The sequence below is a fragment of the Sander vitreus genome, chromosome 17 (assembly GCF_031162955.1).
Source record: "Sander vitreus isolate 19-12246 chromosome 17, sanVit1, whole genome shotgun sequence".
Classification (NCBI taxonomy): domain Eukaryota; kingdom Metazoa; phylum Chordata; class Actinopteri; order Perciformes; family Percidae; genus Sander; species Sander vitreus.
Window position 1 is genome coordinate 19,592,519 of NC_135871.1, and position 72,089 is coordinate 19,664,607.

Here is a 72,089-nt window from a genome sequence, read left to right on the forward strand (position 1 = left end):
TACTATGATTCAGATCAACAAGTTATTTTTTTATGATTTTCATTCATATGACCAATACATGGTTCATCTCGACTTAGTGCGGATCATGCATCTTATTATTGTAGCCACTCCAGGGCTCACTCCACAGCATCTGCATAATACTGAAGGAGGTTGCTACAGTTTAATCAGTATCTTGTTACTCTAGAGAGTAAGGCTGGATATGTTATCACTAAGGAGGAAGTTCAAATGAAGCTCGATAAATAAATTAATGCCTTGATGATTAGCCGTCACATAAGCAATTAAAATGACTTCAAATTATTCATTTTCAAACAGGTGCAGCGAAAGAAGGGTGTGATTGTTGTAGTAATTGTCAAAATCGAACAATTTGTTTTGATGAACCTTCCATATGCACCTCTTATGAAAAATTCAAGCTGGCGTGCATAAAATAATTCAAAGTCATTTAATAATAGAATCCCATATAGCATATGTATCAAGGGTATTTTTGTCTGTTGTTTCAGTGTTGCCTGGGTTTTACTCTCTCTCTCTCGCTCACACTGCTGAATGTTCTGGGCTTTGGAAATCGCCATGACAAAACTGCATATAAAACTCAATCACATTCTTTTAGCAAATTATTAATTGTGACTGTCATAGTCACAGCATCCTCCTGACAATCTTACAACAGCCTCAGAAAAATACACTTGACAGCTCAGGACCCCAAATCCCACAATGAATTCGTCCTTGACACATCCTTAATGACGATCATCTTGATGATTGTAAATACATTATCATATCAGATCACGTCTGTGTTGCAATCATCACCTCCATTTCCTTTTAATTAAACAGCAAAGCTGACACCACATCTGTCAAAAAGGAAGTGAGACTTTTTGAAATCGGTGTGAACTTCTTTCTTTTTACCTTATTCCTGTTCCACAGCAAACAATAGAGAAGGAAAATGGCTTTGAAAATAACAAGCTCTATCAGTGCCTATCTCCTCCTTGCCCTCTCTGTCTCTTTCCCTTCACCCTTTTTTCTCCCCCCTCTTTCTCTCCCTCTCACACTCTCACCCCTTCTCCATCTCTTTTCTCTCCGTCTCTCCCTTTCTCCCACCACTTGAAAGGCACGGTAATGAGACAGCTAGAGAGCAAAGGAAGGTGTCCGCGGAGCATCAGTTGTGCATGGAAGAAGTGAAAATTTACTGCAAATGAGACGATGCCAGTAAATTCATTTTTATTCAGATTACTGTCATCATACATTACAGCTTCTCTTGTAAACATTTGGCCTCGGTCTTTGTGATGAGGTGTCATTATTTGCCAGATTACGTTATTAAGCTATTAACACGTCAAGCACGGCGGGCAACAATACAGGGGCACGCTTAAACAAGCTGAAGAGAATGGAGGTGGTGTCACTGGCTTGACATATGAAGGCACTTAATAGCTACTGCTCTGAGGACAGAAGAGAGAAATTAAATAGACAGCTTTCAGCGGAGAATGGAGAGAGCTATTCACAAGTACTCAGAGCTGACTGAACTGTCTTTACAGGGTGATTATTTACCAGGCCTGTACATAAAATGCTGCAATTCAATTCTATGGAAAACATATTTCCTCTCACATGTATGTTTATAGCACCTATTTACATGTTATTGGTGTCATTATTGAAAAGATGCCTGAGTTTGTTTTGAATTGCAAGGCCCAGAAAACTGGTTGTTGGTTCTTATGACACTGAAAATGAAACAGACACTTTAAAGCCTAAATAGTTTTTAATTCAATTCCAAAAAAAGAAGAAAAAAAATGCACTTTTGAAACTGTGTAGCTAACAAAAAAGTTTATCTTTGTGTTGTTGTGTTGAACTTTAATTTTTCATCAAATCTCCTCAAAAAATGTCAGCATTATGAAATAAATAGGCGTCCCACTGGTGACATGAAGAGGCTGTACATGGACAGCCAAGTCAGCGGTTTTGAGTGGATAAATCCATGGTAACCTATTGAAATGGTTCAACCACAGCCAAAATCAGCCACGACAGCCAATGGAGCCAGAGCCCCCCGTTCAGCCAGCACAGCAGCTTAGCAGTCTTAACAGAGAATCCACCACTTATCATCATCGGCATCCAGCACCACAACACTCCACCATGAAGAGGCTTGAGTTAAGCCGGTTAAAATAACACAAGACAATACATCAACAACAGCTTCCTCTTCCCTTTTGATGCCTGCTTAATTTGAATGGTACAATGGGCTGAATCCTGTTCTGGTGCTCGACCAGAGGACCACAGAGCTCTGTCCATCTCTCCTTCACATCAGAGGCTGTTGGAGGAGCGGGGGGCCCCCTGATACTGTGTGGGGTTGGCTGATAAAGGCCTTATTTCAGGGTCTTCCAGTGAGGGGCTGGATTCTACTCCCCAGCAGGGACTAGCATGGGCCGTGCCGGTTAAGGCAGATGCTAGAAACTGCAGTCAGAGCTGAAACACTGAGAGGGGAGGATGGAATGGAGAAAGTAAAGGAGAAAGTGGGAAAAGAGATTGAGTAAGGCAGAGTGAAAGAGAGGTGTTGACTGATAATGGATGCTACCTAGAGAGTTTACCATGCATATGACACCTTTAAGCTATAAATTGGGGAGTTTAAAGTTCAATCTTTTACTTTCCCTTTTGTTTTGGGAGGCTAGAAATGTGGCCTCATGGTATTTTACTTTTCTTCGAGGCGCTGACATATGATAAGGTCCCATTACCGCCAACCCTGTTTGCTATTGAGGCAAACGATACCCATTGACCGGTACGGGCCCTGTGAAGCATTTTACCTTGGGCTCATCCAGGACTTGACATGACCTTTGAACCTGAGGAGCACAGCTGTCAAATGTCTTCCCTGTCATTCCCTTTGGAGACACACTGATTCTTCACCACACACACTCAGTGATACACATATTTTCACCACGTTTTGTTGCATTGAACTAAAATACTCACACACCTCAAGTAGCAAAGTCAAGGTTACATATTCTGGTATCTAAGGAATATATGGAAACAACATTAATAACTTTTTAATGCCACACTGAAATTTCATGATTAAAATAACTGAACATGCATATGAATATGGATTCACTTTTCTTAATTCTTCAGACTATGATGTAGTAGGGCCTCATGAATATCCTCCATCATCTTATAAACATGTACATGTTGTGGGAGGAGAAGATGGGGATCAGATTATGAAAAGTGGGAGTGAAAGAATCTAAAATTAGTAACAGCAAATACAAGTTTCTGTTGCAAAAGAGGAGAAAAGAAACACTTTCTCAAGCATGTCTTGATATGAAATCTAAATTTGCATCATTGTCTTCTGTTTCTCCATCCCAGTTTGGAAACAGCCAAGAGTGTATTTATCTGAATTACAGAGAGAGCCAAGCTTGTGAATTCACTGTGACAGGAGCACCACCAACTGGTCAAAACATGCCTCCTCAACACTAAATACCTGCCTACTCTCTTTTCTGATGTGCATTGAAAGATTAGTCACATGCATCCAGTTGCAACCTCTACATTTAAACAGTCTTGATTTATTCTTAGTGTGATCTGAAAAACAAGCAAGTTTCTTTTTTTTTCACCTTAAAAACCCCCTCGGAGAGGTTGACTTCACGGTATCCATCATCATGCATCTTTAATGACGTCAGGCCAGGAGCATGGGGTAAAATCACAGTAGTGGCCCGAGGCTAAAACCAGCTAAAATGAGGTTCCTCTTACCCCTTCCCACGCAGAGAGAGCTGCACACAGGCCGAGAAGGGAGGGTACATCGCACCCATCGATCGCTGAGGCGGCTTGGCGGCTGACGGCCACTCGGTGGGGTTGATGGATACATGTGTGCCGTAAAAACTCAGAGTTGGAACGCGGTGGGCCTGAGCCACGAGGTGGGAGACAGAGGTGTGACAAACGATGGATGCCTTGATTTATGGGTCCTTCTGCAAGACTGGGGAAAGGACAATCTCCTTTCACCTAATTTGGTTTAACTGTAAAGGCCCTTTGGAGACACGCCACACAAAGCCTAAAAAAGTAGAGAAACTTCACTCCATTCAAAACACATGTCAGAAATTGGAGCAGCAGACCAACTCTGTGCTTTTGTCCCAGTCTAAACTCTGTCGCACAAATCTCCACATTTCCCATCATTTATAATTCTATTAGTCACGGCACATCCACAGACTGAACAAATACTGTTTTTCACATTATAGAGATGAAAAATTGACTTGAGCTCAACTCAATTACATACAGTAACCCCCAAACAAATAAGTCAAATATAGCTCAGGGCCAAAATGCATTTTATGTCACAGAGAGCAAAACAAAAGAGCAAGCAATAAAAAGATCTCCCACATTTCACAGCATAGAGTATTTCTAACCTATTTCCTGTAAAACTCTATGATGGTCTGAGTGTGGCTTGGAAACATCTTTCAGTTGCCGAGCCCCCAGCCTTGACCTCGGGGGTCAAAGTCAGTCAGGCTCTTCCTGTCTGTGGCTTTTCCCAGGATCCCCTGCCTGTCGGCATGTCAGCACCTCTCCTGTCTCCTCACCAACTCAGGATGTTGCTTTTGCCTTCCAAGAGTTTCCTGAAACCGGAGGAAAAAAAAAAAACGGATCGGTTTCCATGCAGGGGTCACTTGGTGTGAAAAAAGAAACACCATTAAATATTGCTGTTTTGTATATTTGACTCAATTTTACAAACTCACTGCCCTTTGACTTGTGCCTATTTGTGGATGTGAGGATGCGTTAGCCTGTGGGGAACGAAAAGTGCATCAAGATTTTTACGAAGGGTAAATACAAGACTCACCTTCCCCAGTTTCCATCCATTTTTTTCCCACACAGTAGCAACTCATTCATTCATTCATTATGTTTTAACTTGTAATATGAATTGCAAATAATTTCATTTTTATCCTTGTGTTTGGGACAATATGCTTTTGACATTTAAACATTATTCTGATGCCATGCAGAAAAGTCAGAAACATTTTATTATTGCTGGTTGCTAAGATAATTAAAGTTAGCACTAAAACGGTCATGTTCTTAATGGTCTGATTAGAGGGCATGATGGACAATTAAGGGTGACGTTGCTAAAAAAGCTAACGGCTTCGAGCAGAGGTGACTGGAATTGGGGCACATCTTTTAATGGCATGTAGGTGCCTCTCTCTCTCTCTCTCTCTTTCTTTCTCCAGGTACTGAAAGGAAGAATGAGGGCTAAATGACAAGGTTGCACCCCCGGCAACAGACGTCCTGATTACTTTTTGTCTCAAGCCTCACCATAGCCCCCAAAAAAACCTAAGACTCTAAAGCTATACACTCAATTAACAGCCGTGTTTATGATGCAGAAGTTAGCTATACACACACCTTTGTCTAAACTTTGATATTAAGTCTGTCATGGATGCTTAAAAATTCTTCCTAGCCCCTGCAGTATACCCGTAACTCTTATTCCCTTGTTGAGCAGCCCAAAGAGTATGTGTGTATAAATGGAAGGCCTGTCTTTTCACATTCATTAAAAGTGAAGTTCCAAAATTAATAATGTAAAAATATGGGTTTTAATTAGTCTTCTATTCTGCCCAATGTACTTAAATTGGATCATCTGGTCCCCGATGCCCTTTCACTTAATAAAGAATTAGCCTGTGATGTTCTGAGCTTGACAGGTAGGATAAAGTGGAGAAAATCACTGCTGTTATATAAAGGATATATCCGTTTGTACGTAATTTGCAGCTTAGTCAATTTGACAGGGGGGAGGTTCCCAGCCATGGATCCCGTGCAGGTTTCCATTTAATGCATTTCTATCATGTTATGGCGTGACCACACCATTGCCTTTCACCGCTCATTTCTGTCATATAATTAGTGACATTAATCCAATTTGATTGGGTATCTGCCTCACTTTGGTTAGAGCATTACTTTTGAGTAGAATCTGCACTTACATAGACAGGGTTCCTGCTAAGTGTGATCAAGTCAATTGGAGTTTATAAGTGCTATTTAAAATGTACATTTCTTTTTTATTTGCATGCTATTTTATATCTGATAATTTTGACTTTAAACATGAAATTAAATTGCAGCTATGTTTGTGATGTGTGTATGAGAGTGCACATGCACACTATGCACTGTGCATTTATGCTTTGAACTTACAGATAAAAACAGCTTTCACTCATGATCGTCCAAAGCTCAAAGCTCGTTGTATCTTAGAGGTTAAATAGGGGGGTTTAAAAGGAGGCTTTAGTTGAAAGCATATGGCATCCATGAGTGATCCTTTACATTCAGTGGCCATATACTGGTGTTTGTGTGCGGTTGAGTGGGTGTTGTCGCGCTATTCTCAGGCAACGAGCCCAGACAGCCCTCACCCTCTCCTCTCTCACTCTCTCTCTCTCTCACTCCCTCGCGCGGGACAGGCACAGCTGTCAGATCAAAATCAATCGCATTTTAAAGGACATGCAAGCTAAATATTTCATTCTTGCCTTGGGAACCAATTAAGTGCTACATATGAAGTCAGAAGGACTGGTTGAGCCGGAGTCGTACTGGTGCGTACCAGCTGCTTCATTGCTTACACCAACCCCCCTTTACCCCATGCAAATGTGTCAGTGTGAACGTTCGAGTTCAATTACCTAGTGATGTTTTAAAAATGCACCAAAGCCAGACTGGCAGTCCGGAATTGGAGGGGATCCACCCCAGGTATGTTGTTTATTTAGTTGTTGTCTGTTGTGCTGGCTGTAACCCATTTGCCCTGATTGCAGATGTAAAGGATCGCAGCGATAGGAGGGACTAGGGCCTTCAAAGCGCCATGTGTCAGTGAACACCTCACACCGGATGGCAGGGACAACTGGTATCTATTCCTCAAACTATGACCCCTGACTGCATCTCCCATTACACTGTATCACTATTCACACAAAAAATAAAATAAAGTTATTTTCAAACTTAATCTTTGTGAATGTTTCCTCTGGGTGCGCTCTATATATTTTTTGCTGTTGCCAATTTTTCTCATTTATTTGCTCTTTTGTCAATTTCTCCATTTCCTCTGCACTTTAATCAGATTCCCTGGGTATGATAAATCACTGTCTATGTATTCCTTTTGGAGTTGGACCAAGGTATCGCGTCCTTCAAAAGCATCTGCTTTGTCAATCTAAAGGACAAGTAAAAAACATTTTTAGACTAAAAGTGTGCACTAAGACCAAAGAAAGGCAAGGGTGAAACAGATTAGAGAGTTAAAGAAATAAAAACAGTCACACTAGGAAGGTTAAAGTGTGTATATATAAGTTGAAAGTGTGTACAGTATGTGACTGAAAACAAAACAGAAGGGAGTCTAAGTGGAAAATAGGATATCAGAGAGAGAGAGAGAGAAAAGAAAAAGTGAGAGAATAACAAAAGCAGACAGAAGAACAGGGAACGACAGAAAGTGAGGCAAAGTGAGAGACAGTGCAAAAAGGAAACTGTGTGAAAGAGAGAGAGAGAGAGAGAGAGAGAGAGAGAAAGAGAGAGGGAGTATGATTGATAACGGTGCTGACAGAACCCCTCTGGCCATGCTCTCTGTGGCAGTTTGGGGAGACAGGGCCTCCCCGCGTGAGACCAAGCTGCCCCTCGCCACTGTCCCAGCACACACTCCACATCTGGTGGGATCGCCCACGCTAGGTCAGGGGTCACGGCACCATGGGGCTACTTTCGGACTCACATCCCCAGAATGCTCAGAGAAAAACACAAGGCCTGTCGGGGTTTGCGCAATAATCAGCATTTTGAAAGTACAAGCATGCCTAATCACTCCTCTGGAATATTTTGGCTTTGCACTGACCTGGGGAAAAAAGTACAAAAAAAGAAGAAAAACATTGTTGTTTTTTTTAGCTAAACTGTGATGACATGGAGTATCACAAAAACAAAAGCTCTGTTGAAGGTAAGCAGAGATGAATGTGCTGATGTGCAATGTGTGTCCTGTGTGAGTGTTCACAATCAGGAAATGTGTGTGCATTACTGCCCGTGTGCGAGGAGACAACACTGATGAATTAGAGATAAATAATGAAGTAGCTCAGGGACTGATTTGTGATAGCAAGAGGCCCCATCAACAGAGAACACTAATACTTTTGAATGTTATGCCGTTTGATGTTGATCAAGTTCAACTCGGTTGACAGGGCTGAGAAGACTGTGGGGAACACAGGGACCGTACTAGAGAACCTACTCAGACAGGTGAAAAAGGAGAGGGACAATACCACTCAGACACACTCACATACGCAGCCAGTCACACATACAAACACACACCAAACCTCACACATATACACACACACAGGAACCCTGATCCAGTTCACAGAGTTATTTAAACATTTTACCTTTAAATGAGAGAGGGTTAACACTTTGCTAGTATACTCAAAGGTATTTTATTCCATTTTAGAACCCCTTATTTGATAATTAACTGGGTGAAATTCTTAAGGAACATACATTAAACGACACACTGCCCTACCAATTTGTGTCTATAGACATTCATGACATGCCACTGTTCTTCCATTGCTTGGGGCATGGGTCATTTTGAAAGTGTCACCATTTAACCAGGGGGAGGATTGGGTCTCCATACCTCCAGCATTAGCCCATGTGGGCAGAGTTCGGGTGTGTGGAGAGCGTGGCCTCATTATGAAGGAGATAAAGACCGTTAAGGCTGTTTGGTCTTGGGCCGGCTCCAGCCCCTATGGTGAAACACACCTGCTCCCCTCTTTAAAAAGCCCTGCTCCAGTTTAGCTCTTGGCCACGGACGAGTAATGACCTATCCAGGGGGCCGTAACGCCCGCTTCGTTTAGCCTGTCGTTAAGACCCAGAGTCAGCAGCATACTGCGGCACAGTACCGTGCCAAAACTCAGTACAGGGTGTCCTTGCCAAGGATCTAACATCAAGCCTACTCTGTTAGAATATGGATAACTAACTAGCTAACAACATTAATGAAATGGCAGAATAAACTTGGCAGCATTAGTCTCTACTTGAAGAATTTCTTTTAGACATATTGTCAGTTGGGTTTGATACTTTGATAATTCAACTGAATCATCAACATGAATATAAATCAAAAAATAAACCCTTGTATCTCAGCCAATAGGAGCATACTCAAGAATACAGTATCCACTTAATAATTAGAGAACATAAAGTTGCAGCTTGACACTGCTGTCCTGTCTTTGTTGTTACACACACAGAAGCACTCACAGACATGCACAGACACACTCAGCGAAGACACGCACACATGTGTGCATGCATGAACGCGCCTGCACGCAACATGCATGTGCACACACAAACACATACAGAGGCACACACAACCATGCACGTGCATTCACACACAAACGCACTCACACACATATAAAGATTTCCCAGTTTCCCAGTTATGTTTTCATCAAAGCTTTTCTTTGGCACTACAGAGCAGCGTCAGTATGGTAATGTGTTGTGCTGCCTGGAAAGCTGTCAAAAAGCTCCCACCTTGGATGAGAGACCACGGTAATTCAACTGGGCTCCTGTCTTCTGTGTGTTCAGGTCTCCTCATTATTCCGCTTTGCAGGGTAATGGCGTCTTGTGCTGTTTTATCTGTCAGCTCACAGCAAACTATAGTTTTTTAGCCCTGTATATTAGATGCTAACATCAAAGGCAGCTGTCTTGACACAGGAGAGAAAGACAAAAAATTTGTTGCGTAAAAAAATGGAAACACTCCCGGTAGGCGAAAATTGAATCTCTTTACGTCTGGGGTGATGTGTGTATTGAGAATAGATTTGCTGGTTGGCGTCTATGTGTTTGTTCTCAAGTAAACAGCAAGGCTTGTTTGGGTGTAACTGTCAGGTATATGCGTGTGCCCCGTGTGAAAATGGGTTTGTTCGCAAAGTGGGAGTAAGAAAAAAAACAGCAACACAAATTCACTCTAGCTGTCTGATCAATGGGGATTTAAGTTACCAGTGACAACTGCATAGCAGATGTCAGGAGACATGGACCCCTCACATACCGTAGCATTGCTAGCCGCATATTCTATCAGCAGGTTTTGTGTCTTTTTACCCAGCTGAACGCCTCTAAGAAGTGGTTTGTACATGCACCAGTTAGATCATTTGAGCGTTTGTTTGGAGTTTTATTCAAGCTTAAAGAAAAGTGTGCTTCCACAACTAAAGTCTAGCACCATACTGCCCCCCCCTGCACTCACCTCTATTGAGCATGTGGGGCTTTTGCCCCCTTGGGTGGTGGCAGATTTGTATACAGTATGTGCGTGTGTTTATTGCAAGTGTGTGTATGGTGAGGTAAGATCTGTGTTTATAGGAGTAGATGAATGTGTGTGTGTTGGGGGGGCGGGCGGGGGTGTAGGGTTCTTCAGAAGACGAGGGTAGAGCAAATTAAAACTCACCGCAGGAAATGAGCGCCCTTGGCACTCCTCTTCCCAAGCAGCTGCACACACCCCAACCATCATCTGCCATTTTGACACATCCACGGGGCGTAGCAGGCAGCGACAAGGGGGGAGCGAGGGGTGCCAACGCGACACCCACGGCTGCGAGCGTTGCCGGGCCGCAGCCTCCAGCCAAACAGGTGTGTGACATCATGCCGCTGGTTCCTCTTCGGGGGCCCAGGGAGCAGGCTGGGGGACCAGAGCAGAGAGGGGGGTGGAGGAGGAAACAAAGGGAGGTTAGGTCTCTACCTGACAAGCTCATTGATAACGTTTGGGACACGAGCCCTGAAGTCGATGGCAAATTGCCTCTAATGTCTCCCGGAGATCACGGGCCAAAGTCAGGTGCTGGGCGCTAAATGGGCTCATTAGTTATGATTTTTTTCTTTCCTTTTTTGGACTTTGCAAGGAGTTTTACACACACACACACACACACACACACACACAAACACACACATGCACACGCACAACATGTCAGAGATAGTTGAAGCCAGAGGGTTTTTGCAAACTTGGGACGTCATCATAACTCAAGACAGGGTTATAGTTGAGCCCAAGTGTTGAGACCTTTTCCTCTCAGCTCTTGTAGTAAATACAAAACATGACATTGTTGGTTTGTAGTTTGACTATTTCAACATCTGAGACATGATGAGTTATCTGGGGAATACCCAAGTCAAATTGAAATTATCTGGAATCAATCCCATGCAGACAATGAACACTGTAATTTATTTCATCAAATCTGCAACCAGAACAAAACTTAACAGCTAGACAACAAATGAAATCAGCACGTACATATTTAGAATTCTCGGCACGTCTCCCACATGCACCCCTCTTCACACTTCAGTCGAATCCCCCAGCGACAGATCCTGTAACAGAGGAGAGGGAGGCTGTGAGTAGCCTGGGGGGTTCCTAAAGGCACCCGTCTGGGACCTGCTTCATAATCAGTGGACAGAGAGGATAGTGGTGGCACGGCTTCCCAGAGCCACTCTCTCCCCCTGGCTGCCCGAACTCTGGTAAGCACCCCAGGGCTACCTGTTAAGGTGTTCCCCCCGGTCCAGTCTCTCTTCCTGGGCAAAAAACTCACATGCAGTCCGCTGTCTCCAGACTACAGTGAACAAGATCTTGTTGCTGATTGGATGAAAGGGACAAGGACTATGTTTACGTATTGTGTATTTGCAAATGTACACAAATCGACAATCGACACAAATCGCTTATGCATGGCACATTATGCATGTGTGAGCAGAACCACATGTGCGTGAATCTGCATGTACAAACGCTGTGCATGATTTCTTGTATTACTAAGAGGAGGTATATTATTGTTAGTTGTCAAGGAGACATTGCAAGGGAGCTGAAATTACTCACCCACATGGACATAACTGTATGCCAAGTAACAGCCTGGACAATATGAGTCTCTCTGCAGACCTCTTTGGCCCTTATCAACAATAATGCTTGTTAATAATGTGCAATGCCTCTAATTAGTCTGCAGTGAAATTAACTGCTGTAGCCTAATAAGAAATTATCTTCCTGACAATACTTTTTTTTTAAAGACAGCAGCTCAGAGATACCGGACACCAAAGGCGAAATATTATTGGTATGTGTTGTTTGATTTCCTGGCTTTTTAGAAAAATACATTATGACATGCTGTCTGATCTGTTTTATCCATTTGAGTTTTTATTGTAGTTACTGTAGGTATGTAACATTGGCTGTGTTTCTGTTTCCATAGTCAGGAATAATATTCCCTTGACTGTGCCTCGGGGTACATCTTCTCCTTTCTGCTGTTGTACAGCAGACCTCAACATCACTACTGCTGTTGTAGATGCAGGATACACTGTAGTGGTAAGCAACCAAGGAGGCAGGTCTGAGGGCCGCAGCCATGGACTTTGTAATTAAGGCCCTGGCCAAGGGATTCAGGAGACGTAGTAGATTTTAACAAACACACTGGCAATTTCCAAATCTGTCGTGTGTGCTCAGCCGTCCATGGTTCTCCAAGATATCTGGAGGAGAGGGAGGGTGTGCGGGAGGCTTTGGGGAGGTGGGGTGTACAAGGCAGAGAGAGCCAGGACTGTGCCGTCTCTCCAGTTTGGTTTGGTCCGAGCACAGAGCCAGCTGGCCTCATTAGGACTTGATGGGAGGCGGGCTGGCATGAGACGTGCACATGCATGCACACATCAACAAATGTAGTGTGAAGCATGGCCTGATGCCCGTGAAAGACCCACACGAAAGTCTTTTTCTTTTTCTTTTTTTTATTGAGTGCACTGTAGCTTATGGGCAGAGGAGTATATGATGTGGGAAAACATGATCATTAGTTTATGTCTCTCTTTAAGGTGCTGTCTTTACCTGGCTCACCTGAGCTACTTCAGTGCGCTTGAGTGCTTGTGTGAGGGAAGAGCGAACCATGAACAGGGGCAATGAGGGTTGGGGTTGGATGGAGTGGAGTGGGTATAAAGGGACGAGAGAATATGATTCATGGTAAGGTGGGTTCATCACGAGAGACGGCCGCTGACCTACAGTCTGAGGGCCATTGGACCGGAACCAAGGCCTTGTTCCGACAGAGCGAGTGTAGCGTGAGCTGTGACGGATGGCGCCGGTCTGTTTGAGAGCCCCTGAGCAGGTGTGTGTCTCGCTCACATCTGCAGGCAAGCACAGTGAACCGAGACCAAATGGCAGACGCACGGGGCCCATCGGGTACCTGTGCACTGAGACACACTAATGATTATGGATGCAGGCCTATTAACGGTCACATCTGTAAGGGAGAACAACAACCAGCGCACTGGGAGTGAGTCAGCAGTTTTAACTCCCTTCTGGAACATAGACATGCTGGTGTCAATGTTGGGATAGAAACTCAATTCAAAATGCTACCTTATCCTCAGTTCAGGTCCAGCTATGGACCTCGGCTCTGCTCCGGCTGCATCGGAAATGATAAGGCGCTCTGGTCTCCTTAAGGGAAGACTTCAAGAAGTTTACTTGTTGAACTTGAAAACACATACACATACTACACATAGTTCTGGATTTCAGGACAGAAACTGAAGGACATTCTGAGTCAAAAAAAAACCTGCTGTTCAACATAGCTCAACACAAAATTATCTAATGAATTCATCAACTTAAAAACAGCGTTAAATATTAATTCTAAGAGTATAGGTAATAAATTAAATATAACTCATTGACTTATTATTTAAAAATGCATAATATGATTTGCATAGTTTTATATCCTGATACGAAATAATAATGGGTAGTTGTCTTGTAGTGTCTTTCATGACGGATGAAGCTTGCGTCTTTTTGTTCCCTCATCATCCCTCTTTCCTACTTGCTTCTCATTAAAGTTTTAACAGAGGCTGTTTTAATTGTCAATCCTTTGACAGGTTGATAAAAGCAACTTGACAATTAAGTTCATTGGCTCTGCTATGCATATTAATTAGGTCTTATTTGGGTTTCTATTGTTATTGGAAGGAGCACTCATGGTGTAGCAAAATGTCATCCATTAACTTCCCTCTTCTCAGAACTTAATGTAATTAAGCTTGCTATTGTATGACTACGAGAGGAGACTCAAGAGAGAGGAACTTTTAGTATTCATTGTATAAATGAGTAATGCCATTCCAGTGACACTGCAACAACGCTATTCCTCCTAAATCAGCCATTCATAACTTTATTGTCTGTAACAAGTGCTGCCTGCTCTTGTTTGGTTAACAGACAAAGGAAGCTTGCTTTCATGTCATTGTGTGTATACACATGTGTACAGTACTGCGCGTGTGTGTGTGTGTGTGTGTGTGTGTGTGTGTGTGTGTGTGTGTGTGTGCGTGCATCTGTATGTGGGTTTGTTAGTGTATGTGTGAAGAGAGAGAGGCAAGAGAGGGAGTGCGTGTCCGAGGGGAAAACGAAGCAGGACATAAGGTGCAGAGGCTCAGCATTGGTGTGTGTGTGTGGGGGGGGGCAAACGAAGGAGTGGTGGGGTGGGGGTGTTTTAGCAGATTACCCAGTGCACCTTTTCCAACTCTGCAGGCCCACACACTCACATCAAAGTGGTACCCCCTATCTGCCCGAGGCTTAGTCGGCCCCTGTCCACCCCCCATGTCACTCCATACATCCTCCCGTTCATGTTGAATAATTGACAGTTCTGTTTTACATGCTCAGCATTTGCCAGGACATGGAAGTGTGACTCCAAACAGGGCATGACTCTGAGAGGTGCTGTGCGTTGGGTTGACTTCATTATTGTGCCCTACTAATGCTCCGTGTACACACTGAGCTGAATACCATCAAGCATAATCCATCGAGGAATTGTCTGTTGAAACAGAGAGGTGGTTGTGGTAATAAAGATGCATTTTTGCAGCGTTTTTATCTAAACTTAATTGTCCGCATAGCTTAAAGAGTTTCCCTGCCCACATGTGAGTTGACAGCAGGTTTAATTCTCTAGTCAGGTTTATGAAGGGAGCAACAACTCCCTTCATTACAATGAGACTATTTCAGTTCCTTCTTTGAAGACACTATGTACTGCCTGGTGTGCACTTACATTCTGAATCTGCTGAACTTGTTGGATGTCACTCAAGACCGCCAGAATGGCCGTGCATAGCAAAGGACAATGACTGCCATGGGTATGCGAAGGGGCTAGTGTTTGTGCCAGGATGATCTCTGAAGTCAAATAAGCCATTATCAGTCTGTCAAGCCAGGTCTCATTTGAGGTCTCTTAATAACAGTTAGGCAGTTTGGTGAAGTCTCTATCAATGCCCCAGTAATACAGTAGCTTTTTACAACTACTGTAGAGAAATTAGACAAAGAAACCAAAGTGATAAAGTAAGGTTGCGACAGAGTGGTGAGTGTCTCTCGTTATAATACCCCCTTGTATATGCGCTGAAATGAATAATAAATATCAACATATGTCTAGTGTTCTGTCTTTGTATCACATAGGTTTGTATGGTGATTGAACCTTTACTGAAGTTCTGTAGTATGGTATAGTCCTTAAAGCAAGGGAAGGAAAGGCCTAGCTGTTCATTTGATAGTTTACCTTGACCCCTGAAGTGTGTCGCTTGCACCCTGAGGGCTTGGGCTGGCAAAACCTTTCTCAGTCCCCCCTGGGAATGATAATCTCAACGTGGGCGTTTACTATGGACACCAGACACAACACCATTAGCCACAGCTCCGCTGCTGCTCATTAGGACCCCCGATCGATATAGGCGGCCACAGAAATCGCCAGTGCTGCGGAACCAGCTATCACTCTTCAGAGTTATTATCGTAAACAGCACTGGCCAAGATTTAGGGCAGTTACCCACTTTTTCTGTTTCTATTGGAAATGGAGGGTTGGGAGGGCAATAATTGACTGACGGACTGACTGACTGACTGACTGACCGACTTACTTCTGAGGATATTATATTGTATCACTTGCTCTAAAACTTTGTACTGTGTGGAGTCATTGCCTTGCAATAAAATTAGAAGCAGTCAGGAAGCATTACTGTGTATGCTGCTCTGTTCTCTTATTATGACATGGTCGGAGCAGAAAAACACTGACACAGAGGAAGTTCACTCATTAAAGCAGAGTTATTTGAGCACTGATGTCTCCCTTATTGAGTGTCAAAAACAAATGAGTAGGTTTAAACGCAACTACATTTGCTGAGTTTGCAAAGCAACTCTGTACAACACAACATAAAATGTGTTATGGAACAAAAGTAGAAATCTATGGGGTTGAAATGGGAGCAACTAAATGTAGAATGACCACACTGCTTTTAGAACGCATCAGCGCACCTTGGGACCTCTGCTTGATATCACCATGACAAGATAATTTAATTATTTTCCAATTCTTTGCCTCCAAAACATGAGGTGTGGAGACATAAGTCACAGGAAATTGTAGATGAAAAGACAAAAAAGGGATAGTCCATTGGTTTCTGGCAGAGGAGAGAATAATATTGAGGCAAAATTGTGAAAATAAGAAAAAGGGGAGATGTATTGATTTTTGGTGGAGCCAGGGAAAGAAAAGAGAGGGAATAAAGAAGTGCTCTTTGGCCGATGTGTCCAAATGATGTCTCAGGGGAGGTTCTTAATGGTAGGGGGAGGGGTGCAGGGGGGTTAAGGGGGTGAGGTGGGGGTGACGGGGGCAGGTGCCTACCCTGACTAAGGCATGGAACTGCCCTTAGGCTAGGGCTAATGGTATTGGCTGAGCTTACTTTAAGCAGCTCTTTCCTAATGGCCAACTATGAGTGTGCCACAGGATAGACAGGTATTGATTGGTTCAAATGCTCTTGAGTTGACAAGAACTGAAAGTCCCTCAAGCATATACAATCTTGCAGCAAATTATGTCACACGAAAAAGGTGATTAAAAACAGAAGCTTGGGGCAGGCACACTCATTAAAAGTGTATATGATATTTCTCTTGTTGTCCTTGTATCGCTCGCTCTTCTTTGTGTTTACTCCTGATTCTGCCAAAGTCTTTGTCTCTCTGGTGTTTGTTTGTTTTTCCAGTTTTCCTGAGTGAGAAATGTCTGTTTATAACGTTGTGAAATTCTACCAGCCTTCAAACCTCATTTACCATTATAGAGATCCAGCACTGTTGAACCTCCATTGCATCAGTCAAACTGGTGCACATGCAGTAGTTATGCACTTCATCAGTGGTGTAGAATTGTCATTTGAATAGAGTCAAATGGTCTGACATTTTTTTAAATGAATACAGGTGTGATGGTTATATTCTCTTTAAAAAAGGTGCAGCATATAGTATACAGAGAACAATTCCATATATTTGCTTTGTTGTCATGCCCCCCTTCCTCATACACACATACAAAAAATGCTGTGTACAAGATTTTCTCTTATTCACATGGGGCGCTTTCTAGACTGCTTGAGGCATCTGCTTTGATTGCATAATTCCCAAGAGGCGAACAACACAAAACAAAAATACTGACTGAATTCAGACTTATAATATACCGAACAAATAACATACCAGCTCCACTCTTCAAAACCATAGTTCTCTAAAGAAAAGGAATTGGAGAGTAAATTCAAAGTTGAAAGCTTAGCTCTTTCACACTGAATGCAGGGATGAGGGTGAAAGATGAAACAAACTTTTTCCTGGTTCAAAATGTGCAGCATTACTAAAACAAATAGGCAATAGCATACACATTTACTTGCACTTTAACTTAAGTGTCACATATCAGAGATACTATAAACCATTTTTAAACCGTAATTGCTGTAGATATTTCAGAAATGACTGGTGAGGAAGTGTTTTATTATGCAGGGGTAATACAACAGGTCCCCCACGTCATCTGCTGCTTTGCCAAGTGTAACATGACAGTTTCCAGCAAAGTTAACAGTGTTGAACAAATGAAAGTTAAATTAAATGAAGGGTCCTTTCTCCTCAGGAAAACAGAAAAAAAGAGAGAGAAAGATTTTCTGCATCCAAATGATATGGCTGCACTCAAAGCTCACAGTTTTCTTCTCTTTCGATTAAATGCTCTTTCTCTGGCTGTTTGTGCTTTACAGTGGAGTGTGCTACATCGCTACTTTCTTCTCTACAGGGGCCCCTGGGCTCCCCAAGCAATAGGAGTAAATTAGAGTGCACCTGTTCCAGCTCCAAGATAAGCCATCTCCAGAGGATTTCCTCTGAGTAAAATGAAGTGAGTGAAGAATAAACAGAATATCACAGCATTACTCCGCCAAGGTGAAGTTGCTGCTGCTCTGGGGACACGGTTCGTTTTGCACAACACCCAGCAAAATATCCTCTATAAACCTCTGGATGTAAGACTGTAGGAATGGTCTCTGCTCACAGCGGAGAGAATAGGCGCTGCACTTTTGTGTTCCAACCGAGGCAGTGAGTCTGCTTCTCAACTGTATCTACTCACAACCTTGACTTGAAATGCTCTTATTTGTGGTCTGGGTTTTGTGGTTTGTTTCCAGCATGTTTTGACTCTGTGTCAACACATCTGCGATAGTCAAACATCAAACCACATTTGCCATTCCTGTACTGCTGCCAAATATTTTCTGAAAGTATCTAATTAAGTCAACTAAGAATATTGTCAGTACATTTCTCCCTTCTTCCCATCAGCTTAGCCACATGAGTTACTCCTTGTATGTTTCCTAGCGGAAATAAAAGATGTAACCCCAGTGTGATGCCCAAAGACCACTGACTGTAGATGTCTGGAATGCAAAATTCACTCAGTTGGTTTACACATAAAAGGCATGGATAATTAGAGGAAAAATGTAATTCATCATACGTTTGATAATCAGTCTGATTTGGTCTCCTATCTGCACCAGAGCATTCAAATAACCCCCCTACTATTAGCACCCCACTCTCCCTCACACCAGTAGTCTGTTTTACCCTCTCTTTGTTCCCCTACAACACATTATCATTATTGTAGCTAATTGCATGGTTTGCCTTGAAGTTGTGCTGGAGACTCGTGATCTGGGGTTGAAACGTGGACAGGGATCCAGTCTTCTCCACAGCTTGCTTTACACTGCTAATTGCCGTTACCACAGGAAAAGGCATGCTCCTCGCTGTGGCCAGCCGGACGAGGCTGGAACAGGCATGGGGCGGGCTGGGTGGGGGGATACTATCACACAAGGGTGGTAAGACGTGGGAGGGAGAGCCAAGGGTGGCATAACTGAAGTGGGATTGGTAGACCAGATTGGGGAGGGAAAGGATAGCGGTTGGGGGTAAGCGGGGGGGGTGGGACCAGCGTTAGATGTAGGTCAGCGGGAGTGGAGTACCCTAAAGATTACAGTTGGTTAGTGCGACCCCTCTCTGACAGGATCTGAGCCCTTACTCCCAGCAGAGGTGGACCATGGCATTTGGGAAACCCAGCTATTAGTGAGGCTAATAAAGCCTGGGCAGAAAGTTTTGAACCTCCAGTAGTCCAGAGACATTGTCCTGCCACAGGTCCAAAGGCTAGATCTTAGGTAATATAGTCCTAAATGGCTGCAGAGAGTCTTTAAATTATCGTTAATAAGACAGTGGAGCTGTAAAGTGGTGTAAAAGACATCTATAGGCACCCATTTTCATTTTACAGTCTCTCCTAATAATTGTATTTTTATGAGCATATCTTTTTTATTATCTTTGTTTATTAAACAAGTGTAATGTGAGAGATGAGTTCATCTAACTCTGAAAAATCTGAGATCTGTGCGAGCTCTGATAGTTTCTTAATTCAGATGGGAACGTTAGTTTTACACCACAGTATCAACTTCCAACTTCAAAATGAGTCACAGCTCCCCGATGGGGTTTTAGAAAAGGAAATGGAATCACAGACATAACTAGTGACAAAGCCTCTATCACCTCATAGAAGATCTCACTCCATATGTGAGAACTTTGGGTCTACCCTAGAAAAATAATAAATATCCTCCTCTCATGGCTGGCGCTCGTTTTGTTCAAAAGGTGGTTTCAAGACCAAACAAAGGAAATTGTGTCATTTATGATATATATTATGAACTAGGCCCTCTTAGAACAGTTTCCTACAAATGCATGGATAAGGGGTTGATCTCTTTCCTAACAAAGGATCTCTAAAATATGAAGTGAAAAGCTACCCAAGATGAAGCTGGTAAAGAAACAAGTGAGGAAGAGCCTATTTCCACAACACAAACAGATTTCCTGGCCTTTAGCAGTCTCTTACTGGGATACTTTGAGACATATCCATCAAAACACAGCTGTATTCATTCATATTTCATATCTCCTCCTTCTCCCAGTGCTTTAACACTGTTCTTTGATCAAAGGAGAGAAGTCGGATCACAACAGGAAGGTTCCCTGCCAGCCAAAAAAGAGAAGGAAGGCCAATGCGCTACTGTACTGTACATGTGACCGTATAGCTTGCTGTAAATCAACTTCAGTCACAAAAAAAGGAATAACATATATTAATACATTGCAAATGCAAATCTAACTAACACTTGAGAAATTCATGAATTTCCACAGATGAAATGCTCTTATTTGAATTTTCACATTTCATAATGAGCTTGGTTTCCGGCCATGTTCAGCTCTGCTGCAAAATTGTACAAAATACTTTTTGTTATAAACACAAACTCCATCAGTCAGCGTGCAGGAAAGTAACAATTTCTTTGCAGAGTTAGAGATGATTGATTGAAGTCTTTGTTAGATTTAGAGGAATAACAGTTTCTGCAAACTTAAGTGATGGAATTGCTGAGGAACCCGACAGCCAGGAGCAGATTCAAAACACGCAGCTCAAGAGTATCACCATGTGGAGACATGTGGATATGACACAACAGTGACTGAGCACCACTGAGAGCTTCACCTCAGAACGCAGCTCAATATTTTCATTTCTTCTCTGACCCCTTCCTTAGTCTTTTTACATATTTTTTTCCAATTAAATTTTGTGTCAACTGCTTTACATTAAGCCTTCTTACCTTACCTCGGCCATATCAATTCGAAGACATAACACTTCCAAAGAGCCTTTTCGGTAAGGCTCTGGGAGAAAAAGTGTTTGAAGACCTCCCTGACATTTAGACTCTCTCTGAAGATGACTTTGCCTTCTACTATAGCCTGCGGGAACATAGTAAGACCCACACTAAACTTCAATTGATATGCAGGGCCAGATTCCTCTAGGGGAAATCATCATTCTGTTCATAATAAGAGCCACAACAAGCACCTGGAAAATGACTTTATTATACACTCCGCTTCAGTAAAAGTTTCCTATGACCCATCGGAAACAGACACATGGTGCACAGAGCATAACATCGTGATGAAATGAAAACTATATTATGCATATGATAGAATGCTTATTTGATGGTGGGCTTTTTCGAGGATGCACATCTGCTCCGGTGTGCTTGATTGGCGTGTGTTAATGCAGTGCTGTAGCCTTGGATGGAGGTGCTCTGAGACCCCTTTTTTCCTGAAGTCATTATCCAAATATGTTCTGTTTTTCAAACAAATGAATGGCACAAAAATCAAAGTATCAAAAATGTATTGCCCTTCATAATGGAATTCCCTCTGAGCAAGGACATGTAACAATGGGCCATTCTCAGCTTCCTGTGCTTTCCCTCTCTATATGCCAATGGACGTGACCTCCACAGCTTTAACAATGGGGCATCCAGCAGCATAAGGAGTTGGCTTCTCGCCACAGCCACTACGTGCAATAAGGCTGCTTTCATCCTTGTTGTTATATTTAAGGATGACATCCTAGCCTGTCGGCCTCTACTATTGTCTTCACCGTGATTATTTTCTACTGTTGTTTAGCCCCAGTTGTGGCTCTTTGATGAAAAGGTCGCCACTCAATTGGAAAACAGTCATTAAAATGCGGTGGGTACTATTCACCAGTGTGCATGGGGGAACCAACTCAACTGAGCTGGTTAATCAAAAGTTAATTATATAATTTTCATGCAGATGAGGGAAACATTCAAATGAATCCCAACTCTACAATCATTACAAAAAATAAATAAAGAAATAATACTAAAATGCTATAAAATGTTCAGGGACCAGGAGGCTGTAAACAATATGAAGTTTAATTTGAGGTAAACAAAGTGAATATTCACCAGGGGGTCTGGGAAGGAGAAAGTGAGGTTAAATCAAATTTGGAAACATAGATACCAGCAGGTTTTGTTGTCCTGATATACGTGCAATTAGGCAGGTCCTTGATGAGGACACTGGGAGGGAGAAAGTTGGCTTTCACAGCAAATGCATTGGGATTATTTTAAGGGAATTCATGGGATTTAAGCATTATCTGTAAACATTAATACTTCTCGCACAAGTATACCAAATTGAATTAAAACCATATTTTAGGAAATGTTATAAAAGCATACTTATCCTTTATGAGGTTGCTGCACAATTAAAAACTCCATAACGATAAGGATAAATCAATTCAAGGAAGTCTTCTAGTGACTTTTTGAAGAAAATGCCCTGGACAACATTTCTTTCTGTAACTTTGCCAAGAAAGGTGAAGTAGAATATACTGTAACATTTAAAAAAAAAAAATCTTAGGTCTTTCCTCATCAAAGGAAATGATTGTGTTATGCAAATTACAACCATGAATATTAAACCAACGATGTGAAGTATCACAAATGAACAAGCATTGTTCTGGAAGTGCAATGGAATGTGGTTTAATTTCTTTTTAATTCTATGTGCTTTTATAATGTTCACCTTTTCCCAGTTGTGCCAGCGGGTTTGGGTTCATTGACGTGCATTACAACCACGCTCTAACAATGCAGGGCCTCCACGGTGTCAGCACAGTTCATGAATCCTAGCCCCTTATGCACCAGGCGATTAGTATGGTGCTCTGTCTGTGGGGCTTTGCCAGAAAATGAGTTCTCTTTAAAACATATGCCCCCTGCTGATTCTTTTCCTTTCCTGATATGAAATTCCAATTTTTTTAATGAACACCAATTTCCTGTACGGAGAGAAGGGGGAAACAAAGTTTTATACTCTTTCTGTTTTGGATGGCTGCAGTTATCCTAAATTAGCGGAAAGCCGTTGTGGACATCCCAAGCAGAACATATTTAGTTTCTTTCAGTTTGGGGGGCTAATCAACATTCAGGTACGAACACAACAATCAGCTGGTGTAATTTTCCACATCACATATGCACATGACTGGTGTGGCAGAAAATGAAATTACCAAAACTGTAACAAATTCAATTAAGTCATTGATTTCTAATAAATTGGCTTAATCACCAGCTGTTGTCATGCTAAGATTGTTGTGTCATAAGTTTGTCATGCTTGTCGGTCGTGGCTGCTTTAGAAAGGCAATTTAATCTATTTAAAGGCTTTCAAACGGCATTTTAAATTTAAATAGCATCATTTCACTTCTAATGACCAGATTTACCAAGTGAGATTTCAATCTGATAATCTGACTGTACAAAAGATTTGATAATTTCATCAGATTTCAAAAACTTTATTACAATTTTAACTGGATTTAAATGTTACAGACATACATGGAATTGATCGGTGCAATAAATGTGATGATTTGTTGAAGTCAGTATCCTGCACCTGGGCGATCCATCACTGCTGTTGATGAAGACGCAAATACAGTCCGTGTTTTGTTTTTTCTTTCTTTTTTTGTAGCTCTTCAATTATTAGGGAACCTTCTCTTTCGGTCAAAATGACTGTAATCATCATTGATCTGAAGAGATTGAAATTGAATCTCAGTTAACCGTTGATCTGCTGCTTGAATAATGAATGCAACATTTTTATATACGGTATGATACCAAACAACTCAGGGCAAATTAGCATTACATCTGCCAACATTAAAAAAGATAAAATTAAGCATTCACATATTCACGCATGCCAAAAGGGAAAAATAAAAACAGTCATTGAGCAGTTTGTATATTGTCATTGCTGCTTTGGAACACAATGGCACACAGTGGAGCAGTGTACATTAATATTGTACAATTGAAGAAGACATTGGTGATAAATTATGTATAATAAGCACTTACTACATTGTATGGTCTCAGTCTCTCTTGGGTCTGGGCACTCGCCTCTTCGGGAGGAGACACGACTCCTCCTGTACCCATCATCTAAGCACAATAAAAAAGAGATTTTAGTCAATGAAACCAAGGTTGGTATAAAATCTGAACTAAACAGAATATTTACAGTATTGGAAAAAAAAAAAATAATTATAAATAATAATTAAGAAAGACAAGCTTAACTGACCAATTTTATAGAAGTATTTCTGTTAGATTTGACTTTAAATTTAAACTTTTTTTAAACTGAAACTATAGACTTGTCCACATAAAAAAAGAATCACTCACCCTGATGGTTGCCTCCAGCTCCCCCACACTTCTTTTTCCACCTGGTAACCATCCATAGGACCAGTGCTGAGACAGGGTGACCTGGAACACCAACGCCAACACCAACACCTGCACCATGACTCTGCTGCTTGCTTCCATTAGAACTGCAGAGGAAGCCACATTTGTAGTAAAAACAATAATGTCACAGTCTCTTCTCTCACAGCTCCACCACTCACAGACCAGAGGTTATCAAGCATTGGCCAACATTAGCAAGCATTTTAGACAGTAGTTAATCAGAGGAGCAATTCTAACTTAATGGACATTGAACAAACTTCATTTAGGACAGACTCACCTCTGTATTTGCCTTGTTTGCATGTGGTGCATTAGCCAGAGGGTGGTTTTTATAGGTGTTGTAGAAGACTGCTGTCAGGATTATAATCCCCTCTCTGCAGGTGTGACACATTGACTGACTAATGGAACACAAAAGACGCCTAATGGAGCTGGCTAAGTGCTCAGATATGCTGGCATCACCATGAGGGTTCAAACTGCATGAAATATATATCAGAAACATTATTGTGTTTGTATCGAATGCATCTGTGTAGGGGAAGACAAAAAGACAACATTAAGATGAAATCTGGCATTTCTCTCCATCTATAATTTATTGGAATCAGCTTTTAGCAAACAAATAGCAGTTCAAATCCATACAGATTCAAAAGGCAAAAACATCACTGAAACAAGATGCTTGTGCATCAGCTGCAAGGCCTCACTGCCATTGGCCCTATTTCTTGTTCTTTCAACATGGCAATCCATTAAAATGAAGTCAATAATGCAGTTAACATTGGCTTTGATTAATAACCACAACAAGAATGTATGTACACTAAATAAACAAAATGATCAGTGTGTTATGCATAAACTCATCTTACGATTTAATGGAAGTACAAACACAGTAGAAAGTTATTTACCCAAACCTAAGACTTTAATGCTTACTGTTCTAAAAAGAAGTACTGTAAGCAGAGGCCTTGCAAAAATATATGCTTTTGATTTTGCAGCAATGTTGGGTTTCCTTGTTTAAATATGAAACTAAGACTAACTATCATAGTCAAAATATGTCAAAAAGCCTGTGCATGCATATTTCATATTTTGGCTGAGCATTGGTTCTTGATATCTGCTTTTTACTCTCTCAGATAAGATTCAACCGCATCTCTTATCAAGTGTTCATTAAAGCACACATTACTGTGGTGTTTTTCATCTCAATTTCTTACAGTTATTTGCAAAAACTAAAATAATGGTACATTTTGTTATCCTTATAATATTCTGAAGTGTTTGTATAAACAATGAACTGATGATACATACAGGAGACCACCATTCAAAAACAATGCACTTTTAAAAATGAGGTCATTATATTGAATTAAACATAAACATCTGTATTAAAATTGTGTCACTTGGTGACAAGTTTTTCATGATTAGAGCAGTCTTCCTAATCAATATGGCACTGCTTTATGCAAACATGCAAGTGTAAAGTCAGCTTGGTAATGTGTAGAAAAAATGGATGGATGCGATGCTCAGCTGTAAAACATTTATAAAACTGATACATTTGGATATAATAATCAAATATTTTCTGCCTGTTCCAATGTGGGCTAACTGCATTTTGCAGCGTCAGGCGCCACTCCACTAAGTGATATTGCCACAGGCAACACAAGAAAGTTGGTGAAGTTGAATAAAACTGCAACAGGCAGCAGCTGTTAAGTTATTCACACAGAAGTGAGGTAATTTGCAGCGTCTAACAGAATGAAATGTATCTTGAATTTTATGTTTTTGTTTGAGCTCAAGGTAGATCATAAATATTATTCACACGTCAGACAGGACATTGTGTTAACATTAATCATTTTACCCTATTTATCAAACATATTTTTTTCTCCTCATTGCAATCAAACATGATCAGAGGGCAGCATTAAATACAAGACTAATGTAAACCACAGGCATTGTGGTGAGTAACAAAATATGGTGAGTAACAAAATAAAGCAGAAAAGAGAATGCATGTACTCTACAACACATTAGTGGTGCATTTCAGGTGAGCAATACATACAATATATATTAAATAGATAAAGTTGGAATACAGTCTTTGAAAGTTTTTCTTTATTGACCCTCACAATGATGCAACATAAAACGTATACATATTGAAGATCCCAACCAACCTACTAATAAACCACTATAATTTCTATATTTTACATTGGGATACTTGAAGATCAAGAATTCCTGAAAGAGACAGACTCTCCTGGAGTACAGATGGTTTTAATTATATTACAGTATGTTACAATTATTTCTTTAGATCTGTAATCAAGTGCAAAATGTAAAAATTGCTTTCTGTAGAAAACAACATTCAGAAAAAAAAATGCACAAGTCGAAACAGCATTATTATTTAAAATTGGCGTAGTCTGAGAAAATATCAACAAAATCCTGAACCACTCGGTAGCAGAAGTCGTATTGCTCCTGGAAGGAAAAGAAGAAGGAAAGGTGTTGGTGTTACTGTGCATATACGTGCAGAAATAGTTCCGAACAACACAACCGTGAATAAACTGACAGAGTCTGCACAGCAGGTTTGATATGATCTCGTTTTTCACCTACCACAGTCTGAACCATGTGTGGTCTCTGCATGCGTAAACTCTTGACTGTCTGAAAAACGTCCAGGAGGCCTTCAGCTTTCACCCTCTCCAGAATGTTACTGAGGGCAATGAAGGTACCGGTGCGACCCGCACCAGCGCTGAAACACGAAGGACAAAACCATCAGCAACCACATCTCATATTGCACACACTGGACGGCCTTGGAAAATGGTGAGACTTGTTTTAGAAAAAACTGCAGATGATTTAGAAATACAGCTCAGAAGTAGAACAAGAACATTTTAAATTCTAATTACTTGTCAGTTTCTTCACAACAATCTCAACTCTTGTAATCTTAGCAGCACATCCTTTTTCCATTTGAAAGAAAAAGTTTGCTAGGGAAAAGGTGACCTTTTGTGTAATAGTCCTAATAATTATCCTCACTTAAAGAGAGGCTAATCCAAACGCTAACACTAATCAGTTTGGAAGCTCAGTGTTTGACTGAGTCAATGTTTACAATGATGGTGGGATGGAGAGAGAAAGGCAGAGAGAGACAGGAAGCGAGTGCGAGAGTGATGTGCAATTCGGAAGAGAATTGTAGAGAGACATTGGGGATTGCAATGGGTTAGCCCCATTTCCCAGGGGCAGAGAAAAAGCTTTAAAAAGCCCTTCTTAGACAAGTGGTGATGAAGGAATAGAAGAGAGTGATGACACCATTTCCTGTCGTTAGCTCATCTTATCAGATTAATCATAGTGGGAGTCAGAAGAGATTTCACTTTGAGAGGTTTTAATTGACTGTGAATCAGTGGATTGGATCAATCCCACAGGGGCATGCTGCTTTAGAATCACTTCACCTGAAGCTAGGTTCTGATCAAAGCTTTCACAGCTAAGTCTTTATAAGGGATCACATAAGTGGTTTAGGCATAGAACACCAGGTCTACTGAGGCAAAATGTAGAAATTATTGTAACAGACATTTGTAGGAAAGAAAAATGTATCCAGAAAAATGAAATTCCTTCCAATATCACTCTGAGATATCCAGGTGATTAGGTGATTAAAGCGCAGTAAAAATGAAAGCGGGTTGAATTAAAAGCATGAGTGGACAGAAACATTTTACGATATACTGTATATAATTTGATATGAAGATGCACATTATGCTGCAGAATTGTCGAACTGAAGTTCCTCACCTGCAGTGCACAATTATGGGACGGTTTCCAGACTGCTGCTGCTGCCGCTGCACAGCGGCAATAATGTCAATCATCCCTCTTCCCTCGGCTGGTATTCCAATCTCAGGCCATCCGTGGAAGTGGAAGTGTCGGATGTGTTGTGACTGCTTTTCCTGGAGAGATGGAAATATTTCTCTATTTTACTCTATATTTACTCTATTACTCTATTTTTATGCACCTAAAATTGTTAGATATAATTGCATTTCACAAACTTTAAATTGACAGCGCAAAGAAAACTAAATGTTATAATAAAACATTACGCACTGGTCTGTAGGTGAGCACCATGTCTTTGAGAGTAAAGGTTTCACACTGTGCATCTCCAGTCAGCTCCACAGTATAATCTCCAAATGTTACACTGCCCTCTGATGGCCAATACTGGAAACACTTTTCCTAGTTGGAAAGGTCAGATGGAAATACAATTAGACTTCATTTGACTGATTTATATCCTATTCTTGTTATTATATTTTCAGTGTGCACCACAAAAACAATATAAAGCTATCAAATACATACACAGACTGTCAGGAATAAGAAATAAGTTAATTATGAAAATGTAATAAGGGAATAAAAAAGATTGTTTAAATGTGCAAATCCTGCGCTCCTGCACTTTTGCAAGAGCACCATACTGTACCTGCTCCCTCTCTTTGAGTTCGGTGAGCGTAACGATTGAATGACACCTCCACTCCCACACCATCCTCCAGAAGTCCACCACTGTGTGAGACAGTGGGCCCTGGGTTGCGATAAAATAGTCCTTCTGCCTGTAGCCCTGGAGGGCAGATCATCCGGTAAACAACACTTGAGAGTGTGGCAAACATAATATTTTGCATTGTTTGTAAAGGAAACAATGAGCTTTATATATACTTCTATGGGAAATCTATACAGGAGGTCGTGAGGGAGTACTTACATCAATAAATGAGGCATTGATGTAGTCGGTGAACTCCTGTCCTCTTTTTACTGAGAGTATTACTCGGTTGAAATCATCTGCAAAAGAAAAAAAGGAAAAAATGAAACTTTCCACAAGTGATTCCTAATAAAATAAAAGTTTGAAAAGGCTGATGGAAAAAAAACAGCTAAGTAAAACTTTAGCTGTGTTATTAAGGCCAAACACGCCAGAGCCTATATCAATTTTCACTGTAAAAAGTTGTACACAGGCTCTCCGTTCCAACTCTACTCCCAACTTTAATACAAGCCCTGTTTAAATGTCATTGATCACACAGACATGAACTGATTTGCCAGATATCTGTGTACGCCATCTATAACATCAGCAGCAGTGTGATACTTTGATGTTACTTGGTGATGCATTATGAAAGTGTAGGGAGTATCGGAGTATTCCTTACACGGAATGATCTGAAGCACACGGTTCTTCTTCATGTTGGCAGGAAGGTTCCCAGTTCTCATGTTCTCCTTCATTATGCGGACATTGGTCAGCTTCTGACGAGAGAACACGAGTGGATTGACATCATCGAAAACTTTGTTTTTCCTTAGTGCACGCCAGTACAACGCTTATAAACATAGTGAGACACTATTTTAAAAAATGCAAAAAACCCGAAGATGGACAAAAACATTTCTTATTTGTAGAGAACAAGATTAGAGGAAGAAGAAGAAGATTTTTAAGACATTTAGTGTGTATGGAGCTGTGAGGGACTCTTTGCAGCAAAAATGAGAATTTTTCACCAAGCTATAGTAAATCCTGTGTGGCAGATGGTGGTGCCTTATAAAGTTGTAGTTGATTCAAAGCATTGCTATTTATGTTACTACTGCCAAAAGTGGCACCCTGGGCAAGTTTTCCATGATTATACTTCCATACAAGACGCAGGGTCATAAGGGGCGATTCATTACTGACTAAACTGTTTAAGAGTGAGCTTCTTTGTTCCTACCCTGAACTCCTCCTCCAGGCCCAGCCTGTCGTGGGGAGCCCTGGTGTTGTGAAGCCTCTGCAGATGGCCCTCCAGAGAGCACACATCCAGCTCTGTGTCTCCATACAAATAGTACTCTAACAGAGCCTGGTAGATGAAGGAGTACTGCATCTGAGGGGGAAGACAGAGTAAGTGAAGGAGACGAAGAGGTAGAAGTAGTAGCTTTAGTTTGCCAAAGTATTTCCTACTATTTTCGACGTGCTTGTTTTCCACGTCCTTGCTTGTTTATGCCACGATTGGAGCAGCGAGTTGAGCTGTCAGTCCAAGGTACAACAGGTCGGAGAGGGTCAACACTTACATCTGTCTGGATGAGCTGACAGCGCTGTTCTCGTATTCTGCTCACGGAGCCGAAGACATCCACCCTCTGTTCTATGTGCATCATGTCGATCATGCTGTCAATGACAATGAAGGTCCCAGTCCTTCCCACCCCGGCACTGTGGAAACACAAAACAAAAAGAAGGCACAAGGTCTTCTCTGTAACAAAGGGTAGCTATTAAAGAAAATGTGTCAGATAAGAACTCTACACCACATTGTATCTATACAGTACTAGTCTATATTGACGACGATTCAATTAGGTGATTGCTCCGGTGCCGCTGGAAGATCCGCCAGATGTCCCTCATTTTCAGCTGGATGTCCCTCACCTTCCGCTTTCTTTGTGTTGACATTCTAAACTCCGGTTGATTTATGAGGACTATAGTTAAGTGCTCCTCAGATCTCTGCAGGGTAAATCCAGACAGCTAGCTAGATCTGTCGAATCTGAGTTTACTCTTGCACGACTATAACAACTTTTAAATGAGCATGTTTCACCAAAACAAGTTCCTTCCCAAGGCTATTTTGCAGAGGCACCGTTATTGCGTCCGGCGCTTAGCACCGCCCAAGACCATTGTGATTGGTTTAAAGAAATGCCAATAAACCAGAGCACCTTTTTGCTCCTATCCAGGAGTGCTGTGTGGACTAGCCAGACCTTCCTCCGCAGCGCTGTGGAGGTAGGTCTGGCAATGTGAGACAAATACAGTACAAATGGAACCACAGCAATAGAAGAATAGCGTTTTCTCTCACACAATACATAATTTTGCATTCTCGTTATACAGTATATTGCCATGCTATCCCTGTCCTCTTAAATAAGACGTTAATTGTGGACAGCCTCAAGCATGTGTAAAAGTGCTTCACCTCTGAAGCCCAAAGACACTCCTAATAGATTTACAAGGGTCATTTTAGCAGACAGCACCACTGGGAGCACAGAGCTGAGATTCCACAACGTGGTGTTGAAGCCTCCTCAATGGGCCCCATTCAAGAACAACAGTCCCTCTCCCTGAGCACCTGTTACAGCAGTTGCTACAATCGGCTGCTGATTTCTTTGGTGAGGCTTTCAACTGACTGGCCTGACTGTTGGACAAACATATTCACATACAATATTCATTGATGCTTCACTTAAGTTTTTATACATTTTACCTACAATAGAGTTCACCTCTAACCTTATCAAACACAACAATATCAAATTATAGAGAAGTTTATCTCTAACCTCTAACTCCACAAAAACAACAAGAAAATCTTCTGACAGGCTACTGCTAAACATGTTGATTTTTTTCAGATACCACATTTCAGTTTTTCTTGTAGATGTATTGCAAAACAGGAAATGAATCATTCGAAAAGTGTTGTGAAGTGAATCAACTCTATGACTGACACTATTTATTATATTTTGTCTTCTGGCTTCCGTTATACTACATATTTTACCTGCAGTGCACAACAATGGGTCCAGCATACGATGGATTGACAGTCTTGACCTTCTTGAGGAATTTCAGCATGCCGATGGGTGAGAATGGCACCCCGAAGTCTGGCCAGCTGGTGAAGTGGAGCTGGGTGACCAGCCGCGGAGCTCGGGGACCATCACTGCCCTGCTGTGAAGCACACACACACACACACACACACACACACACACACACACACACACACAAAGTGTATACCTGTGCATGAATAATGTTCACTGTGCAGACACAAATCAGTCAACTAAACAATGTTACCTACTGAAAAAGTAACCTCAAATTAACTGTAACATTTGCAAATAGAATTGTCATTTTGCTACTTGTGACAGAATACAACTATGAAATGTGTACTGGTTTGCCTCTGCCTTGCTCTCATGTCTCATGAGACCGTCATTTCATTCTCTTGAACAGTTGGTTGTTCTGTGTTCAGAGAGTTGAGTGTAAAAGCACTGTCAGCTTGTACTGCAGTACAGTCACAGTTTTCACAGAGTCAGAGAGGATATCTGCATTTCTCTGGCTTCAAATGGAAAGGGAACAAAGTGAATTTTGCAATCTGAAGGCTTTGCGGTACACTACGATGGCACTCTACTCGGCAGTCAAAAACACAGGAAGAGAAATACAGATACTGTATGTGTATGAAGCTGTAAATATGAGACAATTGAACAGTTTACTGTACGTTAAACACACCTACATATTGATAATTTCATACTGTGTCTATTACGTATATGCTTTAATATTTCTTAATATGTTTCCATACTGGTTTTCATTTATTTATTCAATTTAGCATCTTATTATAGTTTACTAAAATGTCTCCATGGGGAACATTCATTTTTTACATCTCTATGCAGCTTTGTTTAATGTTTAATTTTTAATAGCAATCTAGCTATTATGGTTATAGATTTTTATAGCAATTAAGAAGTATATTAAGAAAAATATTGAAAAAGCACACACTTGTTTTTTGCATGTGTGCATGTGTATGTCTAAATAAAAGCATAATTTATCTTAATCTTAAATTGTTTCCTTTTTCCTGCTGTACAGTATAATTACATATTTGCTGTGAGGTCAAGTCAGTTGTGTGTGCTTTAAAAATGCATCCCTTATTAATATCATTTACATTCTGATATGTAGATCCACATATTTTACTTACATATTGAACGCAAAACTTTCTAATGGTGTAGTCCACCAGTACAGTGAAGTCCTCCATCGCCACCCTGATGTTCCCGTACATCCAGCAGCCTTTTTCTGGCCAATACTGATAACATTTATCCTGCTCAGAGACAATAAAGAGGTTATTCTTCTTGAACTAGAAGACAAATTTACATCTATAAAGAACACACAACAGTATTATCTTTGCAACTTACATATCAAATGATCATAGAGCAGCATCTGTTGTGTATTTCGTATGTGCACGTATAGAAATGTGTATTTCACACGTGTATTTCACAATCCAATCCAAAGGCAATCACTGGGACTTTGTGCGACTCTGTCAGTCAATAAGATCTTCACAGTGACGTTTCAACTCATTAACTAGATTCTTAGACTAATTATCATGAAGCCTCTTAGGATCTTATCAACAATTATTCCGTCATTGATCCCCATCGCCTCTATCCTGCCCTATCAAACCTGCAATTGAGCTCTCAATTGATCATCCCTTTGAGGCTTTAAATTTAATACGATGCTAAGTAATCTTCTGGGTGACACTTTGTATAGATTCTCAGATGGGAAAAGGGGTCAAAGAAATTATGCCCATGACTTTGGGTCATGAGAATACAAAAGGGTTTTGTTAATGGTGCATTGGAGGCATATAGAGTGTATAGGTTAATTCTATAACATAGAAAAATACTCTAACAAACCTCTTTCCTTTCTTTTAGATTTGTCAGCATTACTATAGTTGCTGTTTTCTGTTCCCAAACCATCCGCCAGAAGTCGGCCACTGTCTCAAGCTTCGGGCCTGAAGCAGAATCAAGAAAAGTATAAAAGATACAGTGCAAATGGTCATACACTCAACAGCAAAATTCTTAAAATACTAAACCAAGCTAAATTGCACATTTACCTTGAGCTGCAATGAATTTGTTCTTCTCTTTAAAACCCTGTGTGAAAAAACAAACAGTATTAATAATTTGTAAAGAGTCCTATAATCAGAATTAACACCTTAATTGCAACTAAGACTCACATCTATGTAAGATGCATTTATGTAGTCGGAACATGGATGTCCATCTAGATGACTTAACAACACTCTTGAATGATCATCTGTGAAAGAGAGAAGAAAAAAAAGCCTGCAAATAAAGTTGGCTCTTATTTTCCATTCGGCCCACGTCACCTTTCCTTACGGTTCAGAGATCAATAAAACTGCAAGTCTAAAGGTTACATTAATATTGTTAGCTGCAGAATAGATCCTCACTCACATGGCAAAATGTTTGGGTATCTGTTTTTCTCTCTGTTGTGCTCTCTGCTCGCCTCCTCAAAGGACCCGTGGTGGTAGTAACAAGGCAGCGACTATAAAATAAGAACCGCCAAATTCTCATGAGACAAAAATAAAGCCACGGGTACACAGCCTACTAACATAACATTTTATTACTATTTTCTGTACTTGTTCTATGCTTGCAGGACACAGATCTTAGTCAGATACAAACTGCAGTGCATATCCACACCACACAAACTCGTGCTTACGTTGAACTCCTCTCTGAAGAGCTTGCCGTCGTCTGCAGAGCGTATCCGGTACTCCTCCTCCAGCGAGTCCAGAGGGATGGGGAAGTACCTCTTGGATGGCGAGGGAGATCTGGGGAGGAGGACCACTGTCTGCTCTCCTGGGTTTAAAGGAATATTTGGCGGTCAGACTGCTAATGGTTCCCAATAGAGAACATTACAAGCTCTCATAGCACCTGCAAAAACAAGCCTGATGGCCATTAAGATTTCCTACTTTTGTGGGTACACGACAGAAATGATTTCTTGAGTCATAAACCTGTTGCTGCTGCACGGAACAGTCTTAACTCAGAACGTGGCCTTTCCTTTAATTTACTTGAAGTGAAAATGTATATGGCTCCCTACGTGCTAGGAAAATGAAGAGCCTTCCAAAACCTTTCCAGCTACCTTGGACTTTAGATCGTGAAACTTTCCTAGTCTATAAAGAATGTAAGCCTGCATTTAACATAAAAAAGAAATAAAAAGTAAAAGGCTGTATTATATTTTCAAGCACTGGTGGTTATATTGATTACAGCACAACGGTACCTTGTTCCTCCAAGAAGCCATTCGGAATCTTTTTATCCACCGAGGTAACGAGAGCTTTCCTGTGGTTTTTGAACCTACAGTAATAACAGAGGGAGAGGCAGAGAAAGCAAAACCTTCAGAGGAGATAAAGGGCAAATATCTGTATTAAGAAAGCAAAAATAAGCTAACCCTGATGTCCACAGCAGAGCTGTAAAGCACATAACGTAAGCCAACAACAAATACCAAAACCAATATCAACCATCTAAGAGAGGCAAAGCTGTTCCTCCTCATGGCGTTCTCTGAGAAGGTCTGAGCTGGCTGGTCAGTGAATGAGTGTCTGTGACCTGACCTGACCTAGCTGTTTTTGTTTGCTGTCTTACTTGAGATGCAGCTGTTTACCCGTAAGCCAATGCTCACCGCCTGTTTCAAAACCACCCCCACCCTGATGCCCTGACCCAACACACTCACTCTCATGCTAAAAGGGAGAGAGAGAGAGAGAGGGAGAAAAGAGAACGCAGAGATTCACTCATAGACAATAAGTTGTGAATGTGTGTGTGCAGGTTTATTCACCTCAGACAGTAGACTGTCAGCAGGACAACAATGATAAGAAGCAGGGATATGACCAGTGTTGAGGGCAGCACATGAGCACCCTGATGGGTGGGGGTTTCTGGAAAGAACACACCGTGATCATAATAGTTTTAATCCCAAAATAGAGAACAAATTAATATTGAAAGAAATAGTTTGATGTTTTGGGAAATACACAGCTGCTGTCTTTTTTGTATCTACTTCTTTGCAAGAAGGCAAATACATGTATTATCCAAAATGTAAACGGTTTCCTTAAAGCAAGACTATGCAACTTTTGCTGAGTGATAACCACTCAGTGATGGGATAATGGGAAATGGTAAAATGTAGTATAATATCAGCACAAGTAGAAGAAGAGTCACAAAGTCAGTGAACTGACTTCATAACATCAGTTGCAAAGTAATATCTGTCAGACCAAGCAAGGCTGTAGCAGCTGAATCCCTGAGTGCATTAAAGTGAGTAATTGATTTATTGCTAATAAATTCAACTTAATACATAGGCAGAAAAATACATTATTTAATCTTTCAAAAGTGACATAGTCCTGCTTTAACATCTTATCATTTCCATATGTTGTTTAATTGCTCTTAAGTCATTTCAACAATTACCTGCAGTTTGGTTCTCATGAGATGAATTATTCACAGCAATAGAGATCCCAATCAAAAACAACACCATTGTCACTGTGGAAAAAACAAACAAAAAAACACCAGTTACTTAAAACAAGAAAAACAGATTAAACCCTGTTTTTCTCCACAAAGACCACTAGAAGGAGCCAAATCAATATGAAATGCATCTGCAGCCTGGTGAAGCATGCAAAGGGCAAAAAGGAGAGCTCAGCTTTGATGGGGCTTGAGAGTGATGTCTGTCTCTCTGAAGAGCAGTTAAAGTCCTTGTGGGAAATCTGCTTGCAGTCTTGTCCTGCCAGGCTGACTTGAAAGAGCAGCAGCATATCAAATAACCTAATATTCAGACATCAAGAGAGGAGAGGCTTTAACCCTCAGGTGACAGTAACCATATCCCCTGTGGACCCTGTGGATTTGACACTTGAGTTGAGCGCAACGTAGTTATTTGGTAGAAGCCATCTCATTTTGCTGTGTTGTCTTTGATGTACAGCACTGCGCAGCCTAGCAAAGGTGCATAGCACGGTGACAATAAGACACGCACACTGTTCCTCAATGTAGTAGCTGTTTTTAAATACAGTGGACATACTGTAAGTGTGATTTCCCCCCCAGAGGAATAGTGATATCAATAAACAGCTTTACAGAGTGTAGAAAATAGCATATGTATATTGGTTACACTGTGTTGTTTATTTCTTTGACTTCAGCATCCCCCCCATCCCCCACACACACACTTCTCTATTTCCCTCGCTCTACAGTGAACCATCATTTTATTCTAAACCACATTCTCACTTCTCCCTTTTACTTTATTGCTGGAAGCTATTAGTGATTTATTTGGGGCAGAGCTCCGCAAGTGTCGTTCCAAAATGAAAAGGATATGTCAAGTTCCTCACAACTACACCAAAATTAAATCAATCCTGACACATTATCCTTGTGTCTTATTATCTCCAAAAATGTAGCAGCCAATTTCTCCAAACTTATGTCTATTTTCCTCTTTTCTACCCTGTCCTCCAAATGAGAGGGTAAGAAATCACAGAATAAATTGGGCTAACGGGGCAAATCTGCCTAAATGACTTTGATGAAATAAATGAGAGAAGCAAGAACTGAGTGTCCTAATTTATTCTCTGTTCCAAGTCCCTTTCTCGTTATAGAGGCCACAAGACTGGATGAAATAATTCATTGTGTCAATTTAGTTCTTCTTGAAATGGGTCATCTAGGGGCCTAATTTGTGATGTTTGAGAGAATGTCTTGCAAATGACCCTAGGGGGCTTCATATAACTATATCTCCCAAAGCTTTTGCAGAAAAAGAAGCCACATAATAATGCTCTAACAATGTGCTCAAAACAAAATTTATGTTGAGACTTATAAAGTATTATTAGGGGCTCTGTGTTTTGCACATTATACAGTCTCTGTCTGCAGTAATACACAGTACAACACCCGGGATGCTGACATGCATGCACACATGCACATTTGCACACGATGTAATCAGCGTGGCACCAGCTAAACACAACTCCTTTTATTTAATGTATTTCATGTTCACAGTGCCGACAGATGTCTATTTTTTACGTTAATAATCATTGGACAAACAAATGAAATTCCCCTTACACCCATTTAATATACCAGAATCATAACTGTGTGCAACACACACACACACACACACACACACACACACACACACACACACACACACACACACACACTGCCTTTTCTCACATCACATGTGCATGCCCACAGCCAAAGGCTATGTGTTGCATATGTGCCGCATTCTGTTGGAGGAGCCAATTCTCTCCCCAGTGTTAACAAGCTGACAGTGTTGGCACCTGTTTCCCACTCTACCCCACTGGGCAAGTCACATTCACTCACACAGACCCATCCTACAGCTCTATGCTGCAAGGCATGCTGTACGTATGGGTCATTGCACAGGTCGCTGCATATCTGTCATCTCCTGGCAGCTACAGTATACAGTATACAGCATATAGCCAGGAAATGAAAGAACAGAAGGAAACTGTAAAAACAGGTCAAATGCACATGTCACTTTAAGTGACTCGATTAAATGAAACAATTATAACTCAGACCTAGATTTAATATTTTCCTGTAAAAAGAAAATGTAATTATACAGTATGTGTTGCAGTGTGGCCCTCTGAACAACAGAGGAAATTGATACAATTGAACACAACTTGAGAGCATGCTAAGCGGAGGAAGAAATAGTAGACATCTTACTGCATGAGAAGGCACTGTACTGTAACCATTGCCAGTTTGTCACTTATTAGTTTATTTATGGAATGCAGTTATTGTAAGTCACTTCATACAAAAGCATTAGCCAAATAAGTGCAATGTAATTTTTCAAAAGTGATAAACTACACATTTTACTTCCTTTTCAGACCAAAGGGAACAAGAGTTTTTGTGTTGCTGACAAAAGCAGTACAAAAGTGTTACCCTACATTCAAGGCAAGAAAAGTCAAAAGTCCTTCATCGAAACACAAACTTCTTATCTTCAGCTCAGAGGGCCTACAATTGTTTGTGTTGTTGTGAGAAAACAGCAAAGTCATTGTGACTCTGACAGGACTTAAACTGTTGTCTCTTATTAAAATGTAATTTCTGTGATAATGTAGGTCATATATTTCAGTTTTCGAAATATTTGCATTTATCTTAATGAAACTTGCTATGACTAATTATGACACATTATGCATTATTCATGGCTTTCATAAACTTTCTGTAACAAATGATAATTATTATGTATTATTAATTTCAGATCATAGACTGTATATAAAGATGGAACATGTGTCTTCACTTTTTCCCACTGTACAAAAGTGTACGCCCGACCAATTGCGAGTCAATCACAGCTATCAAGCATGATGTCAGCATGTAGCATGTACTGCAGCCAGCCACCAGGGGGCGATCAAGATGTTTTGGCTTTTCTTTCTGTTTAATGAAATACTAAAAACAAGGTGATAACTTCAACCTCCTACACCTGCTTGGCATACATTAAAGTATATTGCATCACTTAAGTTGGGAGTGCAGAAGCAAATCATCCCATTCATGCATGATGCAATGCTAACATTCAGAATGCATCGCATGCGGGTTGAACCTTGAAGGTAGTGTTAATATTTTGAGCATGAATATGCATTATTCAACATCGATCTGCTTTGCATTTGTGCTTTTGTGAACAGAGCCGAGATAAGGATCAGCATTTGACTGTGCATTAAATACGAGACCACTAAAGAAACTTAAAAACACAATAAAATTCGGTGAGATGTACTGTTCATCTGCAACATTCCAAGACTCACAGCACTCTGAAATAAATCTGTTCTGCTTGACTTCAACGTCTCCCTCACCTTGGCTCTCACATGAGAACCGGAAAACAAGACTCACAGAAAATAGATATCACAAATAGAAACACCAACCATAAAAATGTGTCTTTTCCTTTTGCCAGACCTGCAGCCTGTTCAATCATGTTCATCATTAATTACAACCAGACTGTGAAGGATAAGGTGATGTATTATCCATTTCCACTCACAAATCAAACCAAACAACACAAATACCTCTGAGTGCTGAGAAAATGTGTTTCTGCGAAGTTCTAAATACTTAAAACATAATCATATGGCTCCATGCTAAACCTCCTGGCCTTAGTTAAACACCTCATATTAATAAGTTATATGCAAACTTCATAGAGAACAATACATGATGATGTGGATGTGTAAGACAAATACAGTGTAGTGCAAGCAAAAATAAGTAAAATAGCTTGAAAAATGTTAATTCATGTTCATAATTTTTAGAGCTCTTAAATATCTTATTAGATGCTGGTAACCACTGGTAGTTACATTAACATCAAGGTGATTTGTGTCATATTCTACTGTATCTCTTTTGACCTGTGTGTCATTTGTAAGAGCGCATACTGTTCTTGGACTGCTCCATCAATCTATTTAATGTCCTGCCACAATATAGCCTAATACTCTGGATGTAGGTTGCTGCTCATAATCATTGGGATGACATTTTCTTTTTTAACCTTGACAACTACATCTACAACTATGGCTACTGTAGCTACCACTACTGTAGCTAGATTACAGCTGAATTGTCACATGCAATAATCTCACAGGCAATGGAAAATTAAAATCTACTATCCTAGTTGAAATTGAAATTGTTAGCTGAAATTGAAATTGTACAACTCATGATCTTTATTCTTTCTCCTTAACTGCTGCTGTGTTTCCACTTCATGTTCCTTTGTGCTGTCATAGTGCACACGTTTGATATAGCACAATACGTTGCAGGCATTTATTTGTGGGCAATCTATTTGAGCTTCACAGCCAGGATTATTAATGAGTAGCTTGCTCTGCAATCCTTTTTTGCATCTTTTTCCTAAAAGCGTATAGATGAAACATGAAAAATACAATGTTTACACGCTTACTGAGTCGCTGCAATGAGGTGTTAATGGGAACCAGCTGGCAATTATTATTGACATGTTTAAAGGTAGTCTAAAAATCTGCAAATTAGAAAAAGTGAAAACACTTATATGTGGTCTGTTGATGTGCCACTTAATTTAAAAATCTATCTTTTTACTTTATTTTACATTTTTTAAGTCCCTACCTGCTTAAATCTGCTTTTACATTCACAATCTATCAGATAACTATACCTGCTGTTGTTTAGGGTTATGAATGCATGTAGCCTATCCCAGCATGCACTGGGCAGAAGGCTCGGTACACCCTTGAGGGCTCTCTAGTCTATCAAAATGGGTTTTATATTGTACAGTTATGAGTTAATGAAGGGTCTATATAAAACCACGTCTAGACATAAACAAAGGCAACAGTTGATTTCTATGTCATCTAATCTCTATTAAGGAATACTGTTGGTCGTGAATGTGGGTAAAATGATTTTTCTGTGCCCTTCCATTTACTACACAGTTTAACATGATGCTCAGCACAGTGCAATGAAATAAGATTTAGGAGTATAGACTACAGCCATGCTAAAGCTACATTCAGCATAGTCTGCGCTAATGTTTACTGTGTTCCCCATTAGTTTAGCATTATAGCACACTAACATTTGCTGATCAGTACTAAGCACAAGGCACAGCTGAGGTTGATAGGTTGATCAGTAATTTTTAAGTACTGGACCAATTAAAATGTCGACCTTATGATGGTGCTAGATAAAAGGCACGGGGTCAACATCCTGAGCGGGACATAAATGTCTTTACCAAATTTATGGCACTTCAATCGATAGCTGTCGAGATATTTCATTCAAAACACAAATGTCAACCTCATTGTGGCGCAAGAGGAAAAGTCAGTGGATTCATCCTCTTGGATACTTGAATATCTCTACCAAATTCCATGGCAATCCATTCAATATGTGTTTTAATATTTCAGTTTGGACAAAAGTGGTGGATCGACAGGCCGACACCAAATGATAGCAAATGAGGTACCATCGCATCACCATAACACAATCCAACATTACATGCTGATTAATTGGTATGGGATATGATGCATGGTATGTAAACAGAAAGGAACCTCATTGACCTGACCCTGCTAAAAGCTTACAGCAATTTAAATGTCCATTGATTTGAAAAATGCAATTTCTAAATTATTCAACATGTTCCATCAGTGACACTGTCGAGCACATTCATGGATATTTGCCAGATATAAAGCTTATTAGACTATGATTTCTGATCTGGAAAAATAGGAGCAATATTGCTAGGTTTGCATGACTACACATTTATAGTGAGATATACAGAATACTGTTAAAAAAATATGGGTATAGTTGGTGCTGCAGGATAGTAGTTTGAATTATAATAAAGGGTAAACAAATTATGTTCACAGGGATATCTCAAACAATAACAAAATATCAAATAGATAGTTGTATCAGGTCTCAGTTTCTTCACAAATCAATACAGCCTCAAAGACAGATCCACATTTTGTGCTTGGCACAGAATAGATGGCATGTGTCTTGTACACAAAAAGATACAAGTTTTTTGTTTTTTTCCATGGACAGAAGGAACAAAGGCAGAGCAAAAAAAAAGAAAACCAGAAACAGCCACCACTTCCATTGTCAAGTGCCAAGGAAAAGGATGGGACAAGAGCACAAACACATCAGTAAAGTGTGGCAGCAGAGTGAAGAGGGAAGATGAAAGAGGAGATGAGACGAGAAGAGAGGGGAGAGGAGTTGGAGCTAGGGGAGATGAATGTCTAGATTCTGGGTTCAGAGATAACAGCCATAATGGTAGACATCCTTAGTACACAGAGGCAGTAAACAGGATGAAGCTGTACAGTCTGGTAAGTTGCTGCTATATCGTCAAATGCAGTTCACTGTATTTTAGATGTGAGGGAGGCTTTGCAACATGGCTGCCTTTCAAAATACACATCACAAAAACTTCAACTACCTATCAAAAAGACATTTTACATAACACTGGGAATGCTACTGTCTCTTTATCTCATCTTCTTAATCCTTTATATATGTCTCTGATCACTGTCTACTACAGAGTAAAGGTAAAAAAAAAATCAATCATGAAAGGAGACACTGTGATTATTTGATTATTTCCCATTAATAGATTCAATTTCAATTGATTCCCTGAAACAGAATTGACCTGGTCTGTGGTCAGATGGCTTAATAAAAGACTTACACTTCCAAGCAAAGCCAGTGTGATCTGGTATCAGTTGACCCGTCAGTCCATAGCAGCCATGTGATTCCACTTCTTTTCTTGGTTGGACTTATTGAGGTTTTATAGCCTCAGTCATTCTTCTACTCACATCCTCTCTGAGATATCGATAATAGTACTGGGTGAAGTGATGACTGAGGTCGGTGGCGGGGCCTGAGGTCGTTTTCAGAGCTTTAGATCGGGATCAAGGCACAGGGGTCCATGGGAACCTGGAAATGTAAGCAAAATACAATAGTTACAAATGTATAAAAGTTCAACCAAAACCTATATATTGTTAAGCAGTAACAGAGGCAGATGTCTCATGACTCACTGTTTGAGGTTGACTCAAAGAAAAAAACTTGAAATGCATGAATATGCACAAAAAAAAGAGAGAAGTAGAAGTGGAAGTTTGCATCTTTGCACAGTATGTGTGAGAGAATGACTATGCACTGCATGCAATCAACTGGGTGTGGATGTGTGCAACAATGTGCACTGTACATGACCAATGTTTGTGTACTGTTTACTGCAACAACCTATGTTCCAAAGCCAAAACATTAACAAGCTATTTATCTCCAACCATGCAAAACTAATTCTCCACAAATTAGTCTTCCCAGACAGTGTTTGTGGTACACATGAGGAGTTTGCACCATTTCACTTGCTTCTAACACTATAATTGTAATAATCGCCTTTAAATCTAATAATAGTAAACAGGAAAATGGTAGCCCAATTAAAGCCACCACTACTACACACAGCCGCAAATCTGTCCGTGAATGTGACTGTACAAGAAAACCATTGCATTTATGCTATGGGTTTCTTGCAAGTATGTTGGAATTAATTCTTTACTATTTACACAAAGACTTGACTATAATGGTATTCTATCGCCTTGCTTGACTCTGAGAAAGAAAGCATGCACTTCTTGCCCCTCACTCCTACTCTCCCACTGCCCACAGGTGTAAGAAACAAAGCCATATTGTTAACACTTGGCTGCTGTATCACAGCCAAGCAGAAAGCAAAGCAGAAGAGGTGGATTAGTCACTAGGCCGAGCTGGATGGGCCCACTCAGTCTGAAAATGAGGAAAATGAATGAACAAGGTATGGAAAACACTTCTTTTCCCCCCGTACTGTAGGAGCTGTGCTCAACTTTTCCAAATGTTGCAAAGTAATTTGGCATTTTAACATTAACATGTTTGCTATTCAAAGCACCAGCTTAAACCTGGTCAAAATAATGTAAACCTGGTCAAAATATGTTTTAATAAATAAGGCTTTAAAAATGTGCTCTAGCATTCATAAGTTTGGGGGACTTACAAAAAACAGGTTTCAGTTTTTCTATCAGAAACAAAAGCCAGGTTTTGAGAATAGGTGACATGAACACCAAAATGATCCATGGGCACAGACACAGACACAATTTCTGGGCCACTCAAGGTGGCAAAATCTTGTTAACATTTTTGAAAAACTTTGTCTATAGGTAATATTTTGATGATAACTAGTGCTGAGTCACAGCTGTAGCTGTAAACAGCTATGCATTTACTAATCCACCAAAAATTCTTCTTTAGCTAGTGCATCCTCTTAAAGGCTTGATTTATGGACCTTTATTAATGTTATCCTAAACTATGTTTGGTATCATTTTTAAATGCTACATTCTTACTTTTATTAAAGTCCAGATGGGAGTCTGTCTGACAAACAACAGAGCACAGTTGAGCTTTTCAATGTCTCAGTGGCATACATTTTTACAATTTTTCTTTCTTCTAAACTATGGTTTTTTCGCACTGTGAAAAATCCCTGAATAATCACTAGACTGCAAGGATAAGAAAAGAAAAGTATAATTTCCCTATACTATCCAATTGTGTGGGGTGGTTTTGGTCCTTCAATTAGAATAACATGTTTAAAGAACATTTTAAATCTCTATTTTATCTTTGCCTTCAAATTGGCAGTTCAATCAGTGGTGATAAGCAACACTAAAAACACAATCAGATCATAGATATTAATCTACATTGCATTTAGTATACAAAATAGAAAGGTCCAAAACTGATGCAGCAGAGTTATCCTGACTTTTAGTCCCAAGAGTGGCGGTCAAAGTCCAAACACAATGGATCCTGCACCATGATGTAACTTAATAGTGTCTTGTATAGAAAGTTCCTGCCTGGTTAACACCAATTTCTTTTAAACTCTTCACCCAAGCAAAGATTACTCAAGTGCCCCAGCTTCCCCCAGACTTGCCAAAATTCCTCCTGAACCACAGAAGACATTATACAAGTGTTTTTAAAGGCTGTGTAGCACTCAACGTGACTAGTAATTTGACATGTACAATTGGTGAAGTGTTCCTTCAAGATAACATGGTAATGCATAGCTCCAATTTCTTTGATTCAAACAGCACAGTAATAAGTTACTCTCCGGTGCATTTATTCTATATGCGGAACTACAAGGTCAAGCTAAAAACATATACTAAAGACAAACTGTCACAACACAGCTAATGTGACCTTTGACCTGACCTGCAAAAATAAATCTTGTTACTGAATCTGTCAATCAAAAATGAATCACAGAGTAACCAGGCAGAACTGGCGCTGTTCTCTAGATCTGAGCACATTTCAGCTCCCAGGCTGAACTCCCTGCTAGTTGTTATACAAAGAGTTTAAGAAACGTTTTGCTACCAAGCAGTGGTACAACAATGTTAATAATAGGTAATGTGCTATATTGAAGTAATAATACGCTTCGAAGTATTAGGCTAGGTATTTTGCAATGGTAGCATATTATTATTCATGTTAAAAAGCCTGGGCTAAATGATAATAGGTATAACAAATGTATATAATATGCTAAGTTATTCATACGGTTATTTCACTTGCGTGAAAGTCATTTGGGAGACTTTTATGAAGCCATCTTCATCTTTTCACACAGAGTATTGTTCTCTTTTCAGCCCCGCACATTCAGTCCAAAGAAGAAGGAGACATGCTCATGGCATACGATTACTGCAAGCACAAGTGCTTCCTTTCTGTGCCACTCTGCCCATTGACTAAGAGGGGAAACATGCAGGCCATTAAAGTTTTATGGGAGTGCAGTCATCACCCAGCACTCTGTGGTTCAATCATGAATTCATACCAAAACAGGGAAGTACTATAGCTAAGACCAGCTATGAGGTAAAGATGTTTCTTTTGATTACACAATTAACAATTAAATATCACTATTGTTGTCTGTTTTTTTATCGTGATTTGCATGGTCAAAATATTTGAAATCCATGCCCAAATCTGACAGATGCTATTCACACACCCCATTGACTTCAATGAATCTAGCTTTTCATTCTATTCACATGCTGCCTTGCTGACACTTAAATCCAATATTGATGGCTTCTATCCCAGAGGCACACGTGGTTTCCTGAGACGATAAATCCACTGTTTTATATATAATGGGGTAAACTACTATAGGTCTTTAGAGAGCACGCATGCAGTAACCTTTATTCATGATGCTCAATGTTGACCGGGCAGAGACTGCATTTTGTCAGTCAGGTATGAAAATTTGATTTCACACTTCAGATTGTAGTGGTGAGTATCTGTATCTGTTTGTAAATATGATTGAATCTGTTTGTGACAAAATGCTGCTTGAGATAAAGATAATTGTGTCTTTTTGCAAAATACTTAAAAAGACGCTTCTTATGTTCATGTAGATCTGCCACTTGGAGTTCTGGACCTTAAGTAACTGGTCTACTGAGCATGTTACTGCCTTTGTCATGAACACCCACGCTTAGAAATAGGTGGCTATTGCCGAGGGAAATAGCTGAGGCTTATTATTCTTATCCCTTCATATCAGAGGATGAGTAGAGTAATCTCCAGCCTCAAGTTTGAGGAGTCTGAAAATGACACTTCTGGGGCACAGTATAGGTGAAGCCAGGGACAAGAGATAATAATCATCGCAATTACAGGTTCACCACTCATTGTAGCTCAACCAAGGGTAATAAGTTTGTTCCTTTTGCTAAAGTCCAGTATAATAAGTGGATTGAAACTGTAAGAACAAGCAAACAGTGCTACAGCAGTCCAATCATTACTATTGCATACTTAAATATAGGATGATATAAACACATTGTTAGGTGTCATCAAAGGCGTAAATCCCATCTAATGGTTGTCCCCCCCTAGAAATATCATTAAAACAATGCTGTGTATTGTAAATAACATAATGATGTATACTTAAAATATCTGTGTAAGTAGTAAAACAATACAAACCCCAAAAAATGATTTTTAAGTTTAGAAACATTTTGAGTCCCCCCTCCATTGCCTCACAGTGGTTTGGGTAGTGACAGGAAAGTATTAGTAAGTAGGCGGTTCAAGGCTGTTTTATTCACATTAAACATCAGATGAAGTTGTTCTTTTCTCAAATAGAAATGATGCTGCGTAATTAACAAATTAGTCATGACAAAAAGTTTGCTATGTTAGTGTAATATAATGTAACGTTACCTAGCTTATTTAATAGCTTGTTGGATAGAAATGCACCCACTACAACTAATGTTACCACAGCGATAAGCCTAACGTTATGTGTGTGAACTGATATTAGGGTTAATATTGAAGATCTACAGTTGTGTTTTGCTGAATATGAAGTTAAGTGGCTGATCAGTTAAATATATATCCTCTGTCCCAGACGAAACCTAATATTTATGTGGAGGACGCAAGATCATTTTATAATTATAATATGACCGCGTGGTGAACCTATGAAACTAACTCATATTTAGACATCTGACGTTAAAGATTTGTGTTGTTGTTGCCCAGATAAAATGACAGAGAAATGAAAAACAGGCATAAGATCCTTTTTCAGTAGGTTTACACCAAAACGCCAAATAAGTACAATAAGTCCTCATATCAAGACAATTTGGTAACATCTTTATAAGAATGGGTGCTAATGGAAATAGCCTACTAACGTCACTATGTCACAGGCAAAGGAGACAGAAAGAACTGAGGAACAGGGAGACCAGGGACAGTCAGGTGTAGAGTCTCAAGTAAGCTTAGTTCATATTTTTGGAGGTGTTTGGCTGTCAGTGTGAGCAGATGAGCTTTACTAGTGGCTCACTAATTTACATTATGATCAGCTAATTTAACAAGTGTACAAAAGCATTGTATTTCTTTTATATGGGGAAATATTTTCAAAATAAGTCATTAAGTTTTAAGGTATTTGTGTGGCTTGATTGTAAACAACTTAGAAATAAATACATGGTTTTAAAGAGGAATATTTTGGTCAATTTAGTCAGTTTTTTTATTGAATCAAGAAAAACACTGAAAAGAAGGATAATGGTACAGTCTCCATGCTACACTAATGATAGTATTAAGGCTTTCATCTGTGTACACGTCCTCTACGAGTATAATTGTGGCTGAATTATTTGTGTCCCCTTCAAAAACTGCTCTTCAGAAATTTTATGTTTATTGTCCCCCCCCCTACTGATAGATCAGATTTACGCCCATGGGTGTCATATTTTAAACTACTTTGAGGCTTCAGTCAGACCCTGCAGCTGCATTCTCTGACTCCTTCATGAAACAACTGTTCGTGTTTAAGAACAGTCACCTGCTTCCCACTTGATGAAGACTTGAGTCAGAGGTGAAATACAAACAAGAAACCTTTTTAAATTGTGTTGTGATGATGCAGTGGATGTTTTTTAAATAAAATGTATGGATGTAGTGCCTGAAAAACAGAGCAGAGCATATCTTGTCTACATCCAGTTGCATACATACACATATTCATTGAACACTAGTGCAGTGTTTCACAAGGTCTCTCACGTCTCACACTGGTCAGTGCACACATGCAGACACGCCATAGAATCGAACATAATCCTCATATGCAAGGCCTTAATTCTTATTTTAATGACAGACAACAGACAACGAAGGAAACAGTGACAAAAGTCAGACAGTTCAGATTAGCAGATCATGAAGCATAATTACCCAGGCACCTAATGGAAAATGTATATGGCTAGATAATCTCTGATTAGCCCACATGGCCATGATAAAGGAGGGTAATCAAAATAATAAAATATAAATCAGTTTAGATAAAAGACTTGCTTTCCCACGCTGTACAAATCCTCTCTGGTTCATACATGTCTGCACGAAGCATAAACTCTCCAAAACAGTGAAATAATTTATAAAACAAATCTTTAAAACTTCAAATTCACTCAAAACTGATTGTGAATAGGGAGAGGTGTCACAAAACATGTTTAATACAAAACTCGATGATGGAAAAATGGCTCCCATGACTGTTTGTTGTTTTGAAATTAAGGTACAGTCGAGAGTGCATTATTAGAGTTACACTGACCTAAACATAAATGTCTTCAATCTCGATATGTAAAGCAATCACACAGATTTTACTTGTTGGTTCTCAGACAGAGGGATGTCTTTTTTAGCAAGAGAAGTGTATCATGTTGACTCAACAATGACTCATGTCTTTCTACAGAGGCTGTTGTCATATCAATGTCTTGCATCAAATTGTCAAAGTGTAGCCTATATAAACTGCCCATCCATTCATACTCACAGCTATGCTAAACCAGTTTAAAACAGGCCAGTGTGGACATATTTTACACATCAGCATCATTCTCACCTTAGGATATTGAGAAGTCATCATCAAGAAATGAATCTTTAATTAGCATGTGTCTAACTATAGCTCATGTATTCCCAAGGTGAAAAAAATGTGGGCGATGTAGCCCATTATTTAGACCACATATGAAGAATATGAGGTAATTCTTAAATTAACATCAGCTTTTATTAGGCCATTTAATCAGGGATGGAACAGAAGGTGAAGTTATTGTGAATTAGGTTATGGTGAATGAGGGACATTTATAATTCATGTGAGAACACATGGTATTTCCACCAGTTTCCCACATTGCAACAATTATGCCATTCTCATTGTCACATAATTACCATACTATGATCAGAGTCTGTGCTAAGCAATTACAGCTATAAAAATGAAATTCTTCCTGTCTATTACTTTTGTGTTCCAGATTCATAGGTCAGTCGTTGTCATTAGTGCTACAATGAAAATGGTACAAATATGAAAATGTGTAGAAGGGATGTATTTTATTTTGAAATTGAAACCAAACATTTGACCTGAATATGCCCTTGCTTCAAAATAAAATTAACTGACACAAAGTTATTCGCTCAGGTGATACCAGAAAACAACCCATATTGTGTAAACTACAGCATCCAGTATGATTGTTGAGTATGCCACGTACAGGCCTGTCCATGTTTAGCCTACTACGTGTACTCGCCCACTTGCGTTTTCTGTCTAGACCATGAGGATGCTGCATATCCAATGCACCTCTTCCCAATAACATCTGATCGCAATTTCGATATGAAATCAACAATTTCTCAGATGGCTCTAACGTAAAAAATAATTATTACTAGAAGAGAAAATAATCACATGGGGCACCCTGATGGTCGCAGGGCGTGTGGATTTGCTCCACTAACCCATATTTACTGTAGTGCATGTTGTCTGTGTTCAGGAATGGCAGCCTACACGGAATAGGCTATACCATGTCCAATCCCTGTGGCCTGCATGCTGTTTCCCCCTCTCTGGAGATGTGTTGTAGCTAAAGCAAATTTTCTTCTTTCAGCGAAATGCAGTGTGGTCTAATTATAAGAGAGATGGAGGCTAATACATCCCAGCTACACTGAGTACCAGGGAGAGGCTTCAAAAACGAGGCTGAGTACAAAACCGAAAGAATACAGTCGGCGTTTACGTAAATGCACATATGGAAAAGTAGCCCGGCTGCTTTTTTGCTCTTACCGTAGTAGGCTACTCTGCGATGACCTCGCCTCACACGGCGCAGCGGCTGATGATGTCGGCTAGTGTCTTTCCTGCACGGACCCGACGCCTGCCTCTTTTGTTATGTCATTTGAAGGATAACGTAAACACATGGAGTTGTCTTATCATCTGACCGTAGACGAATAACGCGTTTATGTTCCCCTGATGATCATGTTTCCAGCAGATCTCTCCGAGGATGCGCTTCACCCCCGCCGGCCCACCTGCCTGCCTGAGCTGAGCCGTGTTATGGCAGCCAGAGTGGAGACTGGAGACCCTCCCCCGGGCGCAAAGCAGTGGATCAGCTGGACACTCAGCATCCCTCACATTCCTGCATCATTGGACGATAAAGGGCAGCCCTGTGCATAAAAGGCACAGTTTGTCCTTGTTTTTCCTATCTTATGATAGTTTTTTTTCCCACGGTTGACATTTTAGCTGTGACGTTTGTTCAATACATTAAGATATGTTTTAAGATGTAACATTCCTTTGGTGTTCCTCTGGGGTTTTACGTTATGAATTCACATTGACCTTATCAAACTTTATGGATGTGTTTCCTGTCACATGATGTTATGTCCTGTGGCATTTGTTTTGACAAACAGACTTTTGTTTCTGTATTTTAGATTTAGTCAGCTAGGATTTCCATTTTAATTTATAAAAAGGATACACAATGTAGTTCAGAGTGCCTTAGGTCAGTAGGATACTTAGTACAAAATCACATGGAAGACTTGAGAAAAGAAAAATAACTGACCAAAGGTTTTACTACTTTTAGATGTAAGTAGAGCCATCTGCTGGCAATGATGGACCTGTCATGCTGCTTTAGTGTGCTGACAAAAAGTTGTTAATAGGATGAGCAAAAAGTAAAATAAGGTTATAATTTTAGATATTAAGACCAATGAAATTCAGTTGACAATTCAAGAAAAAGAAAAGAAAATGTAATAGCAGGCCTAGGTGTAAGTTTGGTGTTCAAAACATTTATTTTATATATATGCTAGTTTTTTGTAAATGATATGGATCATACGCAATTTGCCTGCATGTCCTTTTTCTGCTTCTGCATCACAGCTAATGTCTAGATCACATGTTGATGCCGTTAAATAGCTGTGCACAGCAAGTGGCATTTACATGTATGAGCTCTAAAGGACAACTTGAGGGCACTTTTGTTAAAGGGCAGCTGTGCAAAAGCTCCTCTGTTCACATGATGTGCAGGCATACAGGCAAATTGCATGTCTGCAGGGGCTGTTGAATATCACAAGGAATACATATTCTGGCATTGTTTAATCACAGTTAGAAAATGTTATAAATAAAGTGCTTCTTATAAAGTATATGGGACAATCTTTGGCTTTTATTGACTTTCCAGAGACATGAAAACAAGTCATTGAGCATGGGCTGTTTTTGCTATCCTCACATTGCCAGAACTATCTCCACAGCACTGTGGAGTAAGTTTTTGCTAACCTCTTACTGGAGTGATTCAATTAGGAGCGATAGACTGCTGCCGAATAAAAACATTTAAGAGGTTGGTCAAATGATTTAAAACTTATTATGTAATGTCTCTGTAAGATCTGAATTCCTTTCATTTAAAATGTGTATCAACATTGTGTCAATACAGTGATTTGTAGTTAAATGAACAATGGAAATAATAGGTGCTGCAGATTAAAGGTGCACTATGAGTTCCTACATGGTCACTTCTGTTGACGTTCCAAGTAAATTCCAAACAAAACAGAGCAAGCTCGCCCCTCCCCCCATGTTTCCGTAACTGTCATGACTAACTGACTGTCACTAACCCCCACCCCCAACCATCTTGTCAGTGATTGGCTGGAGTGGTTTGTTGTATTTTCGTGCAGAGCCTGTGCCCTTAGTATTTGTTTGACGTTTACGACCCCTGTGTTGTCTCCCGAGACCGGGCTTTTTCACAGTGTATTCAGGGGGCAGGCAGCTAGTGGATCAAGGAGAGATGCCTACAATTTGAGACAAAAATGAAATTGCGCTGAAACCATGCAGGAACTCATAGTGCACCTTTAATACAAAAGCTTGATGGAAGTCATAAGGAGCTTTATTTTTCATTTCTGTTTAAGTACAGTTTTTAATTTTGACTAGACATGTTGAAATGTCCGCAGTTACTGAAAACACTTGAGTCCTGAAAATGAATAAATGCACAAAAAAGTAAATGTAATTTCCTCCAACATGTAATCCTTTCTCCAGTCTGACTGAATCATAAACTGTACTAGCCATTAGGACTGAGCAGTGGTAGTAAAAACATAACATTCAGACAAGACTAAAATATATTGCAATTTTTCAACTTCAGTATGACATTACTTTTTTACAGATTTATTTGCTGTTTAAGTAACTGGCCTGCAAACTATGTTGTGATTTACAGAAAATTGTAAGGGATTATGTAATTGAGTCATAAATCAGTGATAACACTAATCCTACCAACATATTTCACTGAAAAAAGGGCTAAAAAGTGCTCAGACTCTATTGCCTGTATTGTGCACACATTTGAAAAACTCTCCAAAGTAGAAATAGTCTCAGATACATTTACTTGGATTTGAGTCAGTGGGAAAATACAGTAGCTATATATTTTTTGGTGAACTGAGGTATTTTATTTAGGGCAGTTGGCACAGTCAGAAAGGCCCCATATAAATTCAAAACAAAGCCAAGCCTTTCAAATAAAATATGTTATAAAGTCAGGACCATAACACAATTTTCTTGGAGAACTTAGAATACAGATAACAAAATAAACTTTATATATATTTGCACTAGAGCTGAAAGTAAATTGCAGCCCTGTATTGTGACTCCATCTCTTTGGTGTGTACTTTCCTGCAGCATGTACTCCATGTAGCACCAGCAGCACATATCACATTTCAGCTGGGGGCAGTGTTGCTCTATAAATACACAAAAATATCCACTAATGCTGTACACTGATAAGTGATTCATAAAGTGTGTGTGTGTGTGTGTGTGTGTGTGTGTGTGTGTGTGTGTGTGTGTGTGTGTGTGCATGCATGTGTGCGTGTGTGTATGTGTGGACAACAGTGACTCACTTACCTAATTTACCTCATCATATAATTGAATTATTTTAGTTGTACTCCATAAAGGGATACTTTAGCATTAAGCTTTGTATCAGTAGAAACCCGATAGTATTTTTGAATGACTGTGCTTCCCTCCCTCATGTCCCCCTGAGACTAGATTTCTCTGTATTGTGGGTCTGGAAAAAAGCCTCTGATTACGCAAAAATCGTCATTTAGCGTCATCGGAGGCATTTTTGCCCAGAGTCTATGGACTACAGCCAGCTAGTTCCGCATGTTTTCAACCCGCCCATAGGGGGTGGGACTGTCACTACCTGATGCTAGCTGTGTCAGCCATCTTGAAGCTAAGCTAAACAGGCTCTGTCTTTTCAGCAGCAATTTTGTTTATTTATACAATTATGTACATTCAAACTCCCGCACATGTGTACCACCGGGATACATAGGTACAGATCGGAAAATATGCAGGACACTTTACGGAATACTCGACACACTACGCGAGCTTCGCCTGCTACAGAGACCAGCACCTCAGCCTGTGGTGTCGCCCGATGCCGCTAGCCGGTAAGGGGACATTGAAGCGGTGTGCGTGAAGGCGGAAACGCGGACCGAGGGCAGGAGTTCGAGCTAGGTGGAAAGCTAACGCTAGCCGGCCACCTGTCCCATCCATCCTGCTTGCAAGTGTCTGCTCATTAGACAACAAACTGGACTATGAAATGACAATAAAATTTGAGTTGACTTGACTGCCTCACTGTCTATGTCTGTAACCGGTAGGCGTGGCTTGGGAGTGGACTCGTAGGGAAGCAAAGCAAGTGCATTCTAGGAGTTGTTGTCTTTCATCCACATGAGCCAAAAATAAATTTTCTGGCTTTTCTCGGTCTAGAAGGCACCAACTTCTAAAAAGAATTTCACATTTCTACTACATAAATTACCCAATTTAATACATATTCATCTTTCCAGCGGTGAAATATCCCTTTAACCGAAATGCATTGTGAGTGAATCATCTGGATTGCTCGCCCAGCTGAAGTTAATTGCCATAGAAGAAACGCATAAGCCTGCTGAAAAAAGAAAATAAATTATTTCTTAAATACAGCATCTTCACAGAGCATCTTTGTCCTCATCAGTGTTGCAAAAATCATTGTATTGTCATTGTTTGAGGTTTAGATCATGCGTGTTTTGCGCAACATACAAACATCAATTCCAATTCTATGTTCTTCATATCTACTACTACTTGATTGATTGCACTTTGATTACACTGTTTGATTTATTAATGCTTACCACAGAGCAGTAGTATCCTGTCTGCTGTCAATGACAAACCCACACTACACATCTAAAGCTGTGCCTGTGTACTTGAAGCATCCACAGCTTGACACCAGCGGGTACATTGTTCTCAAATAGGCCATGATGACAAGTTGTTCACTAGTGACCGCTGGCTATGATATGCATTTTTCTTTCTGTCCTGCCTATTGGCTCTAATTCAAGACCGAGAGAAAAGGTGCTGCTCTGAGCTTTATGACAAAATGCTTTATCCCCCATTAACCTTCACAGAGTGGGTATCAGGAGGGGATTTCAGGTGGAATAAAGCACCGGTGTCAATAAGCAGGTGTGTCACTGAGCTCAAAGGAGACAACGAGCTAGCATGAGGTGCCCTCCATCCTTCATTTCTCCTCTTTCTTTTGGGGTCATTCCTTAGCTGGGCTCTGACAGCATCCACTGATAAGAAAATGATTAAGGACCATGGACTCAACCACAATCCAATTCACGTTCCTGATTGCTCTGCAGACAACAGAAAAAGCTATGTCAGAAGCTTTTTTCTAATACAAAAGTTCTAACAGCTTTTCATATAAGCCGTATGTGTGTAAGACTGCCTGAATTACATCCTAAAATCCATTTACATTGTGTTAGTACATTGTGTTTCTGAATGTTCCAGACATGAAGGAGTGTGAATACTGATCCAGGATCAACGATTTCAATGAGGCAGATCAGGGTGAACTCTCCACTGTCTCTGAAATATATCAGTCTGAGTAGACATTGCTTACCACTGGGAAACTTTCGCCTTCAAACAAAATGAGAACGGGCCAATTCAATATTTTTCTCTTGGAGATGAGAATGTGGTCAACAATGAAATGCCTGAAATGATCTTGTCAAAAGATGTTTTCTTAACTAGTTGGGTTGAAGTTGACGGTGTAGAGTATAAAGCTTGTAATTTGCAAAGCACGAAGACATGCCCATTCATGACATTCATTCATTCCCAGTGTTTTAAATCAGCTGCATGACTGTAAGGGTAAAAGGGAAATATTATGTTAATTGGAATTACTTGACACTTTAGGGAGTAAAACTAATACTACCCAAATAGTAAAAAAATTAAATTACTCAGGGCAGTGTTATTTGTTTAGTCCCTTAGTGTTACTTTAACTCTGTTTTACAAGTAAAGAATAAACTCTGACATAGTGTTAAATGTTTAACTATTTTGAAAGTGTAAATTTAACTCTGGAGAGTGTGGAGCTACATAAACCCTGAAAAAGGGTTTATGTAGTTCAAATCAACTCTCTGGGAGTTTAAACAACGCTGGACTTTTTCCTGTGTATACCCACACATACATATACTGTACAGTGTGTGCAAAGACATATTTAGTCCACATGGATCAGCTCTCAGCCGTGAAAATCCACCCGCGATGCATCTGGGCACCCATGAAAATGGAAATGGCAGCGGCTGATCTGTCGATGGGGACCAATCTGCCTCCTCATCAGGGCTCTTCATTAAAGTCGAGCACTGTCCATTAGAGCCTGTAATCCTCCTCACATAGTGCCACACACGACCTTGAGGTGTAACAGTACACACTGTTTTAACAGCTCCTGAGTTCTCACCGCGGTATAGAGAGAGGCACTTTGTCTGCTGGCTCCATGGGTGAAAAACTGTTTTGGAACAGGACTTTAAGAATTTTCTTAACTCAACAATTCCTCGCAGAGTCAAATGTTGCATCACAGCCAATCATAACCAGTAATTTAACTCATCCTCATGATGCTGTCATTGCACAGTGTGACTTTTTTCACTGTCTTCTAAAAGGAATGTGATCATTCTTTGCTCACCATAGTCGCTGCTTAATTGAGCTGGATGCACGTCAATGATTTCACTTAAAGGGATCATCAAGATTCAGACAAGCACCTGGTCTTTTATGTGCCTGTAGGAGCCTGGCAGGCAAAACGATTACCGGCCTCATTTGTTCTCTATAGACAGTTGTGACCTTTCCAATTGGCACATCCTCTTACGAAAATGACAGCTTTTCTTTCCCAAAACCAGGACTGATCTTGCGTTTAATATGCACATAAATTGCTTATTCGCTTATTGGGGAGCTCGGAGCGAGAACATACTGTACAATCAGTATGGTGGTGCTTTTTGACACTGGATGTGTTAGTTGTCATGGTGGTCTCATTCTGTTTGTCTTTCAGTTCCATTCTCACAGGCTCCCTTTAGGAAATGATTTCTATATATGGCTGGTGCATACACTGAAATATGGCTTCATTTTTATTGTCCAGTGTGGTGAATAAATAACAAAAATATATTAACATGAGATTTAGTTGACCACAGAAAAAGGAATAAACTGTATCAATACACAGCAACTAAACAGCTGTACTATTATGGATGCCCAACATATAAGCTTTTATTTGCCATTAATATGTAATATGCAATGATGTCAACAAGATACAAAAAGACAAAATTATTCCTCTAGAGCACTCTTAACACTTTGTAACCCAATGAGAACTATTGGCCTGTAAGATTTGGTTGCTGGACCGTTAACTCATGCTTTAGGAAATACAAGACAAAACACACACATGGGAAATACACAGCAAAATACAGCTTCAACAGTACATACCAATAAAATCCCCAGTCTCCCTTTGTGTTTTGATTGTATCATAAAATGAATTTCTGCTGAGGGGTTGGGGATAGAAGCACTGGGAGTGGTTGCCAAAATATTTGTCTACTTGAATGGATTACCTTTCAGTGGAACTGTTGGGATGTGCAATCACCGGGAAATATCTGTGCAGAAGGAACTGGAAGGACTATCAAAACAAAAAGCTCAAATATTGAGTGGATGTTTGATTTGGAACTGGTATCCTCACCAGGAGCCACAGGGTTTACAGTTAATTATCTATTTGTAATTGATAGGTGCAAGTCCACTTCATGTTCTTCAAAAAATAACTATGTGACTGCTTTTAATTCATGTATTTTCTCCTGAATCGCTCAGGGTTTTTAGTATTGAAGGAACTGGGCATTCATTGGGAAAATGCAAATCAAACAGAAAAAAAATCCAAATACCATTAGCGTAATGTTTTTTTTTAAATTTTTCTTAACAAAGTGAAGGGTAAAAAAAACAACTATGAATGGTATTGCTACAGACAAGATAATGTGGTGTGATGTTGACCTACTGAGCACAGCTGGCAACTCGAATTACAAGCATGATGCAAAAGCAGAGAGTAGATGAACTTTTTTCTCATTTCTGCATGACACAAAAGGGAATAATTCAATTTGAGCAGGTTATACAAAAGGATTTATCTATTGACTGCGAATAGACAGAGAGAATGAAGGCAGAGAGGACTACATTCCAGACACTTCTCTCTCCCTCTATGGGAGTGTTAATGGTTTTTGTTTCTGCCTCTGTTTGTTGTGCAGTGCCGGGGTCGATCAATGCCTCGCTGTCTGTGGAGGCCATCTTTAGTGATGAGATTTTACAGACTGTGTCTCAAGTGCCTACACATACACAAATACAGGATTGCCCCCACAAACACACATACAGCACAAACAGACAAAAAAAATTTATTCATGGACACACAAAAGGACACCCTCTAACACACACACACACACACACACACACACACACACACACACACACACACACACACACACACACACACACTGTGTTTACACACCTCTTTCTCTTGTCCCTTTATCTCTCACACTTTTGCATCACTGCCTCTGTTTCATTGTTTGAGCCAAAGGCCTTTTAAGTAATTTTTTTTTATCAAGGGGCTCTTCTTGTCCATCACTCCTTTTCATATCTCTAACAGGATTGGAGCCCAGTCCAAACCTAGGCCTTAGTAATGATGACCACAGGCACAACAACCATCTGTAATGTGTCCCCTCCTCCCTTCAGGGAGCTGGAGAAGGATCTCCTGTCACTCTAGCAGGGGAAACATCTGTTCCCATTAAATTAGTGCGGCCCTGACATGCAAGTTATCTCTACTGCACTCCATTTTACTGCCTGAGTCCTGTGCCTGTCGACAAGGGGATAAAACAAGATTAGTTAAATGTCTAGGAACTGAGGAAGTAGTAATGGAGGGACGGAGGGGTTAGGAGAGAAAGAGAGGGAGACATCTCTTCCCTTGTCGTCTGCTCTCTCACAAATTAGGAACTGGGGACTGTCCTCGAGTGAAGCAAAAGAGCGATATAATCACCTCATCCATCAGCTAACTTGTCATCGCATGGCCTAAACCCATTACATGAGTAACACTGTGCGTGGTCTGTGAAAAGAAGCTTGTCCATACTGAACATCTCGCAGCTTTTCAGATTTTGTGTACGTATTAATGCTGTTCTGACATTTACTTTCCAAATCATGCCATGTTGGTCTGAACTTTTGTGTTTTATTTTGCAGCACCCAGAATGCGGCTGCTGCAGTATTTTGGTAGGACTTTAGAATGAATGGATTATGGACAAAGTAGAAAAGATGACACATAACCACAACCTGCAACTTCTGGTATTATCTGATTGTAGATGAAAGAGCTGTAACTGTGTCACATCCAGTTTTGTTCTTTTTCTGTCAAAGGACACATAAATAAACAAAGTGCACTGTCATTTGGACAATTTGTTCAGTCAGCATGAATTATATATAGCAGAGGTAGGTTTGTCCATGTGTGTGTGTGTGTGTGTGTGTGTGTGTGTGTGTGTTCATGTGTGGCTAAGTGCTTACTGTGACTTTAACTTTTGTAGCACATTTCATTGTAGGTTTGACATTTTCCTCTGACATCTATAAAGACAGAACAATCATATTTATGCATCTGTGACAGATGCTCCTTGAACTGAAACAAAGCACAATATTTATGTTATGTAAATCTGTATTCTGATTCTTTATACAAGAGATGCTTCCACTTGGTATTCAACAAATACAGATGTAAGCTAAATGCAAGGCAGCTTTAGCCTCCTGATGTAACATGCCTGCTCAAAATCCTAAACATTTATAATGGCAATATGAATGAAAAAATCTGGAAAATGACCCCTGTGTTTTTAACACATGCTTAACAGCATAAAGAATGACCATAGCGTATGTGCAGACATTTGCTGAAATGCATTGCAAACCATCATCTATCACTGAGGTTTATTTAATTTTTTAAAAAGAGACTTGGTGCACAGTTTTGCCTTGTGAGATATTTTTTGTCCTTGTATGACTGGAAAGTAGAACAATTTCCTTTTTTTCCCCTATGTCTTGTTGCAATAATGACACTGGCCAATCACAGCCTAACATGATAGAAAATGACATGCTACGTTATAAAAAAATGAAAGTCAGCAGCAGATGATTAGATTTTTGGTTTGCAAGAGTTTCAGTTTCAGCTGTAAATGACATGTATGTTAAGTCATTCTGTTGGAGGAGTGCAGGTGAGAGTTGTATGTGGGAGGAGGATGGGGTGAGAAATACATGGCACGCCAGGTAAGAAGAAAAAGAGATGTCTGGAGGGTAAAAACAGCAGGAGGACAAAAGAAGTAATGAAGAATATTGGCTGAGAGAAAACCCTGCTGAGTGTCATGACAAAGTGAGGCGGCAACGACATAGGCTAAAAATAGAGATCCTCAAATGAAGGGACATAAATACAATGAAGCAATCAAGTGACTTTTGCATAACCCCCCCCTCCCTGAATAATTATAGAATATCTAGGTAAAAGAGTAAAAGAGTATGAAAGCAAATACAATTGATTTATGTAATGGTGCATTATGTTGGCAAATACACTGATTGATTTTGACTGTAAAACTAGATAACATTTTATATCTCATTTGTTTAATATGTACAACAACCAAAGTTTAAATGCAACTATTGTAGCTGCTAGGCAAGCTGCTTCCCCTTTCTTCCAATATTTATGTTAAGCATAGCTAACCCTTATCTAGTAAGTGCTACTTACCTGGCAATAAATCTTTTCTTATTTTGATCTTTTCTGATTCTGATTCATCTGTGGTAGCTTCATATTTAGGCTTACTTCAACTTGCCACCAGAAAGCGAATGAGTGTGTTCCCAAAAATGTCCATCTATCTTTGAACCAACCCGGTCTCACGCCAGTTCGTCAAATGGTCACGTTATTTAGATTTATTGATTTGTGTACAGGTCACGCAACAACAGGGAAATGAAACGCCACAACGAGGAAATGAAACGCCGTCGACAATAACGGGACGGACCGCTACACATGGAATGCGATCCCCGGGCGCAGGGACACGATCTGCGGTCTCTGTGGCACGCAACAACGGGGACATGAAACGCCACACGCCGGCCACAACAACGGGAAGGTTGTGGTTAGGAAAATTAGAACGGGGAAAGGTTGTGGTTAGGAAAAGAAGAACGGGGAAAGGAACTGTGGGACACAGGGTTAGGGTTAGTGGGTTAGGGGGTGAAAGTCCTGTGTTGTTTGACCCATCCACCACCCCGACCAACCTCCCTGCGCAGATTTTCGCCTTATCAATACTACTCGCTACCGTAACTGTTCTGTGATCACGAAATATGCTTCCCATTGAAATACATTACTTTAAAATTTGTCCTCACCACACAAAAATAACGGCATTAACGTGTTCAGTACACAAATCAATAGATTCAATAACGTGACCATTTCACAAACTGCCATGAGACTGGGCTGCTTTGAACACACATCATAGCTTCCCTAAATCATTAAGCTTTCCTTGCAGGCACCATTTTTAAGCCTCATTGCCAAATACTAACTCTTAGTTGTGATTTTGTTGATGTCTATGACCGGCTCACTTGTGCAAGCACAAAATGATAATTCTTTGATGATCACCCTGAATAACATAATTGGTGAAATCCCATACAGCTGATGGAACGAACTGTTTCATAGTAATAAATAAAGTGTTTAATTATTTGGTGGAGCACGGCGGGGGTCATGAAGTTAATAGTAAAAAGCAGCAGTGGCTATCATCTTTCACCCGTATAGTTTAATTCTTAGGCTGCCCAAGTCTGATTAAAGCTTGGCAGCTCATTGCTATGCTTTTCAATACAATGACTGTGGGCTGTGATAAACAGCTTTTTAATTGCAAATGCCTGAAGTGTGACCAGTGTCAGAAGTCTGCATTCTACATCAGGGTACTCCATTGCAGCATGGCTCACCTCGCCGAACAGATGGTGAAATGCATACCCAGGCTATTCAAAACAGTAAATGCTGCTTTATTAATTCAGTTAATTTTTTTTTTCATTCTTTCACATTTTCCCCCTTTTTTTAAATATGGTTTTATTTGATAAATGACTATAAAGCAAATACTACATGGTTAAGATGTTCTATGTGAACATAATAATTAATCATCACTGAATATTTGGAATATATTTTATATTAGGAAATCATCATTACCATCTTCAACATGTAATAAATCACAAACCATCTTTCTCCTAATAAGGACATAATTGTTTTTCGGGGTCTGCGGACACTAGTGGGCTTCAGGAGATTCTCCTCCTTCCCTCACAAAGTAACGATTGGCCCTTGGTGTTGGACATGGATAATCAATGTGTAATTATTCTTTCAATATGAAACAAAATGAATATGCAAAGAGTAGGACACAGGGGCTCAATCATTCTTTTGAGTTTTAGTCATTCTCATGAAATACTGTTTTACCTCCATTCCCATGTGTGAATAAATCAATGACATAAAAAAAGAGATTTTTCTCAGTCTGTCTCTGTCTTTCGCTCTTATAAATCTACCGGCCCATCACTTCCTCCATCATTCGTTTTACAGTAAACTTTTTACACACAAGATATTTTGGCTTGCAATGAGACAGTGTCTGGCAGAGCTTCTATCCCCTGCTGTGATGAACAACATTTTGTAATATGCATTTCACCTCGGAAAATATTTCTGCTGCATCATCGTTGTATCATAAACAACAGCTGCCCAGTTTGAAGCAGTCTTATTATTCCACTTCATAAGATAAACAAACATTTGAAAATGAAACACTGGACAAAGCAGCACCTGGCTTTCAGCTTCATCAATATGTATTCAAAAAACAAATCACTGTATCACCGTTGTGTAATACAGGCACATTATGGAATTACCTTCACTGCAAACAGCAGCAATACCTTCGTGCCCTTGATGCCCCACATGGTACAGTAGAAGACATTTATCTTGCACACATGCATATATTTAAGCATACATATTAACATACAGTTCTGTATGTGCACACAATGTCACATAAGCACTCATGCGCAGCCTCTGACTCTGTATCTTTCTCACTCTCATATCACAGGGATGCCACTGAGTAACACAAAGAGAAAGCATCATAACCTCTGCTGTGGCTAGTCTTTGTAAATTGTTCCCTTTGAATTATTCATCACGAACATATTTGTCAGCCAAATCCTGGTGTGCTGTAGAGGGTTTTTAAATATTAAATAGATTTCACATCTAATAACCCCTGAGTATGTGCTAAACTCCATAAAGTAACTATCAGGCAATGCATGACTCATATACAGTATCAGTGAAGCTATAACAGCAGAAGAGAATCCCGCTGCATATGTCAGCATCTCTCCCTGTTTGCCACTCTGCTATGTGAAAAAATTGTAAACAGTGTGAAAGCATCCAATTGAATCTGCCTCCCACTCAGATTCTCTTTGGTTGTTTTTTTTTTTCTCTGCTTGTGGGAAACAGGGGGGTGAGGGTCAGAGGCACACTGCCCTGGTACTCCAGAGACCCCATAGTTCAGGACTAGCTCTAATTGTGGTTCTGGATCATCTCTATCATTATAGACGTGGCTAGTCATCTTCCCTGAAAGAAATCCTTGGATCCTGCTCAAATAAAGACCTTTTTTATAAGACAACACATACACACTAGCAGTGAGACATGCACACTGACATTTTCAGGCCCTGGCATTACACACACACACACACACACACACACACACACACACACACACACACACACACACACACACACACACACACACACACACACACACACACACATTGTTAAAATCATACGCTGGATGCTTTATTAGTCTTTCTACATGGGTTTAGTTAATGATCGTGCTATAATAAGACCACGTCAGCGATGTAATTTCATAGTGGTTGGTGTAAACCGGGACATTTTAGCGTCCCGACCGTTTTTGTCGGGACGCTAAAATAAATAAAACTCAGGATACGCAACTCAAAATCGGGACTGTTCCCGTCAAACCGGGACGTCTGGCCACCCTACCTTAGCTAGCTAATTAAGCTAATGTTAGCTCCTTAAGAGTTAGTCCAAAACGCCATCTTTGTTTGACTTTTTAATGTGTCCAGCTGACTCATTTTAAAACAACAATGTTGTTAAATGATCTTAAAAGCTACATACATGGTGATTGAACAATTGCTCTTCAGAGGAGGAAACATTTAATTGCCTTCTAAAATAATTCTATACGTTTTTGTTTACTGGCAAGTATAAGTTGCAATTGGTGCTCCACAGTGCACTTTATAATACTGATTAATTTGCCTGAACACACACACACACACACACACACACACACACACATGCACAGACACACACATGCACACACACACACACACACACACACACACACACACACACACACACTCACGCACACTGGAGCAGAAACAGAGCAGAGTAATATTTTATTCGAGGCATCGTTAAGATGAATTAATTAAACTAGTTTGGGGTTACATTTAAATGTAAATCTCCCTTGAAGGGGTAACTTCCTCAGTAATGTTTGCCTTTTATTCAAGGCTAAAGATAACATTGTTCCACATGTAAACCCCAGTGAAGTTTGTAGAGAAGTCGTGAAGTAACAGTCAGTGTCTCTTGGTCTGATTTAATCCACCAAATAGAAACTTCAATTATTTTAGTTTTATGTCCTTTTGTTGCTTGTTCTTCAGGTTCACTTTAACTCATTTGTGTTGTATGACTTTCACCAAACTTTTAGCAGTGTACATAAGAGCTGCACCAATTATGATGACCTGTAGGAATTGACCAAAAAACCACATTACATGATGGATTGGTGGTAGGAATTGACTGGAACATAAGTAACAACCAACACCATATAACCACACAGCGCAATACAGCCCCATGTAAAGCTCTGTCAGCAAACAAATAAAAATTGTGCAACTGGCAAATGCTCCAGATATGAGAAGAAAAAAAAAACATGTTCCAACATGCCACACAATAATGTAAGAAATGATCATCAGCAATGCAAAACACAACCTCACAATCTCAAACATGGCTAACAATCATATTAGATTGTTCCTTTAACAACATTTCACAATATCATAGGAACTTGGACCATTTGTAATTTTTAGAAGGCACTTACTGAAACGTTGTCTGTGTAAACTCAATATGTGCTCGTTCAAAGAAATATTCTCTTTTCTGAGTTTTTATTTTAAATTTAGAACAGTTTCTCATTAACAATAATAGCATGTATTTGCATGCAATAATTTGCCCTGAAGGTAAAAGTACAGACCTGACGAATCTGATTAACATAATGAAGGTATTGTAATTGTCCTCTTATTTAGTTGCTGAATCGCCATCAAAGATCTTACGGCTAATTTAAAAGTTGAGTAAGAGATATGCAACTATGAAAAATGTAATACTGGTTATGCAAAGAAAAATGTAATTGGATCAGGCAGATATGTTGCAAAAATGATTAATTCATGAAATTATAGCATATAATGAGATACAAAGAAACACCATCTCATGCTAATAAATGCCTGCAAAAGTCTCACTTAACAAACATTACAATCAGGCTTAGAACATTGACTGTGTCTATGTGTTTGTCATCTCAAACTATTTGCCATCAGTGAAATGAATATTTGATCTTTGGATATCTGACTTGCAGTTACCTATTGAAGGACACACATTGGCACAAATGGCACAGAAATGATAGGCATTTTGGAAGGCTAATAGTACAAACAAGAATCAAGGGGAGAGCGAGAAATATGACATGTAAACTGGTTAACCATTTGGCTATTTTCGAGTAGATATTGCAGGGAATAAAAAAGGCTATTGTCAGAGATTTTACAGAATAATTTCAACAATCAGCAACTTGCTAAATATGTTAACATTTCCACAGTATGCTGATTAAAAAAACAGGAAACATTACATGTCCTTCAAAAAGTACTCCTTGCAGATTAGTAGTACTGTATATTAACATCATTTCATGTTATACCTAATTGACCTTACAGGGATAACAGTTTAAGCATGAATAAATGAATGTCCTTCACTGGCTATAAAATAAAAGATATAATAGAAGACTTCTTGATTCATCAAGTTTTTGATTACTATTAAACTTGGACTGAACATCAGCACTCAAAAATGTGTTCCTGATAACTGGTTGTCTATTCCTGTGAGACATAACTTGAGCAGATCAAATTAACAGGCAGTACACTGGGGATTTCTCCGGCATTGCTCATGTGTAGTGCAGCCACAGGGGACAAAGTGAACAGCAATAAAAGCAGATGAGTGAGGGATTTGGATAAGTCACCCAGGATCAACCCATTATATGAGCTATTCCTTTTGAAAGCATGGATTTCCATTGCAGCTTTACCGCAGCTCAGGCAAGACTACAGTCCCAAGAGAAAAAAATATATTTTTATACCGCTGCATCATGCAGCTCTCACTTATCAGATCATAAAAATACAGGCCTCCCCGTTTATGAGACTGATACAAAATTCCTGATGCAACCTATTAAGTTGATATCTACAAAAACTTCCTATGTGACAGACAATACTCCATTAAAGGTTTTTAAGTAATTTGCAGGCAACTGTTGATATCTGCAAAAGAAATTCAATAGGTCATCCTCAATCTTTGTCAAATAGCTTTCTGTGATCTAAACTGGGAAACCAAGAGGGCAAGTATCAAGTGCTTGTCTCAGACAGTGTCAAATGAACTTAGATGAGGTCAGAAGGTGACAAAGTTACTATTAAAACAATGGACATGGGAGGACTCTGATGGGGAGAAAAATATTTTGTTTCAGATTCACTGAAATCAAGTCAAGTTTATTTATTTATATAGCACCAAATCACAACAGAACATACAGTATCTAATTACGCGTTTTATATAAAGCAGGTCTAGACAACAATATTTTTATTTTACAGAGACCCCACATTCCCTTATGAGCAAGCACTTGGCAATGGCAGCAAGGAAAAACTCCCCTTTAATGGGAAGAAACCGTGAACGGAACCAGGCTCTGGGTGGTTGGCCTTCTGCCTAGACCGGTTGAGTTGAGAGAGAGAGAGAGAGAGAGAGAGAAAGATATATATATATATATATATATATATATATATATATATATATATATATATATATATATATATATATATATATATATATATATATATAGTTCAGTGTATCATGTGAAGTTGCCCCGCAAACAAGGCCTATAGCAGCATAACTAGGGGCTGGTCCAAGACAAACCTAAACCAGCCCTAACTATAAGAAATATCAAAAAAGGAATGTTTTAAGCCTATTCTAAAAATGTGGAGAGGATGTTTGCCTTCTGGATTGAAACTGGGAGAAAGTTCCACAGGAGATGAGCTTGATAGATGAAGACTCTGCCTCCCATTCTACTTTTGGAGACTCTAGGAACCACAAGTAACTCTGCGTTTTGGGAGCGTTCTTGAGTGGTAATAGGGTTCTATGAGCTTTTTGATGGTGCCTGACCATTTAGGCCTGTAGGTGAGGAGAAGGATTCAATTCAATTCTGGATTTTACAGTGATCCAGTGCAGAGGAGCTAATACGGAACAAATATTATCTCTTTTCCTAGTTCTTGCTAGTACCAGGCCACAGCAAGTGCCACAGCATTCTGGATCAACTGAAGAGTCAGTCAGGCAAAATCAGCTGTACATTGCTTTCTATGTTGTCTGTGTAAGCTAAGACGTTTGAAGTGAAAGTGTCCTCCTCCCCCCACACACCCCCTGCCGTCACCTCACTCCTTTCCCCCTTCAGCTACAATATGTGCTTTATTGATCACAAGGCTGTTACTTGGATTGCTGTTGTAGTTAGATGTCACTGCTTTGGTCAACCAGAGCGGCCTCACAAACAACACATGAGACTTCTGAGGCAGCCTTGAAATAAGAACACTAGCTGTCTATCCACTTTCATTTTGCAGGAAAATGCAACATTCAGGGAGGATTGTGAGGTGCATGCTGCAAATCTTTATCTTGTTAACCTTGTTTATTTATTTATTTATTTTCCACTTGATTAGCAGACATTATCTTCTGTGTCCTCTTGAAATAGGATGTCCTGGTGAATAGGGTTTACATTATAATGAGTGAGTTATGTTAGATCCTCGCTTCGGAAAGAGGAGAGCTTATTCCAGACAAAAGTCCTTGCCATGTACTTGAGGAAATGGATGTGGTCGGCTGGAGTCAGCAGAAAAAAACCTACTAAGAAATGTTGCATGTTTCCTTTAATCAACTCAAAAATAATTAAATAAAGCTGACAATCAGATTTTAATTACTGTAAGGTGAAGTGCCTCTCTGCTGTCTTGAATTACACTTAAAGGTCCTTCATAAGTATTAATATTGACCAATGCATGTTTTGGCAACTGGCCAAACTGGATTTGTACTGTCATGTTTTATTCTATACCCTGGCCAAATATGACTTATATTATATAAATATGACTTTGTGTTCTTTACTGTCTTAATGTAAGTGTTGAGTTAATGTATTTAAAAAAGGGTCCATCTAGGGACGTGCATTGCAAATTAGCTTAGGCTATAAATGCTGTGGTGTGAGGCATAGGTCCATGCTATATACTTGTCCCTATACAAATAAACATAAAAGAAAAAGAAATAGCCACTGTCAGTATGTATAATGGTTTGAGTTTTGACAGTGACACCTAAAAGTTTTCTTTCTGTAACAATTCACCATTCATCCCTTAAATTACTGCTGCTAAACTTGTCAACCTTTCCATTCTAGCCCTGCACGCAATTTACAATAATAACAGGTGGCAGATGTAGGCTACCACTTGAAATGCATGGTAATTTTTTTAACAAGGGGCTCCTTGATTTCAGAAAGAGGTAGACAAAAGCAGGCTTTTTACGTCTAGCTGGCGACCGCCTGCTGAAATGACCCTTAGCTTAGGGTGACCACTTTGCGTGTGACCGTAGTGGTCGTGCACGCACACGCTTTTTAACGTGAACATGTGCCAGCCCAGGTCAGACATAGACACAGACAGATTAGACACAATATGGCCAACAGCACACATAGGCCTACTGCTCACAACATAATGGTGTATCTTAGTTAATATTCATTAATTTTCTTGGTATGTAGCCTACATATCTAAGAAATAATATTAAAAGACATTGAGTGAGTTTGGTGTGGGACCAACTTTATTTTTCAGAATTAAAGCATTCTTTTGGAAAATGCACCCACTTAACTTTTGAAAAACTTTGTGAAAAGATAAAAAATACCTGATGATTCATGGGATATTAAGGAATGCAGTAATACATAAATCATTAATTACATAATGCATAATAATACATACATCAATAAATTCATGCATGAATTCATGATAATTCATGTACCCTTACCGTAAAGTGTTACCAGTGTTATGCTAACCAACAACACACACACACACACACACACACACACACACACACACACACACACACACACAAATGTAATCTCATTTGATAGAGCAGATAGCTTCCCTATTGGAAACACTCATTCCGTATATTTGTTAGAGGAGTGAATTTGCTCAAGAATCAGTTTGTTGGCTGAAAGCCTACTGTGAAATTGCGCACAGATGTCAGTAAAGTTGGCCCGTGTGACGAGTAGCGCCTTTAACGTGGGAATGGTCATGCAGTTCCTCTCGTCAGTCAACAAACATACAAAAGACATCGCAACTTTTATCACAATTTAAAAAAATCAGGCATTTCACATTTTCACAATGTCAAAAAAAGGCTGCGAAATCCTGGAGAGACTGGTTAAAACAAGACAGATAAAAGAGGCATTGCAACGATGTTTACAAATATACACTGTAACGCTGGCTGTACAGATTATGCAGACGCAGACCGCTGCGATTGACTGACACACACACACACACACACACACACACACACACACACACACACATTGTTAAAATCATACGCTGGATGCTTTATTAGTCTTTCTACATGGGTTTAGTTAATGATCGTGCTATAATAAGACCACGTCAGCGATGTAATTTCATAGTGGTTGGTGTAAACCTTGACATTTTAGCGTCCCGACCGCTAAACGCTAAAATAAATAAAACTCAGGATACGCAACTCAAAATCGGGACTGTTCCCGTCAAACCGGGACGTCTGGCCACCCTACCTTAGCTAGCTAATTAAGCTAATGTTAGCTCCTTAAGAGTTAGTCCAAAACGCCATCTTTGTTTGACTTTTTAATGTGTCCAGCTGACTCATTTTAAAACAACAATGTTGTTAAATGATCTTAAAAGCTACATACATGGTGATTGAACAATTGCTCTTCAGAGGAGGAAACATTTAATTGCCTTCTAAAATAATTCTATACGTTTTTGTTTACTGGCAAGTACAAGTTGCAATTGGTGCTCCACAGTGCACTTTATAATACTGATTAATTTGCCTGAATTGTGAGTGTACAAATTAGACTGAGATTTATTTCTCTCTAGTCCATTTAAACGCTCCATTGTAAATCTATTATGTGGGGAGAAAAAAACATGAGGGGTAATTCAAGCACAGCAGGCTAAGCCACAGACTTCCAGAGCAGGTGTGAAGATACAGTAGCGAGGCTTTATTAAGTTGGTGTCAGGTAAACAGACTGCTGTAGAGATCAAGTAGCAGAGGTAGGTGTCATTCTGACAGGCAGCACACAGAGGAACAGGAGTAGCAGTGCCGGGATCAAGTCACACCTGCTGCTTCCTCAAGAGCCCTTCAGCAGCATGGAAATGCGTAGAAAAAGAAAACAATACAAACGTTGCTATGCGGTGAGTTAACAAATAATTCTGGCTGGGCGTTTTGAGAAGAGAGCCTAATAATGGCATGAGAAGTGTTTCCAATTCCATCTCTGTTGAGACTGTAATCACATTATGCATAACAGTTTTGCGTCTGAATACAACTCGCCCTTTTACCTGCATAGTGGGACACCGCGACATGTGGGGCTCAATTTGCAAATACCAATCCTGCTCTTCTCTTGCAAGCCAGGGTGACACACACAAAAAATACCCATCAAAATGTTACAAATTTATGAATATTCATGTGCAGTTTTAGTGCTCTTGAAGCTGCAAATGGCAAGGACATGTGATACTAAAAAGTCAGAGACACACACCTACATCACATACATAATAATTAAACTATGTTTGCCATATGTTTACAAAGAAACCATGCAATAGTGATACACATCTACAAAGCCAAGTGAGCTAGCACTTGAACAGAGGTCTGTGCTGAAATGATGACCGACAGAGGCAATCATGGTCCTTCTACAGATTGTGGGACTTTCTCACAGCACTGTACTGTACATATTCATTATGCACCCTGCACATCACTTTTGTGGGCTAACTCCTATCGATTCCTCAACCTTCCTACCCGCAACCACTTCTTTTTAAACTCAAGCGGTAACATTGCCCATGCATCACAGCTACTGCACAAATCATAGTGGAATGACTACAGCACTCATGTGGAATACCTAGATGTTCATTAAAATGTTATATTAACACTTCTATCAACTCTGCCTCTCTATAGAAAGAAAGTAAGAAGGAAGAGAACCAGAAAGGAAAGAACGGGTGATTATTATCTAGATTGAATGGTAAATCGTTATGTGTTAAAGTGTGCTTAAGTGTTTTTAAATGCCTGTGTAATGTAGTAATACTTTACAGAGAACATTTTGTTGCAAGGTATTGTTGCGTTTTTAAATTTCAGATCGCTATTAAAGATGCACAATTTAGACACATTCAAATAAATCTAAAAATATTAGCCAAACAATGTTCTGTTCTCCAACAGTACGAAAATAGTCTGTAAATGATTCCCTCTCCATTCCCTCTCCCACTCCATTATAACATTTTAACATGATGTGTTTTTATTATTTTTATACTTTTTAGTATGAGTGATCCATGCTTATTTGGGTTTTGTCTGTCTGTTCATTTGCCTTCTCTCTCTTCCACTCTCTCTGCACATCAGCCTATCATCTGGGATCAGCACACCTGCCGGTCAACAAGCCTTTACCTCCACCCAACAAGAACCTTCACTAACAGCCAGTCCTCGCCAGATCGTTGTGCCATTCACCTGCCTGCTTGCCCGCCTCACCAGTCTGCCAAGTCCGCCAGCCAGCTCATTACTTTGGGATTCCCTCTGCCAAGCCTTCCCCTGGATAACATCCCCACTCTCCAGCCCAAACTCCTGCCTGCCACCATCTCATCATTGCTGCCTTTTTACACAATGAAAGACTTGTTTTTTCTTCTTACCAGTTCGTCCGTTGTCTGCATTTGGGTTCTGCCTCAGATTCGTGACATATAGGCCTACTGTATACATTAATTGAGATCTAGACCTCTTTTGCAAGAGATAAATAAAGTAAAAGTCATATGTATTATTCCAACAAAGAATATCATTAAATTATAACACTCTTAAAACAGAATAATCAATGTATTCTCATTAAGGCCTTAC

The 72,089-nt window shown here is 39.9% G+C and overlaps 2 protein-coding genes across 4 annotated transcripts; both read right to left on the reverse strand.

Moving 5' to 3' along the window:
• Positions 1 to 23,297: 23,297 nt before the first annotated feature.
• On the reverse strand, positions 23,298 to 24,117 carry gnrh3 (gonadotropin-releasing hormone 3). The gene is made up of 3 exons (XM_078273467.1): positions 23,980 to 24,117; positions 23,665 to 23,745; positions 23,298 to 23,351 (listed from the first exon to the last, which is right to left on the reverse strand). The coding sequence occupies exons 1-3, from the start codon at positions 24,115 to 24,117 to the stop codon at positions 23,298 to 23,300; spliced, it is 273 nt and encodes a 90-aa protein (XP_078129593.1).
• Positions 24,118 to 26,079: 1,962 nt separating this feature from the next.
• Positions 26,080 to 50,708, reverse strand: LOC144532607 (receptor-type tyrosine-protein phosphatase epsilon-like). Of its 3 annotated transcripts, none has more exons than XM_078273465.1 (21): positions 50,225 to 50,708; positions 42,467 to 42,711; positions 35,851 to 35,922; positions 35,234 to 35,330; positions 34,685 to 34,758; positions 34,127 to 34,263; positions 33,862 to 33,952; positions 33,630 to 33,706; positions 33,510 to 33,546; positions 33,310 to 33,407; positions 32,604 to 32,723; positions 31,428 to 31,588; positions 29,992 to 30,127; positions 29,655 to 29,804; positions 29,115 to 29,208; positions 28,682 to 28,758; positions 28,409 to 28,543; positions 28,045 to 28,170; positions 27,742 to 27,893; positions 26,584 to 26,719; positions 26,080 to 26,448 (listed from the first exon to the last, which is right to left on the reverse strand). In XM_078273465.1, exons 3-21 carry the CDS (start codon positions 35,915 to 35,917, stop codon positions 26,374 to 26,376), a joined length of 2,040 nt encoding a protein of 679 aa, XP_078129591.1. In that variant the 5' UTR covers positions 35,918 to 35,922; positions 42,467 to 42,711; positions 50,225 to 50,708; the 3' UTR covers positions 26,080 to 26,373. The 3 variants fall into 3 exon arrangements, with proteins under 3 accessions (XP_078129591.1, XP_078129592.1, XP_078129590.1); XM_078273466.1 differs by having other exon boundaries at positions 29,115 to 29,205; positions 31,428 to 31,591; XM_078273464.1 differs by having other exon boundaries at positions 31,428 to 31,591; positions 50,225 to 50,707.
• Between the last annotated feature and the right edge of the window lie 21,381 nt (positions 50,709 to 72,089).

Excerpts from the sequence above, each read along its gene's own strand:
- LOC144532607 (XM_078273464.1), bottom strand. The coding sequence starts at position 35,917 with ATGGTGTTGTTTTTGATTGGGATCTCTATTGCTGTGAATAATTCATCT. Across the intron at positions 33,953-34,126 it reads TCTTCAGAGAGGAGTTCAAC|TCGCTGCCTTGTTACTACCA; the intron begins GTAAGCACGAGT and ends CTTATTTTATAG. Across the intron at positions 28,759-29,114 it reads TGTGCTTCAGATCATTCCGT|ATGATTTCAACCGAGTAATA; the intron begins GTAAGGAATACT and ends TTTCTTTTGCAG.
- gnrh3 (XM_078273467.1), bottom strand. The coding sequence starts at position 24,117 with ATGGAAGCAAGCAGCAGAGTCATGGTGCAGGTGTTGGTGTTGGCGTTG. Across the intron at positions 23,746-23,979 it reads AGCTGGAGGCAACCATCAGG|ATGATGGGTACAGGAGGAGT; the intron begins GTGAGTGATTCT and ends TATTGTGCTTAG. Across the intron at positions 23,352-23,664 it reads GACTGAGACCATACAATGTA|ATCAATGATGATTACAGTCA; the intron begins GTAAGTGCTTAT and ends CAATCTCTTCAG.